This window comes from Ornithorhynchus anatinus, chromosome 10 (assembly GCF_004115215.2).
Source record: "Ornithorhynchus anatinus isolate Pmale09 chromosome 10, mOrnAna1.pri.v4, whole genome shotgun sequence".
In the NCBI taxonomy this organism is placed as follows: Eukaryota; Metazoa; Chordata; class Mammalia; order Monotremata; family Ornithorhynchidae; genus Ornithorhynchus; species Ornithorhynchus anatinus.
This window is the reverse complement of record NC_041737.1, coordinates 39,431,486-39,496,169: the sequence shown is the minus strand read 5'-3', so window position 1 is coordinate 39,496,169 and position 64,684 is coordinate 39,431,486. Positions and strand designations below refer to the sequence as shown.

At 45.0% G+C, this 64,684-nt stretch overlaps 1 protein-coding gene across 1 annotated transcript; it reads right to left on the bottom strand.

The window, feature by feature from the left end:
* Positions 1-16,528: 16,528 nt before the first annotated feature.
* Positions 16,529-59,817, bottom strand: CAPZA2 (capping actin protein of muscle Z-line subunit alpha 2). Its single transcript, NM_001242733.1, is given in 10 exon segments — positions 16,529-17,979; positions 19,490-19,552; positions 22,434-22,505; positions 23,074-23,152; positions 29,484-29,563; positions 30,864-31,070; positions 34,203-34,266; positions 38,507-38,558; positions 41,428-41,491; positions 59,616-59,817. Coding segments are annotated over 10 exon segments (861 nt in total). The 5' UTR covers positions 59,655-59,817; the 3' UTR covers positions 16,529-17,838.
* Positions 59,818-64,684: the final 4,867 nt, after the last annotated feature.

Sequence of the window (64,684 nt, the reverse complement as noted above, 5' to 3'; positions counted from 1 at the left end):
GCTCTGCACATAGTAGGCGCTCAGTAAATACTACTGAATGAATGAATGGGGCTCATAGTCTCAATCCCCATTTTACAGATGAGGTGACTGAGGCACAGAGAAGCAAAGTGACTTGCCCAAGATCACACAGCAAAGAAGAGGCAGAGCCGAGATTAGAACCCATGACCTCCTGACTCCCAGGCCTGTACTCTATTATGATTCCAAGGAGCGCTCAGTCAATGATATTCTTCAGGAACCGATCCAGGGGTATTCTGGCTAGGAACTTGCTGGCAGCGGAGAGCAATGAGAGATCTCTATAATTGCCGAAATTCTATCTTTTACATTTCTTTTAGAAGATGGCGATGGTAGTGGCATCTTTGAGAGCCCGAGACATTTCCTCAGTGGTTCATATATTGAGAAAGGGATCGTGCAAGTCGTTCAGCAAGTTGTGCCATCCACGTTTGAAGATCGCGGCAGGTCTCCCCTAGGGAGCAGCCGCTTTGCCATTTTTATGTTTCTGCTTGGTGCAGTGGTTTGGTTTTTCAGAGTCTCATTTTCAATACCAGAAGAAGCGTTGCAAAGGATATTGAAAAATTCCGGCCATCTTTTTAGGCTTCCCTCCTCGTCCGTGGAGGTACCGTGATGGTGTGTCCGGGCCCATGTAATGTCATTAGAGAAGTATAGAAGTTTTTGATTTAGTGATGGTCTCTGTAGCCCCGGTTCTCTTCTGCTTTGACAGGACATCACGGTCGCCCAGGTTCCTTAATGTGGTTTGCAAGTCACGACACAGCTTTCTGAAAGCCTCGTCCCTGTTGAAGTCCTCAGGTGCTAAAAGATGCTGCTGGTGTTTTAGACATCAAACCGGTCTTGGCCAATTCCAGTGTAATGCCAGCTTCAGGGAGAGATTCCCATTCACTGTGTATGTTGGTGATTATAATTTGATTTTCTTCTTTTAACAGGGCTGCTTTGATGCTGCTGCAGAGTTGTTTGCGGGTGTCTTCATTTGCAGGAGATTAATGTTCAGGCATTTGGGTGGTTTGGGGTCCAGTTTCTGGCGCAGTGCTTCTAAGAAGAAGCAGAGTGGTCTAGTGGAAAGAGCACAGGCCTGGGAGTCAGAGAACTTGGTAATCCTGGCTCTGCCACCTGGCTTTTGGGTGACCTTGGGCAAGTCACTTCATTTCTCTGTGCCTCAGTTTCCTCATCGGTAAAATTAGGATTAAGACTGTGAGCCCTATATGGGACAGGGACTGTGTCTAATCTGATAAACTTGTATCTACCCCAGTGCTTGAAACCTAGTGAACGCTTAACAAGTACCACCGTTATTATTATTATTATTGTTATTAGTGAATCAGGCAATGGAGGGAAATAGAGACTGGAGAAGGGAGATTCTGGCAGACCAACAAGGAGGGTGAATCAGCAGTCAGGCTCTGACAAGATCTTGAACTAATATGGAGGGTGTTTGGGTAGAAAGGAAACTGATCCAGGAAATGTGGAGAAAACACTGACAGGATTTAGCGTCAGACTAAACATGGAGTTGAAACAGAAGGAGGAGTCAAGGGTCCTGCCACTGTCATAGGCTTTGGAGGCAGGGAGGATGTTGCTATCTACTGTGATAGGAAAATTAGGTGGAGGAGAGGCTTTGGGAGAGAAGATGAAGTGTTCAGTTTCAGATGTATTTGGAGTGATGTCCTGGAAGCAAGAGAAATGTGAGATTGCCGAGGAGGTGAGAGGTCAGGCCTAGAAGTAGATTTGGGAGTCGTCTGTATAGAGGTGGAGCAGATGAGCCTTCCAAGGTAATAATAATAATAATGATTACGGTATTTATAAGTGCTTACTATATGCCAGGCACTGTACTAAGCATGGGATGGTTCATGCAAATTGGGTTGGACACAGTCCCTGTCCCATGTAGGGCTCACATTGTCAATCCCCATTTTACAGATGAGGAAACTGAGGCCCAGAGAAGTAAAGTGACTTGCCCAAGGCTGCCCAGCAGAGCCAGATCAGAACCCATAATCTTCTGACTCCCAGGCCCGTGCCCTATCCACTAAGCCATGCTGCTTCTAATGAAGAAGAGGTCTTGCAGGAGGCTCTGATGGGGCGAGGAGTGAGGTGGGGCAGGCTGCAGTGGGGAGGGAGTCCTAGGCAGGGGTAAGGGCCTGGGCAAAACCAGAGGGATGGGGAGGTGTATGGATAAGGCCAATGCCCACACTAAGAATAGTGCCTGAAACAACAGGAGCCTTGTCAAAGGCAATCGAGGCCGTTTAGCTCTAACCCCAAGGAAAGAATCTGCCACACATAGTAGAGGACCGACTCCTGGTCATTAGTATTTTTACTATCATATTATTCCTCCTTAATTGACTCTCCTTCTTTGTCCCCATCCTTTTAATGATAGGAGTTACTAAGTGCTTACTATGTGTAAATCCCCGAGTTAAATCCTGGGGTAGATAAAATAAGCAGTTGGGACACAGTCTGTGACCCACACAGGGCTCATAGTCTAAGAGAGAGGAAGAACAGACATTTTATCCCCATTTTATAGATGAGGAAACTGAGGCTGGGGGAAGTGAGGTGACTTGCCCAACATCTCAGAAGGCAAGTGGCAGAGATGGGATTAGAATTCAGATCTTTCTGACTACCAAGCCTGTGTTCTATCCACTAGGCCACGCTGCTTCCTCTCTGCATCTCCTCTTGCACCCTAAACAGCCAGGGAACTTAATTCCCCCGGCAGAGTTGTTCAGTTCCTGGGAAAAAAAAATCCCCAAACCAAAAAACCCTAAAGCTCTGGAATCGCTGAGGTGAGAAGTCTGCTGGAATGGGACCCAACCCTAGGCCTGGGGCTTATCCAGCTCTGGCAGGTTCCGGGCAGCTCAGACTTGCTGAGGAGCAGAACGATAATCCGAGGGCTGAGGGACACACTTGGGAAAGAAACCCATCCTAGTAGGGGCCGGGCGGTGCTGGTGGGTCTGGACGTCCGGCAGGCAGGAAGGACAGAGCCGAGCCGACGGGGCCAGTCACGCCCGGCCCAGGTTCCCTGGACTTCCGTTGTTGTGGAACGCTCCTGCCTTGTGGCCGGAGCCAGAGCGGTGGCCGCTGCCGCTGCTGCTGCTCTTGGGGTATGATTTTCTGCCCCTCCCAGTGCCCCCTCAGGTGCCTAGCCGAAGAGGACCAGCGGCCCCAGTTTCCTCTGGGACAGTTGGGAGCCCAACAGCCGTGGTGACCTCGGTCCCAAATTGGCAGCCACAGCTCTATGTGCTGCCCTGGAAACATCTGAGAGCCCCCGTGAATCCATGCCCCGCCTGACAGGCTGCTGCTGCTACTGCCTGGACCATCGTTGGAGAGTGTCCTTGGCTTCCGGCGGGGCCACAGCCCAGGCCTGGCCAGTGCCCCCCATCCAGGGCAATGATGACTCACCTGCCCCTCTTCTCTCCGTGGCTCCACATTTTTCTCTCATCTTTCTCTTTTTTCTGTCTCCCCTCTTCATCCTCCTTTCTCCCTCCCCTCCTTTCCTTTCCTTTTCCCATTTCCTGACTCTTTCCTCCCTTTCTCACTCTTCTCTTTCCCTACTCATCTCCCTTTGCCCTCTCCATGTCCCCTCTGGCCCTTTTCCTGCCTACCCGCTCCCTCCATCCCTCAAAAGTGACCTTACCCAGTCCACTCCTTCTGCTCCCCTTCCAGCTGCTCCTCCACAACCACAGGGCTGCAGACCGTCTCCTCTCCCATGCGCCACCCTCACCCTAAGAAGCTCTGTTCATGCGCTAAGCTGTTGCCCCCCGGCCTGAGCTGAAGCAAGGCCTCAAAGGGATGGCTTGGTCTCACAGGCCAGAGCCGGAAACAAAGGGCCAGCTGAGCTCACCCAGGAAACCATCCGTTCCGATGGGCTGACTACGTGAAGGAAAGCAACTTAGGGAATGCACTTTCTAAAGAAATCAGCAGACGTTTTGCTAGATGGTGGGAAGCGGCTTGGCCTAGTGGAAAGAACACAGGCCTGGGAGCCAGAGAACCTGATCCCTGTGACGTTGCCGTGTGACCAGCTCCTCTCATTCATCCCCCCGGCCAGGCCCACAGCACTTACGCATATATCTGTAATTTACTTATTTAAGCATATTAATGACCGTCTCCCCCTCTAGACTGTAAACTTGTTGTGGGCAGGAAATGTGTCTATTTATTGTAATATTGTACTCTCCCAAGCACTTAGTACAGTGCTTTGCACACAATAAGCACTCAGTGAATGGGATTGAATGACTGAATGACCTTGGGCAAGTCACTTCACCGCTCTGTGTCTCATTTTCCTCATCTGGAAAATGGGGCTTCAATCCTACTCCTTCCTACTTGGATTGTGATGGTGATTTAGGAGTTATTGGACTACCTGTGGGCTGTGGCACAAAGTAAGCACTTAACAAATACCATAATAATTATTATAGTGTTCTTGCCCCATTTTTAGATTTCTCCAAGTTTGTGCACCATGGCACCCGTGTGTCCCGATCACCTGCTTGGGATTCTCAGATTGGCGAAGGGCGTCTTCTCGGTTCTTTATTGTAGTTCCTAAATTCTTCAGTGGCTCTGTGTTCCTTAGTGGAACTCCTTCCCCCCGTGGAATCCCTTTCTCGGTTCCTCGCCCATCCAGGGGAGGTTGGTGGGTGGAGAGGGAGGAAGTGGGAGATTGCTCCTTCTCCATGCCGCCATATCTCCTAGCCTCACAGTTTTTTAAATTTAATTTAAATTTTTAATGGTATTTGTTAAGCACTTCCTATGCACCAGGCACTGTTCTAAGCACTGGGGAAGATATCTACAAGATCATCAGGTTGGACACAGTCCCTGTCCCACATGGGGCCCTCAATCTTAATCCCCATTTTACAGATGAGGTAACTGAGGCGCAGAGAAGTGAGGTGACTTGTCCCAGGTCACACAGCAGACAAGTGGCGGAGCCGGATTAGAACCCAGGCCTGTGCTCCATTCACTAGGCCATGCTCCTTCTCTAAATTGTTGACTTTTTACTGTCACCTGAGAAGAATCAAAGGGAACTGAGGTGGAAGAGGCCCCTCCTAAGTATTTCCCTTTCTGGAGAGGCCTATCATCAGGCAGGGCCCTGAACCACCCATTTCTCCTCTAGACTTTAAGCTCGTTGTGTCTATCAACTTGGTTGTGTTATACTCTCCCGAGCGCCTCGTGCTTACTGATTACCCTCTCCAAGAATTCCACAAAGAAGGACTAAAAAGTTGAGAACAGGCAATCTCAACTCTGTGTGCTCAGGTTTGGGTGCCCAGACCTGTCCCTCTCCACACCCCTGCACTCCCCACCCTGATTAGTCCTGGAGTTCTCTGATCATCAGCTGCATCCCAAGGATTACTCGGGGTGTTGTGCTGAGGACACATCCATTTGTTCAATAGTATTTACTGAGTGTCTATTGTGTGTAGAAACTGATTTGGGTGCTTCCTGTGTGCTAAACACTGCTGTGGGGGTAAACTGAATGCGCAGCTTAATCTAAACTGCCAGTTTACTGTGTGTTGAACACTGATCTGCTTACCTATTGTGGGCAGAGCACTGCACTAGGTACTTGAAGGTATATAATAAAGTTAAAAACCCAGTCTCTGCCCCCAAGAAATTTACGATCTAACTCCTGTCTCATAATCCTGCTACCTTGGCTTTATACTTGATTTATATGAGTTTGTCCCGATCAGGGAACGTGTCTACCAACTGTGTTATAATGTACTCTCCCAAGAGCTTAGAGCAGTACTCTGCACACAGTAGGTGCTCAGTAAATACAATTGTTTGCTGAGTGATTGATATAGCTCCTTCAACCCACGCATGGTCAATCACTCAATGTTCTCCGTTCTAGCTCCACAACGTCTCCACAATTTGGTCCTCCTTCCTCGTTCGAATTGACACCACTCTGATTAAAACACTTGTTCTTTCTGTCTCGTCTACTGCTTCAGCTTCCTCATTGACCTCCCTGCCTGCAACTCTTCCCTCTCCAGTCAATACTTACCTTCTGCTGCCCAGATCATTTTTCTGAAAAACCGTTCTATGCACCCCTCTCCACTCTTTTCTCCTTTCTGCATCGCCCGTGCACTTGGATTTGTACCCTTTATTCCCCCCACCCACAGCCTCACAGCACTTATGTACTAGAGAAGCAGTGTGGCCTGGTGGAAAGTGCAAGGCCCTGGGTGTCAGATGACCTGGGTTCTAATCCTCAATCCGCCCCTTGTCTGCTGTGTGACCTTAGTCCAGTCACTTTAATTTTTCTGTGCCTTAGTTACCACATCTGTAAAATGGGGATTAAAACTGTGAGCTCCATGTGGGATATGGACTGTGTCCAACCTGATTATCCTGTATCTACCCCAGTTCTTAGTATAAGGCCTGGCACACAGTAAGTTCTTAACAAATGACATTAAATATATATATATAAAATTTAGATTAGTGTCTATCTTGCCCTCTAGCTCCTTTGTGGGCAAGAAGCTTATCTACCAACTCTGTTGTACTTCCCAAGTGCTTGGTACAGTGCTCTGCACACAGTAAACAGTCAATAAATATGACTGATTCCTTGAATGCCTCCAGTTATTGTCCATTCATTGCTCAAGAAAATTGCAAATGTCTTCCCTGGCCCAAGATAGCCTCAGATTTCTCTCTCTCTTTTTCTTGCTTGCTCTCTGCCTCCCTCCCTCTTTTCCTCTCTTGAGTGCTTACTGTCTGCTAAACACTTGGGAGAGTACAGTACAACAATATAACAGACACAGTCCCTGGCCACAGTGAGTTTACAGTCTGTTGAGATGCAGTGTGGCTTAGTGGACAGAGCATGGGCCTGGAAGTCAGGAGGATCTCGGTTCTAATCCCAGGTCCTCCACCTGTCTGTTGTGTGACCTTGGACAAGTCACTTTACTTCTCTATGCCTCAGTTACCTCATCTATAAAATGGGGACTAAGGCTGTGAGTTCTTTGTGAGATAGGGCTGATTAACCTGATCACCTCGTATCTATCCCAGAACTCAGTACAGTCCCTGGCTCTTAACAAATACCATGAAAAAAACCTCCGTCGTATTATATTCTCCCAAGTGCTTAGTACAGTGCTCTGCAAACAGTAAGGGCTCCATAAATACCACTGAGAGCTGCCTTGAGGCCCTCATCTCTCTTTCAGGAGATGGTGATGGTCTCCGCCAACTCAACCAGTTAGAACCGACTTTGCAGAAGGGACTGTTCTGTTACTAGTGTCCCGCCTGGGTGTGGACAGCATTCGTTCAGTTGTATTTATTGAGCGCTTACTATGTGCAGAGCACTGTACTAGGCTCTTGGGAGAGTTCAGTATTACAATAAACCGACACATTCCCTGCCCACACGAGATTACAGTCTTTTCCTGTCCTGTCCTCCCTCTTGGGCAGGACAGTTTTCCTCTGGCTTCCTTGGGGCCCGGGGACTACCTAGCGGATCTGGGCATATTGGTCCATGGATCTTTCTAAATCCATTCATCGTACCTTGCTCTATAGCTGATTTTTTTAAATGGCATCTGTTAAGTACTTACTATGTGTCAAGCACAGTTTCAAGCCCTGGGGCAGATACCAGTCAATCAGGTGGAACACAGTCCCTGTCCCACATGGGGCTCACGGTCCAAGAAGGAGGGAGAATGGGAATACAATCTTCATTTTACAGATGAGGAGACCGAGGCATATAGAAGTGACTTGCCCAAGGTCACTCAGCAGACAAATGGCAGAGACGGAATTAGAACCCAGGTCCTCTGACTCCCGAGCCCGGACTCTTTCCACTATGCCAAGCTCCTTCTCAGTCTTCGCTGGATATTTCTCCTACAGTTTTCCTCAGTGTCGAAGGAGGGAACTCTGCTGGCCTGGGGCATGTCCCGGTGTCGTTTTCTCTTGGAAAGACTGGCCTCATTTGGTGTGACTCCCCGAGGCACCCCGCCCTATAAGAACTCCTCACCCCCAATTCCTGTCTGTTGAGTCTTGGAGGCATTTTGTCTGAAGCTCACACCTCCAGAAGGCTGGAGTTTGTCATGCCTGCTCGTTCTTTCTCTTACAGTCCTGGAAACGTTTCCTAGTGACACTGCTCCCATACGGGCTGAAAAACTGGGCAGGGAGTGGGTTTGTGCTCTCCCTAGGGCCCAACATTCCGGGCCAGGAGAGTCCAGCCCCCACTCATCCCACCCGCCCAGCCAAAGAGCTCACTTTCAGGGTCCTTCTGTAGCCCCAGCCAGCCTCACTCCAAGGGAACACTGCTTCTGGTCCCTCCTCTTGGCCCCAGAGTTACGGCCCCACCGAAACACCCACCAAAGCACCCCGGGCTCCATTTGGATGGAGCCGTGAACTCCGGTCCCCGGCCTCGGGACTAGCCTGCCTTAGAGGCAGGGGCCCTTTGGGCGGAACAGGAGGTGAACAATACTAATTAGAAAAATCTCAGTCCCTTCTTCCTCTTCTCCTTCTCCCTCTTCCTTTTCCTCTATGGATTCCTCCTCCTTCTCCTTCTTCTCCTTTTTCCCTGTCTTCTTCTTCAAAAATGAGTTAATTGTACTTAATTATGGAATTTCTTGAGCGCTTACTATTGCCAAGCGCTGTTCTGAGCACTAAGCTAAATATAAGCTAATCAGGTTGGATACAGTCCCTGTCCCACATGGGCTCACAATCTTAATCTCCATTTTACAGATGAGGTTACTGAGGCCCAGAGAAGTGAAGGTGCTTGCCCAAGGTCACCCAGCAGACAAATGGCAGGGCCAGGAGTAGAACCCATGACCTTCTGACTCCCAGGCCCATCCTCTATCCAATAGGCCATGCTGTTGGGAAATAATTGGTGAATTGCTTGCATGCTTCCGCATTTCTATCAACAGTTATCGATTAAGCCCCTACTGTGTGTAGAGCACTGTACTGAATGCCTGTTTTTTGCACAGCCTGGGTCTGGACATCTACTACTTGTGGAGGACTGTACTGAATGACTGCCCTGGGAAGAGCGCAGTGCTGAATACCTATCCTTTCCCAAGCATTGAAGTGAGTGCCTACTGGGTGCAGGACACTGGACTGGACACTTGGGAAACACTGAGACGAAGTAGGAGATGCAGTCCGTAACTTCCAGAAAATTAATAATAATGTTGGGATTTGTTAAGCGCTTACTATGTGCAGAGCACTGTTCTAAGCGCCGGGGTAGATACGGGGTAATCAGGTTGTCCCACGTAAGGCTCACAGTCTTCATCCCCATTTTAGAGATGAGGTAACTGGAGCCCAGAGAAGTTGTTAGTCACACAGCTGACGACTGGCAGACCTGGGATACATTACCTGGGTTGATAAATATACAAAAGTTAAGAAAGAGATTAGCCAGAAATAATAGTCTTGGGTGAATAAAGAAATTCATGAGCCATGCATTGCTGTGGGAGGAACAGTTGGTGGACAGGCAGACTGGTTGTGTGCAGGGAATATGTCTGTTATATTGTTATATCATACTCTCCCAAGCATTTAGTACAGTGCTTGGCACACAGTAAGTGCTCAATAAATATGATCGATTGGTCGACGAGCAAAAATATCCATCTAGAAGAATTTCTCACCTTTGGAAGAGCCAGTTCGTCATCATAATGTATTTATTAAGCGCTTACTACGTGCAGAGCCACTTCCTCCTCCGTCCTCCTCTTCCTCGTCCTCCTTCTCTACGTCCTCCTCTTCCCTCTCCCTCCACCTCCTCCCGTCAAACCACTTTGTGTTCAACGTACACAGTGAGGCAGGCTGTGTCCTGCCCTGCTCGGAGCCCATCCATCTCCCTCTCACTCAAGGGGAAAGTGGGCAGGTTTGATCAGGAGCAGAAGCCGAGCAGACAGGCTTAACGAAATGGGCCCTCCCAACTCTTCAAAGAAAATGGCTGGGCCATGGCGTATTGAAGTGTACGTGTCTCCCTCCAGGTGAAATGCAGCCCCAAACCAGTTTTGTTTCAGCTCACACACGTGTACACTCACACACACACACACACCCCAACCCCCCGATCATACCTCTGCCTCCACACTCACCTTCAAGCCAGTGGCCCTGCCAATACCCTGGACAGGATTGCCGTGTAAAAGTAGGAGTGACAGAGGATCCCTGGTGTTTTGTCCCAGTGCAGAAGAACATCAATGACTGTCCAGTTTCCACTTCCTTCCCCCCACCTTTCCTTCCCCACTCCAAGGTGGCCGCTGGAAAGAAGATTCCGACTATTTTTAAAAAATGGAATTTGTTAAGCGCTTACTACGTTCCAGGCACGGTGCTAAACACCGAGGTAGATACGGGTTAATCAAGTTGAACCCAGTCCCTGTCCCACACGGTGCTCACGCTCTTAATCCCCATTTTACAGATGAGGCAACTGAGGCACAGAGAAAGTAAGTGATCTACCCAAGGTCACACAGCAGACGTGACGGATTAGGGAATGGAACTCAAGACTTTCTGACTCCCTAGCCACTGAGCCATACTGCATCTCTTTCATGTTTGAATTTCTAAGGCGTTCCTGCACCCGTGGTGTCAATTTCAGTGTCCCTGCACAAAGGGGATTTACTGCCAATAGGAAAAGTGGTAGTGACGGTATTTACTGAGCACCCGTTCGGAGCAGTGTACTGGACTAGGCATGGGGGAAGTGTGGAATAAAGTAGTGGCCCATCTTCTGCCCACAATGAGCTTACCTCTGAGAGGGGGAAACAAACGTAAAAAATCTTAAAAAGGATTCAAAATAAATAATTGAATATTTATTCATTCGATCGTATTTACCGAGCGCTTACTGTGCGCAAAGCACTGTACTAAGCACTTAGGAGAGTACACGACGACGATGAACAGATACATTCCCTGTCCATACAACTGAAGAATTATGTATATAATAGTGCTGGGATTGGGAATAAATAAATTTCTTCAAGATCCAGTTCCCATCCTCCCGGGGCCATGTTCCAGCCCCTCCTCCAACTCCCTTCTTACTTCATCCGGGGAGACTTTTACCTTGAAATAAGGACTCTGATGTAACGACAGAGGGGTTTTAGGGTGAATTTGAATGCTTTCAATGTTCCATTTTCACATCATTTACCTCATTTTGCTATCAGAGCAGCCTTATGAGGTAGGGAGAGGCATAGATTGTTATCCTCATTTTGCAATCGAGGAAATCGAATGTGCAGTTGAGTGACTTGACAGAGGTCACGCTGCCCTGCCAGTGGCAGAGCTGGCACTAGAACCCAGATCTCCCAACTCCCAGCCCTCATGCCTTTACCACCAGCCCCGAGACCACCCAGTCACTTGGGCTCTTCCCTGAGTTGGTTTGAATGTTCTGCATGGTGTATGTTTGAGCCACCCCCTCGACACACATTCACCCTGAAGTTGGGGGGGTGTGTGTGTGGGGATCCTCTCCGTCTCTCAGGCCACATTCAGGGTGCAAAGAATGCTGCAAAGGGATTCTGACAGGGATGTAGGTTTCCAAGCCTAGAAAACCCACCATGGAAAAACTGGAACTGATCCCCAAATCCTTCTCCTCTCATCGCAGGTCCGTGGTTTTGCCAGGGTGACCTCGGGACTCCCCTGGGGTCCTGTAGGTGACATGGCAGGCCGGGCAGGACACGCAGGGCGGGGCCCTGGCAGTCAGCTCTCCTCTACCCTGGAAGGGCCAGGAAGCAGAGCCAAGTCTCCCGACTGAACGGGCTGGCGGGCACCACGTCTGGTGGGTCCGTGAGGCAGGGTTGTATCTGCGAGCACGGGGAGTGCTGGTAAGGCTGGCGTGTGGCTGACGGGCCTTTCCTCGAGGGGCCTCCGGGACTGAGCTGGGTTGAGGAGTGGAAATTCTACCACTAGGCCCCCTGTGGAACTGGCTTGCAGGAGCCAGGGGGATGTCACATTGCCGGGAGTCTGTAAGGCGCTTCTGAGCGGCATTCAGACATCAGCCCCCGCCAGGTCGCATCAAACACCACCAGTCAGTTCACAATCGCCCCCACAGGGTTGCCCTGGCCTCCGCCGGTCCCCCATCGGTCCCCAGTAATCCACTAATCGATGGAATTGATTGAGCTCTTACTTTCTACACCATATTAAGTGCTTGGGGGAGTTCAGTAGAGTCGATACAGTCCTGGCCCTTAACATAATATACGAGGGGAGACGGACATTAAAATAAATTAGAAGTAAGGGAAAGAGGTAGGAGGAGAAGTGAGGCCTAAGGAGAGCACAGGCCTGGAAGTCAGAAGGCCCTGGCTCTAATCCCGGTTCTGCCACCTGTCTGCTGTGTCAAGTCACACGACTTCTCTGGACCACGATTCCTTCATCAGTAAAATAGGGAGCCTTATGTGGGACATGGACTGTGTCCAACCTGATTATTTTATATGTAGCCCAGGGCTTAGTACCAGTGCCTCCAACATAGTAAGCGCGTAACAACTAACAAATGCCATGAAAAAAAAAGAGTGCAGGGACATAATGCACATAAATTTGGTGGGGAGTACCTAAATGCTTGTGGGTTGGGGCTAAGTGCCAGGGTGAGGCAGAAGGGAGGGACAACAGGTTGGGAAGATCTATCACTCTATCAGTGCTATTTATTGACCACTTGCTGTGTGCAGAGCACTAGTCGGAAAAGATTTTTTGGAAGAGATGTGCTTTTAAATTAGCTCTGAAGGTAGGGAGAGTGGTGGTCTATGGCACATAAATAGGGAGGGGATCCCAGGTCAGAGGGAGGATGTGGAGAGGAAGTTCCACGCAGGAGGGGGAGCACGAGCAACGTGTTAACGCGAGAGAAGAGACCGGCGCCCAGTGTGTAGGTTACCGAAGTGTGCGGGCTGGGTCGTAGTGAGAAAGGAGTGGGGATAAATAGGAGGGAGAGAGCTGACGGACTGGAGTGCCTTAAAGTCGATGGCGAGGAGTCTCTGCTTGTTGCCGAGATGGATGGGTAACCACCGGAGCTACTGGAGGAGTGAATTCCCCTTGACAAGGAGGCCTGGCGCAGTTTCTACTTCTCACTCTTCCTGCCTCTGTCCTGTGGAGACAGCTGGGTGATTCCTAATTGCTTGAGGCATTCCCTGTGGGCGGGAAACTGAAGCCCCTTCCTGATCTCCGGCAGGCCCCCTGTAGCTCATTCTCCGCCTAATCTCAGGGAGCCTAATCTCAGGGATCGGTAGCTATCCTCCTGCCTCCACCCCGCCCCCAAACCCGGGGCCCCGGGCAGGCCAGATACAGAGGGGATGGGACAGGGGACAGGAATGAGGGAGTGGAGGGGGCGGTCGAGGGGAAGGCCTGATTAGACTCCTCTGGGCTGAACCTGTTTCCCTGCATTCCTTTTTTCCCCAGCACCCGCTCCGAGCCTTGTGACGTTTCTCTCCCCACTGAGGAGGGGCGAGGACTTCGCCAAGAGGAAATCTGCGTAGAACAAACGAGCTGGGGGAGCTTCACCAGCACCTTCCGATCGCCATCGGGGGGACGTCGCTCGCCGCCTCCCCTTTGCCATCTGGGCCTGGCAGCCCTGCTCTTAGCCACCAAAGCTGGGCACGCCCCAGCTTCAGAGATCGGTCACTACACGTTTGAATTTTCAGAAACCACGTGGATCTTGGGGGCTCCCTCTGGAGTCCTGCCGTCAGAGAAGGATGGGGAAGTCGAGAACCACGGAGTGGGGCCTGGAGTAATGTTATTACTGTTATTAAATAGTAATCTATATAAATATATTAACAACTTGAATTTGTAAAGCTTTTTTTTTTTTATCTTCCAAAGTGCTTCCACATCAGTTCCACACGTGCATTAAGGAGAAGCAAGCATTAGTAGCGCTGAGAACAGTGTTTGGCACACAGGAAGCGATTGACAAATACCATCATTATTAGTAATATTCCCATTTTCCAGATGAGGAAACTGAGGCTCAGAGAGGCGAAGTGCATTTCCCTTGGTCACTCGGCAGGCCAGTGGCAGAGGAGGACTAGAAAACCAGTCCTCTGACTCCCAGACCCGAGTCCTCTCCGTTAGACCGCGGACCGCGCCGTACCCTTCGAGTGACCGTGGCGGACCCTTACTCCCTGGGCCAAGGGCGCGTGGACACGGGGTCCGGCACTCCTTTCCCCCTACTCATACACTTGCTCCCACCCACTTGCTCACCTTCTCCCCTCCTGGGGCTTTCAGATTGGCATTCCTGACCGAAGAGCTCCGTGTCCTACGCTAGCAGCCGGGGGGAAGAGATAAACGCATGAGGAATCCTTGCGCCCCTGGGGTGGAATACTAAGAAGCCAGGAAGGTGGCCCCTTCCACGGGGCAGGGTGCAGAACGCTGAATTGATTGCCTACCTTATATAAAGCATACCGGATGGTCGCTGTATACAGTGCACTGTCCCGGGTGCTCAGTGAGTATTGTAATACGCAATTGGGAAAGAGCATAAAATAAAATGCAAGGCACCAAGGAGCTTACAGTCTAATGGGGAAGAAAGGCAGATCCTGTAAAGATATAATGGAAGCAAAAAGAAAAAGATACACGGCAACAAAAGTAAAAAGGAATATAAAAAAAGGGAATAAATGAACTCACGGGTAATTGCGCAAGAGACTGATGGGATGACTGGACCGGGGAGGTGGGGATTAATTGCGGAATGCCTCCTCCGGGAGGAGGGTTTTCATGGGGGCCTTGAAGGTAGGGAGGGGCTTCATTTGGTGCATTTAAAGAGGGAATTTCACACGGGGAGCGGGGAAGGGTGTGAGCAGGGGTGGGAACTGAAGGACTCGAGAGCAAGGGACAACGAGAACGTTAGCTTGCAGGAGGCATGCCTGGTCCGTGACCTCCAGAGCTGGAAACGCCTGGGGTCAGGGCACCTGTCGCCACAGAGGTGGAGGGTGCTAACCCGGCAGTTGTCCCAAGCGTCCTGTCCTCGGCACCATCTCGGGCCCGTCCTTTGTCCTGCTCCACGTCCACTTCCGCTCTGACCTCCCCATCAGAGCCCATTCCTCTTGGCCCTGACCTGAACGTTTTGCTCTCTCCCCGAGGACTTGGGGTTGGGAACCACTGGCCCCGGATAAAGCGGCTAAGCCTGCTCTCTGCTAATAATAATCACGTTAAGGACTACATTCAGTACAATCCCAGTCCCGGCTTCACCGTCTAAGAGGGAGGAGAACAGGTATTTAATCAACCTCACTGTAGGCAGGGAACACCTCTACCAAATCTGTTACATCGTACTCTCCCCCAAGCACTTGGGATGGCGCTCTGCACACAGTAAGGAGGGACTAGCAGAGGATGCGAGTGGCGCTGTGCAGACCATTAGCACTAAAATCAATTACACCGTGCGGATGCTCAACGCCAAAGTCTCTGAGTTGACCGAGGCTCCCTCGTCATTTATGTGGGGGAAGCTCCAACACCTTCTACTGTCTTTCACATACAAAGCCCGCCAAATTCAATCTCTGAAAGATGAGACGAGATCCAAAACAGCAGTGATTTGGAAGGTCTGATTTAAAACGAAGGACTCCACATCACCCTCAGCACTGAGTCGTATAAAATCGTAACTCCTCCAGGTCAAAATATATGGGATTTTTCCGCACTGTTCAAAGAAGGAGCTTTTTCTCCGGTCCCATTAAAATGGCAGAAGCATAACAAGTAAGAACTATCTTTCTGAAGATACACCGGGCCACAAGGCTTCCAGTTATTTATAACTAACGACTGCACACGTTAAGCAGTTGGGAATGATGAATGGCAGGGTGGATTGAACATTACTCGGAGGGAGCTGTCTATCCCTAAATGCTGAAGTAAATGAAATTGTAGAAATGTACCGCTTCAGGCAGAAATTAGCATTTTCCAAACACATTTTATCCCATCGCAGCAACAAAAAATACATTTCATGACTATTCATTATTTCAACCTCAAGCATCGAATGGAATAGAACCATCTAAAAGGGGCGATGCCCCTTTCGCTTCCTCCCTCCCCCTGGCCCAGAATCAGCAGAAGCCAAAGTAGGCTATTTCTCTCAGCAGGAGGTAGCAACACAAGGAAGGAAGGAAAGCGCCGAGGAGGATAACCACAGACACTTGGGAGCCATTTTGGTTTGGAAAGAAGCTCGGTTAAGGCATCAGATGCACTGATCCCCAAACAGTGAGAAAAGAGGTGAAGCCTTGGGGGATAACAGGAAAGGCGGCTTAGAATTTCTTTGAAAAGTATCTGTTAAGTGCTTACTATGTGCCAGGCACTGTGTTGAGTGCTGGGGTTGGTACAACTTAATCAGGTTGGGCACAATCCCTGTCCCATGTAGGGTTCCCAAGTCTTATCCCCGTTTTACAGATTAAGTAACTGAGGCACAGAGAAGTTAGGCGACTTGCCCAAGGTCACAGAGCAGACAAATGGTGGATGTGGGATTAGAACGCAGATCTAATGCAGTGGGATTAGAACTCAGATCCTTCTGACTTCCAAGCTCATGCGCTATTAGACCACGCGGTTTCTCTCTGGTGGATGAGATCTCGGTGTCTTTTGAGATACAAAGTGTGACCCATCTTTCATTCAGAAGACCCACTTCAGGTGCTGCCAAGCCCTGAAAAATCTCTTTTAAAAACAGACGATAATCCCTACTAATATATTTACCGCAGGAATTTGGCTATAATATACAATAGACTTTAAGGCTTCGGAGTAGCTGCTTCTGATTTTTCAAAACAGATTTTCAAGACTTCTGAAATAAAACAAAAAACACAGGGTTGAAGAAATAGAGGTCTTAGAATTTAACACAATCTGGACATTTCAAGGCAAAGGAAGACTTTCACGTACATATTCTTCACGGTTTCTTAAAAAAAAAGATTTTCCAGCCCTAAGAAATCTGAGGAAGGATCCCAATGAAGGGGAGGAACTGATGGACTGCTAGGCCAATAAGTCAAACTAGAAACTCATTCCACTGCCAGCTGCAAAAACCAACAGGCACCTACGATTTCTAGTATTAGAACATGCACATTGTATATCCAAAGGAAGAGCAAAACATTAAAGGCTCCAGCATATCATAAGCACTTCCAGTTTTTCTGATTTACAAGCAGCGGCGAGCCACAAAATCCAGAGACAGTATTTTCAACAGTCCATTACTCATCGGGAAGTGAGGCTCTACTCCAATAAATAGAAAATTTGCATTTTAATGTCACATTGAATTTTAGTACATTTCAATCCAAGGGAAAAAAATAAACTGAGACACAGTCATGAGTACAGGATTATATATTACAATTTGCCTTGTTATAATACACTTGTGGCTGCATGATAAAAAATGTCTCAAGGGCAGATGGAAACTGAGCTCATTTGAGTAACTGTCACTGAAACCAAGCATTAAATGCATTTTGAAATAAGTGTTTTCATTTAATTTCAAAATCTTAAAACAGCATTAGACCATGGCCTTGTTTAAAAAACAGTTCAGTTAAACACTAAGCTAGCTAAATAACTAGTCAGAAAGGTATAAATCAAATTCATAGAGAGAACGCTTTCCCTCCAAACTGATCTTACGGCATGGAGGAGGTATGGTGGGAGCCAGACAATTTCTTCAGCAGCATTAATCACCTGAAACTCCAAAAGTCCATCAATGATCCCTTTGAAGATCCAGCAAATTTCAGTAGTTGCCTTCTTCAGTAACGCAACATACTTCATTTACAGGGTTACAGTACGACGAAATCGTTTTCCAACCCATAATCTTTACCCCAAATCTCTGTAATTTAAGGGGGGGGGGGGAGGTGCAGTGGAAACTAAGAGATTTTCAACTAAATTGATTTGCAACCCTCTCTGAACCCAAGGAACCAAGAAATTGAAAAAGAAAAAGGGTCATTAGCTAAGCTCCGTGCTCTAACCAAACTACTCCATTACAATGATTTTTCCAAGGCAAAAGACCACTCTCGGCTAGGAGGCTCCCCGATCCCGAATACTTTTTGTAATAATCTGGATTGGTACACAAGGACACTAAAACGATCCAGTCATGCAATGTTCATATTAAGCATTTTGCATTTCCTTCCCAATCTTGTAGCTGAGGATCTTATTCCAGTCAATCTTAGTGCGCGTGACTGGCAGCTGTCGACGTAAGGCCTTGAAGGTAGTGTCTGACATGGTTTGGTAATTCTCATTGATGGCAGTCTAGAAAGACCAGAACAGTTAATCCAGTCAGCAGGATGAAATGGCAGAAGTCACCGTCCATAAAACACCAAAGAAATTTCCAGAGAAATGCTAACGCTGCTCCGACAGTTTTCCAGTAAGATTTATTAGCAGTGCTACTGTTACCAACATTATTATTATTACTGACATCTACTCCTGTTCTCCCTCTGACTTAGTCCGTAAGCCCCTTGTGGGATAGGGGCTGTCTGACCTGATGATCTTGTATCCACCCCAGCGTTTAGCTCAAGGCGTGGAACACGGTAAGTGCTTATGTCAGACAGACATAATAAACTTTAAACTCTGTTGTGTCCTCTTACCTGTACTTCACTTTACTCCCCGAGACTGCAAGTTCCTTGAGGGCAAGGGATCGCACCTATTAATTCTAGCATACTCTCCCAAGAACTTAGCACAGTGGTCTGCACATGAGTAAGTACTCAATCAATACTACTGATCTATTATTGAATGTCCACGGAGTGCAGTACACTGTGCTAGGCGCTTGGGAAACTACAGCAGTAGCACAAAAATCCCCTACCCACAGGAAGCTTGTACAGTAATGGGGAAGGCCAGGACACAGTGACAAAGCGTGCGATCAAAAAAAATATCATCAAATGCACAATATGCACATACAGACAAGTGCTGAAGATGGTATGCATACAGAGATAAGTGCTAGAGATGACTATTGGGGAATAGGGTTTTGTATTTGGGGAATTAACTGAGGAAGGCTTGTTGGAGAAGGGGGAAGGATCTTGAAGGCAGGAGGGGCTAGGCCTGGTAAATTTGGGTGGGGGAGTTCCAGGCAGGGGCTCATCCACCGTTGCATCGAACAAAAACTTCTCACCACTGCCTTTAAAGTACTCAATTACCTTGACCCCTCCCACCTAACCTCGCTACTCTCCTACTACAACCCAGCCTGCACACTTCGCTCCACTAATGCTATCCTTCTCACTGTGCCTCCATCTCATCTATCTTGCCACCGACCCCTAGTCCACGTCCTGCCTCTGGCCTGGAACGCCCTCCCTCCTCAAATCCGACAATTTTACTCTCCCCTGCTTCAAAGCTTTAGAGAAAGCACGACTCCTCCAAGAAGCCTTCCCTGAGTAAGCCCCCCTTTCCTCTTCTCCTACTTCTTTCTGCATCGCCCTGACTTGGACTGTGAGCCCCACGTGGGACAACCTGATTCCCCTGTGTCTACCCCAGCGCTTAGAACAGTGCTTGGCACATAGTAAGCGCTTAACAAATACCAACATTATTATTATTATTATTCTTCCCACCTCTCAGTGGCACAGCACTAATGTCCCTATCTCTTATTTATTTATATTAATATGTCTCCCCCAATCTAGACTGTAAACTCGTTGTGAGCAGAGAATGTGTCTGTTTATTGTTGAATTGTACAATCCCAAACGTTTGGTACAGTGCTCTGCGCACCATAAGCACTCAGATACGAATGAATGAAAGAATTCATACAATTTTTTTTTTTTTTTTAACATCTTACCTGGTACTCATTTTCTGCAGCTTCTACAATCTTTATAAATTCTTTTGCTGTTTGAACTTCATTCTAAATAGAAGAAAGAAAAATCCACAAACGTTTTAATTAGATGAGAACGTTAATACATTTATGGCTGCACGGCAATACAGGCACATCCCAGATTATAGCCACCCCAGGCTATGTACAATCGGTTTAAGAAGTCATGAATCAATTTTAAAGAAACTGGATAAATATCTAAATATAATAACCTTGGTTTGTCTAGTTCTTCTATTCCCCAAGTACTCTTAGAGTAATTAGTTCATTTTTGCCCTCACCACAACCCTAGGAGGCAGGTAGGAAAGCAGCATGGACCGGTCAATAGGGCACAGGCCTGGGAGTCAGAAGGACTTGGATTCTAATCCTGGCTCCGCCACTTGTCTGCTGTGTGACCTTGGGCAAGTCACCTCACTTCTCTGTGCCTCACTTACCTCATCTGTAAAATGGGGATTAAGATGGCGAGCCCCATTTGGGACATGGACTGAGTCCAAACTGATTAGCCTGTATTTAGCCCAGTGCTTAGTACACTGCCTGGCACACAGTAAGTGCTTAACGAGTACCTTTAAGGAAAAAAGAAAAAGGCAAGCATTATATTATCTCATTTTGCAGATGCGGAAACTGAGGTAACAGAGAAGTCATGTGACTTGCCCACGGTCACACAGCGGGCCCGTGGCAGAGCTCGGTCTCGAACCCGGGCCGTCCGGCTTACGGACAGGCTCTCTTGCCACCACATCACGTTACCACCCTGAATCCAAAATGACTCAAGCAGCAGACTCCCGGTAGAAGGAGTTCAGAGGCATGAAGAAGGGTTCAGAGGAGTTGGTCTGCTACAAGGTACTTCGGAAGACAAGATGAGCGTTCAAGCTAAGTCGGACAGATTCTTCTCTAAAACCCCTGGCAGCAGAACAAGCTATTTTTGCAATTTCTTGCAAAGACGAAACAATTCTTTTCTTAAGGCATATTGTAACAGTCTACGGCACATAAAAGAATTTCAAATTATTTTTCTAAGTTCTGGAGCACCTGTCTTACAACATATAAGTTTATGTACAGGAAGGCACACCGTACTGGGACAGAGCTCCATTTTCAAGAACCTAGCCCTGCTCTATTTGCGAAATATACCAATTCAATTTCTACAAATGAACAATTCCTAGTACCTTAAACAGCCTTATAGTGATAATCCACTTTCTGCCACTGAATCACACAAAAAAAGAAATGCTCAATACAACCTGAATGATCATAGATGATAAAAGGGAGCAGAGATTGATTAATATCTAGTGATTAAAAAAGTATAAAGCATATACTAATCAAGATGCCGTGTTTCCTGACTGCATCAGATTTGGAGAGATACCAACAAAACTGGTGAAGCAGCGTGGTCTAGGAGGAAAGAACTCAGACCTGTGAGCCAGAGGACCTGGGCTTTAATCCCCGCTTCGCCACTTGTCTGCTGTGTGAACTTGGGCAATCACTTAAATTCTCTTTTCCTCTGTTACCTTATCTTTAAAATGAGAATCAAGACAGGGAGTCCCATGTGGGACGTGGGCTGATTAACTTCTTCCTATCCAACCTGGTTATCTTGTAACCACCCCAGCTCTCAGTACAGTGCCTGACACACAGTAAGCACTTAAATGCTATTTAAAAAAATTCCCAATGAAGGGAAACTATTTTTCAGGATTAAAAGAAGGGGTTTTCCAGGAACTGACTGATCAGAACTGAACTTTCAGGAGACACTGACTTTCTCAAGACAATAAAAGAAATCGAGTGAAGTCTTTTAAGCTACATTTTCCAGAGACGTCGACTTTCTTATGACAATAAAAGGAGTTCCTTTTTACAAGTGACTTATGAAACACAGGACTACCATTAAAATGTCATCTTAAAAACCACCCAAACCACCAGTTCTAGTTCCAATGTCCACCTTCGGGAATGATTCATGAAGTTATTCCCCTGCTCTCCCCTCCTAGGCCCTTTTGGTCCAACAGGGAAGCCGCTGGGACCACCAGTGCCACCCTGTGTGGATTTTGTGTTGAGGGTGCTGCTTGTACGCTCTGCAGCTTATCCACAGTGGTTTGAGCTTGAAGAGCTTGTTGAGGGTTAATTCCTGTTCCCGCACGGAGGGGTGACTTAACCCAGAAATGGGATCTTCAGTTGCTTTCATATTCTGGCCTCTGGCCTGAAGAAGCCCTTAATGGAGGAGGGAGGAAGAGGGGTGCAGGCAGGCCCCCTGTGGGTCCGAGTTCAGTCCATTCGTTTCCAGCTTGAGCCAGGGTCCGGGCTCATTCAGGGCTCTGTTGGCCTCTCAAACGCTGGGTTCCTGGGGTGCTCCTTGAGTCTGCTGTGGGGGCTGGTTGCCCCCGGGGCCAACCCAGACCCTCAGAATCAGGGAGCCACCAGGCAACTCTCAGCCTTGGGAAGCCCAGGAGCCAGAGGAGGGACGGGAGCCGGCTGAGGCAGGATAGCCCTCGGGAGGCATTGGCAGACAGAGGAAAACCACCTACCGTGTTAGCTTCGATCCCTGAGGTCCATCCAGAGGGGACGGTGCTTCCAGCCACAGGCAATGGCAGGAAAAACCCACAGAGGAGGCATTCTCAGGGGAAAGGAGACAAAAGCTTCCAAAGGGATCAGACAATCCCATAGAGATGTGGATCTAGCCTTGGAAGGGAGTGGGAGAGACTCTGGAGCTTGGGATGCGTTACTGAGAAAGTTCTTCAAGGCAGCCAAAAACCTTCCAAATGACACCCTATGGGCAGGGGCGAGGGGAGAAAGGGACGATGTCTAAATGCAAAAAGAAATCTGCCTGCATTATATAATATGTAAGAAGTGCTAAAAGTCAACCCGATTCACGACTTCTCTGCTGAACACTGAGTTCCTCTTCTTGTTTAAGATTTAATTTCTTCGTGTAACTTTTAAAATTACTTACAGACACAGTTAGAGAATCCTGGATATCTTTATGGCTCACTAGTTGAACATTACCATCTTCATAATAGTGAACCTATTACAAAATAAAACATCAGTGTTTTAGAATCATCTAGGAGGGGAAGAGTTGAGAAAATAAATCATTGTCATTCATACTGAAAATTTAAAAGTTACAATTTTTCCAAACGAGACTGTTAATGAGTGGTCTGGACACCTTGGGTGTTTTAACAACCTTCACGGAATCTGATTAGCTACCCAGACGCAGGTACCATCATTACTGGCTCATGAATTCAAAACCTGGGCCAGTCGAATGAGCACATCTGAAGGTCAAAGTCAACCACTTGGGAGCTAAATACCTACCCAGCCCTGAGAAGATCACCACTTGGAGCCATCCCTGCCTAGTAGTGTATTCCCATCTTAGACGAACCTCTTTGCCTATAGAAAGCCTGTAAATTTGTCAAATTCATTTGGGGAAATCTGATTAGGAAAATACCAAACATAAAAAAGAAACTACCTGACACAAATATAGACTCTGCTATTCTTCCCAAAAGAAGATAGACACCCCCGGTAATAAATTTCTTCAGTTTAATTCCCAAAAGGGTTAATTACGAATCACTTTTCATTCTCATTATGGCTAGACTTACCTGTATTTTCAAGATTCCCACCACCTGAGTGGTTGAAGGAGTGATTGTAAACTTCCATTCTGACCGCCAACGGCCATTCCTAAAAAAAGGAATAGAAGAGGATGTAATTGTGGCAGAGAAAATATTCTGATAAGGTCCCATTTTGATATCTTGCTGCAAAGGGCTGGAATTGCATGGAAAGGACTTTGAATGTCATGTTAAAAAGTGACTAAAAACAACTACAGTGATTTTTAAACAGGAGAGGATCCATGGAAGGATACATTTTTGAAATTCTAAAGTAACTTAGTCTCTAGCTTTGGATGCCTAGAACAGTGGAGGCACCTTAAAAATTGAGATCTTCCTCTCAACCATTCTACCTTTCATCTATTAGAAAACAACTCTAAAGGGGAATTCAACTTATATGTACAGAAATGTCTCCTGGAAAATTTATTTCAACACTGAAATATTTTATTCCAGTTAGCGTAGTCCAGTAACTACTAAATTACAATCATCACTACCATAAATGACTAAAGGCACAGGCACTAAAAATAATGTAATGAGGCCTGCGTTCTTCCCAGAATAGCAGACCTCTTATTTCAATTAGCAGGAGTAATGCAACCCCACTAGAAAATTGTTGACACTTGGGAAGATATGAGCAGCAAATTTAAGTGGAATTAAAAGACACTGATGGTGACACTTTTCATCCCCCATAGTAAATTTTGCTGTTGCAAATTTCCCAGTTGTTAGTTTTCTTGCAAGTAAGGCAATTCTATACTGGTTACAAGGTTAACAGATCACTTTACACTTGGTGAGGCTATATTAAGATTTTTGAGCACTTCTCAATTTCCACTCTATAGCCATCTCTTGGAGAAGTGAGAAGATAATTTAGAAAAAAGAAAGCTTTACATTTCCCTTTAGATGGACACTAGGAGATGAAAATCTGAGATATGTGATGGGCCTGAAATCATTCCATAAAAATAGCACTTTATCACCTTCATTAATATTCACCACTTGCCAACTAGCAGTTTTACGCTTTACAGCGCGCGCGCGCGCACACACACGCGCACACACACACACACACACACAAAGTCAATATACCAATGACATCTTCTGAGGACAGAACAGTGTACTCAGAGCTTGGCAGAGTGCAATACAATTGGTAGGCATGATCCCAGCCTTCCTGGAACTGACAGTCTAGCAGGAGAGTTTGGGTCAATATAGAGTCAACTAATAAAGAGCCAAAACAGTTCATACTTTGAGTGTTACGGTAGTTCCCATAGAGCACTTGGAAGCACTGCATTGTGTCCAAAACAGAACTTGACTTCCCAAACAGACACTGTCCTCCCCTTGTCTTTTCAATCACTATAAACCACACTACTATCCTCCCAATATCACAAGCCTATAACATTGGCATTATCCTTGACTCATTTCTCTCATTCAATCCACATATTCAATGTCACCAAATTCTATTGAGTTCTACCTTCACAACATAGCTAAAATCCACCCTTTACTCTTCATTCAAACTGCTACTACACTGATCCTAGCACTTATCATATGTCTCTTTGACTACTGCATCAGCCTCCTCCCTGATGGCCCTGCTTCCTGTCTCACCCCATTTCAGTCCTTCACTCTGCTGCCCAGATCACTTTTCTAAAAAAAAAAAGTTCAGTTCACATCTCCCCACTCCTCGAAAACCACCTATCGTTGCCCATCCACCTCCACATTGCTTTTTAAATGGTATTTGTTAAGCACTTACTATGTTGCAGATATAACCGCACCAAAGCTCCTTATAACTGTCTGCGAAGCACTCAATCAACTAACCCCCTCCTATCACATCTTGCTGATTTCCTACAACGTAGACCGCACACTTCACTCCGCCAATGTCAACCTCTACATTGTAGCTCCATCTCTTCTATCTCACTGACGACCCCTTGCCCACATGCTCCCACTGGTCTGGAACTTCTTCCCTCTTCATATAAAACTGACCACCACTCTCCCCGCCTCCGAGGCCTTACTGAAATAACCGCTCCTCTAAGAGGTGTTCCCCGACTAAGCCCTCGATCTTCTACACCTTCTCCCTTCTGGGTCACCCTGGCACTTGGATTTGTACCTTTTAAGCACTTGATATTCATCCCACACTCATCCCTGCAGGACTTATGCATATATCCAAAATTGATTTTAATATCTGTCTTCCTCTAGCCATAATGTATTTTAATATTTGTATTTTCTATTTAATATTTGTCTCACTAGACTGTAAACTCCTGGTGCCTAACAACTCTGCTTCACTTTATTCTCCTAAGAGCTTAGCAGAGTGCTCTGCACACACTAAGTGCTTAATAAATACCACTGACTGATTTGCTTGCAAACCCCCCTCATTAACTCATTCTGCAGATCTCTGGTTCACTTAACAAAAGATATTTTCATAGAATTTCAACGAGATTAAATTATTCTGCCTCCCTAAAATTTCACCAAGTTTCCTCAAGAGGTATTTAGTTCAATGAGAAGTTACACATGAATCTGAATATGCAAATAAAAATTGAGACAGCGTCAAGGGAGTCTTGGCATGAAAAGTTTGGAAGCAAATGTAAGCAGCCAATATTTAGAAGTATTTATTAAAAAAATTCAAAATCAAGGAAATATAAATTTAATGACTGCCCAAATCTTATCGAAGAAACACTTGAGATGTTTCAGATTGAGCGGGGATTATGTTGTTGGGCAGGAAGAAGCAACACCAGGCATGTAAAAACCGGTAATTATAGCTTTGGAGCACCTATCTCCACAAACCCTAGAGTTTGTCTTCATATGATTATAATAATTCTCAAAGACTCGGGGCAGCAGTTTGGGGGAGAGTTATTATTATCTTCCATTTGCTGCAGACGAAAATTAAGGTTCAAGGTTACTACTAACTAGTACAACTGAAAAGAGAACCCACTTCTCCAGAGGTCCAGGCTTCTGAAAGCCAAACCACATGGCCCCTGTTGTTATTTAAGCAGAGGAAATGGACCAGTAATACCCCTGGGAATTTTAATTATCCAGGTCGAGCTACATATACTGGCTATGTTAAAGGTACTTGGAAATCTCTTCTCCGTGGCTAGAAAAAGTCATCAAGCTGTCAGAGGCCTTCAGAGGGAGCCCTCTCAGGATATGATACATAAATAAAAACGGGCCACGTGGATGAGAAGGCACCATGGGGGCCCCTTCCCATAAGGCCAGGAACTCAGTAGAGGAAAATGAATTAACTAAAGTTCCTCTGCTCCAAAAGAATAGCAAATGCTACCCCTGGTGTCCTGGCCTGAAATTACAGTTCCTCTACCTACTTATAATGAAGAAAAATCTTCAGGCACTTTTCATTTTTATTATATTCTGCTTTTGTTTAACCTTCTACCCTATATACTTGTAGAGGGGTGTGACTACTGTTTAAGACCTATATTGTACTCCTAAAATGGTCAAAGTTTTAGATGTGAAGATGGTCCCACTTTTAAGTCTGTTTTATATGGGCAGGGAATGTGTCTGTTTTCTTGTGGTATTATACTCTCCTAAGCACTTAGTACAGTGCTTTGCACACTGTAAGTGCTCAGTAATTACAACTGAATAAATTTAAATCCACTTTGGAACTTTTCATATTATAAAGTGCACTTCGGCTTTACAGGAACTCAGGACTAAAGGAATGTTAAACTATGAAATTACCTTTCCGTACTCCGGTATCCTGCATGTACATAATTCTATACTTCTTGATGAAACCATTTACCCTCAATGAAAAGATACAACTTGGCCCACAAGGAGCTTACAGTCTAAGAGGAGGGGGGACACTCAGAACAACAAGAAATAATTCACACAAAACTCACTCCGATCGGATCAAGTCATGTCAGGTGAAAATACGGACACCACAAGCTCGAATCCCTTCTGGATATATTTAACCTTGCTTTTACTAAAACAAATCTCTGTTCTCCTACTTCTCTCTGGCTGTTCCCTCTGAGACCTTTCCGAGTTCTTCCTCCACCTTTCGGCCCCTAGCTGCGGTTGTTGCTCCACCGTCCGTTCTGTGTGCCCTTTTATTCCTCACTTTACCCTCATTACCTTGGAGGGCTCATCTACTCCACCTCTAAGCAGACAACTCCCAAATCTACCTCTAGCCGTGACCTCTCACCTCTTCTGCACGCTCACATTTCCTCTTGCTTCAAGACATCGCTCCAAATTGGCCTAAAACCGAACTCCTCATCTTCCGTCCCAAATTCTCTGGTCCACCTGATTTTCCCATCACAGTAGAAAACATCCTCCTCCCTGTTTTCAAAGCCTGCAACTGTGGCAGTACCCTTGACTCCTCCATCTGTTCCAACTCCATGTTTAGTCTAAGGCAAAATCCCGTTGGTGATTTCTCCACATTTCCTGAATCGGTTTCCTTTCCATCCAAACAGCCTCTATACCGGTTCAAGATTCTTTCAGAGCCTGACTGCTGATTCACCCTCCTTATTGGTCTGCCAGCCTCTCCCGTCTCCAGTCCATACACCGCTTCACTGCCTGGATCATTTTACTACTACTAATAATACTGACGATAATGATACTAGTAATAGTACTTGTTAAAGACCATGTGCCACGCACTGTTCTAAACACTGAGATAGATACAAGTTAATCAGATCTGATACAGTCCCTATTTCATATGGGACTCTCAGTCTCAATCCCCATTTTATAGATGAGGCAGTTGAGGCACAGAGAACATAAGTGAGTTGGTCATGCAACGGACAAGTGGCAGAGCTGGGACTAGAATTCAGGTCCTTCTGACTTTCAGGCTCATTCTGTATCCACTAGGCTATCTGGTTAATGCCTCCAAAAGCCTCAGAAACCTTCATTTGTTACCTGTTCCTCTCTACAACAAGTAGAAACTCCCAACTATCAACTTCAAGACAACCCCTCAGCCCGGCCCCTCTTGCTTATCCATGCTTCTCCCACTGCACCTCAGCTCACACGTTTCATTCCTCTCACACTAACCTATTCACCCTGTCTCATTCTCGCCTCTCCCGTTGACAACCCTTTGCTGAAAACCCTTATCCCATGACTTCCTCTGCCTTTCAAATCCACCAAACACAGCTTTCCCCCATCTTCGATCCTCTTCAGAATGGCTTCCCTGATGAATTTTTCTTCTGCCCAAGTCATATCATTCTTCTATCACGAGTACTCCTGCCCTAATTACACGTTTATGAACTCACTGCATTTCTGTAATTAACAACTTCTATATCCTATTATTTAACTACTTACCTACATAGCCATTTTTCCCTTCCCTCCTTTTTGTAAATTATTTTGTGTCTCCCCTCTGCTAGACTGTAAGCTTGAGGATAGGGACTATGTATGCTTAGTACGGTGTTCTGCACACAGAAGGTACTCAATCAACAGGATCAATTTATTGATCTTATGTTCAGCCCACACAAGCTGGGAATGCCCTATATAGTCACACTTTTTCTCCCGTAGAAATTGCATATGCGCACACGGTTACCCATCTCTAAGAACTGATTGCATTCAAAGGAGGAAAAAAACCCTATTTCGGGGTTGAGAGGAATTGCAAATGAACTGGCTATTCCAAAAGGAGACATCTTCCAGGTTTTCTCTGGCATATGGAAATGCAATATTTTCAGTGGCCTAAAGTCGAAAGGCCTCAGGGGCAACTGCTATCAATGGAATAAAGGCTGGAGGGTAAGGACTAAGAAACTTGCCGGGCTAGGGGCCAATCCTGAAATCCCAGGAAGGACAAACGAGAGGATCGGCATCCAGGCTGTGTGATACCAAGTTTCCTTTGCTGGGACAGTTCAGCCATTCGTCTTCACTCCTCAAAGGTCATTTTCCTTTTCTGCTCCCACCAAACTGACACAGGGACATACTCTGTGTCCTCGACCATCTGACCCGAAGATAGCTACAAATGTACTTAAATAGGTTCACCCCCTCTGGTAACACCCAGTTCCTCTAAAATGTAAAGCCAGTGTGGGCAGGGAATGTCTGTTTATTGTTGTACTGTATTCTCCCAAGCACTTAATACTGTGCTCTGCACACTGTAAGCACTCAAAAAGTACGACTGACTGTGGACAGAGCAGCCTTTCCCCCTCTGCTGCTTTCCCCATCTCAGCTTTCTACCCTTGGCCTCCCCACCCCCTCAACCAGAACCTTCCGCACACTGCTTAGGCCTACTGGATTTGCACCTGGCAAACCCTCTTTTCCCTTTGTTGAATCCCAAAATACCAGCAGACTTTGGCTAGTGTTAAATACCACTGCTGACTACCCAGGAACATTAGCTCAGATACATGACAGATATTTATTTCATGCTTGGATTGCTTTCAGTTACTGTTACCAAAAAAGGCATAGTTCCAAGTATTCAGGCATGCCTTTCAGAGGATGTTCAAACAATTCATCACTTTCCTAAAACCTAAAACACTACATCAGCTTACCAAAAGTTTTTTGCTTGAAACTGATGGCTTTCTATGCAGGCAATAATGGTTTGCTGTCCGTCAATCGTTTTACCGTACACCTTAGAAGGGAAAAAAAAGGAGCTCATATGAATGCCCGAGTTTTGGATTATGGAATATAGTTCTTTAAAGCTAAGGAAATTATTCACTTCATTCCTTACATATTGATTTTAAAGTATACTGTTTTATCCCAATTGAAATTTTTCATAAAGATTTTTCATTCTACCACACAAGGTTTGTAAAAAGACTACACTGCAGCAAAACTTGGAGATCTTGTAAGACTACATCAAAATAAAGTTGGACTGGCTGGCACTACACAAATAAATATTTGAATTGAGTGACAAAGTAAGCAAAATGTATTAGGCTAAATCAAACTCCCACACTACTATTGGATTTGGCTTAAAACCTTCACACAAATAAAATGCTAATCTTCCGGAATTACGCTTATGTCTTCTTCCAAAGAATAATATTTCATTATATGGTTTACCTTCATGATTGACATTCATAAACAACGACAATTGAATACAAGATCTGAGATGACCATTTCCACACATGCATACTTTTTCTACAACAAAAGGTTACATACAAGACTCTTTTTCCCAAGGACTCTGGAGGTAATTTTAGATTTCGTTGCTATAGTATATAAACACCTGATAAGTGGTCTTTGGTTATTTTGTTGCTTGGATGATAATACAAATACATCAGTCACCATATGCCACACTTTCAACAACTGAATCCATTGTGAGTAAGGTGGAAAAGAACCAGTCTTGTGTGACTAGACTAAACACACACTATGGAGACATTGAGGTTTAATTATACATTGATGCACTTAATTCTGAAGAGAATATGGAAAGCATCTGAGCCTGCAAAAGAGGAATCATATAAAGACAGAGTAGCAGAACTTTGGCTATCTAGTAACATGGGTGAATATGAAATTACTTATAAATGACTTTCTTTTGAAAGTTTTACAAAAATTATTGTGATTTGAGGCTGACGACAATCTCAGTTGTAAATTTGAAGAGAAAACTGCTCAAGTGACACAATCTACTAGACAGCGTCAAATGTAGGCTAGTCAAATAGCTTGAGTAATCCAGTATTTTGAGTTTCTGCTTCAAGGGAAGACAAATTATTTGGAATACGCTCCTGAAAATAATGGGCTGGTGACAAGAGAAAATTACATTTATAAAAATCGCTCGATAGCAACTTTTGCCAAGTCACACAATTCAAGATCTGATGTTGAAATAGGAACAGTTCTAAAAACCTAAGGAATTTGAGGACCATCCTTATACAGAGAAAGCTTAAACTGTATTCAAATGAAATTAAAAATAGATTTAAAAGGGTAACTGCCAATTTTAGACTTACAGTGCAGACGCCATTGGGATAATGCTCTTTCACGTAAGCTCGCATAGCAGTTTCAACCGAGTGTCTCCATGATTCTACTGCATTTTCTGGTTCCTGGGGTCTCGGATCAGTGGCTTCCTTTCTTAAGTGATCAAATTTGAAGGAGACCCGGTTTTTGGGATCCCAAAATTTTCCATTTCCCAAGTCACCATGCTCGGTTATTAATACCTTCAATGACAAAATCCAATTGCAATATTGTAATTTACATTTATGAAGAGGAATAAGAATCCTTACATTAGCATTCCTTCTCTCAATTTAGGGGCTCTGGAGCGACTGCAATGGCTTTTCAAATGTGCTGGGTAGAAAAACTTCAAAAATAAGGCTTTTCTATAATACTTCCATCAATTTCTCACTGTGCCTTTCTCTTCTCTCTTGCCCCCTGCTCAGGCCCTTCCCCATTTGACTGTGAGTCCCATGTGGGTCAGGGACTGTGATCAACCAAATAATGCTAACAATAATAACAATGGTACTTGTTAAGCGCTTTCTATGTGCCAAGCACTGTTCAAAGTGCTGAGGTAGATACAAGTAAATCAGGTTGGACACAGTCCCTGTCCCACATGGGGCTCACACTCTTGAACCCCATTTTACAGGTGAGGTAATTGAGGCCCAGAGAAGTTAAGGGCCTTTCCCAAGGTCACACAGCAGACACGTGGCAAAGCCAGGATTAGAACAGAGGGATCAGAATCCTGGGATTAGAACCCAGATTTCTCTAACTCCCAGGCCCATGGTCCACCCATACTCTAACCACTAAGTCACACTGCTTCCCCGATTACAACCTGATTAGCTTGTATCCATTCCTCTGCTTAGTACAGTGCCTGGCACATAGTAAGCACTTAAATACCATAACCCTTCTCCCACCAAAAAAAAACCCTACCATGTGCTACCTCTGCACTTATGCACTGACAGCCAACCATTGCATTTCTGTATACTTTGATTTACAAACTCTACTCATCTTTCCAGTCTCCTTCCCCTTTCTATCTACAATTTACTGGGGATGTCTCCCCTGCTACCTGGAGACTCCTTGAGGGTAGGGATTGTGTCTTCTGTCTCTACTGGATTCTTCCAAGCACTCAGTACAGTGTTCTGCACCAAGCAGGCACTAAATACTGACTGACTGCTCAAGTATTTATTGAGCACTGTACTAAATGCTTGGAAAAAAAAGAAAAAAAAAAAAGGAGTGCTATATCCCTTGCCCACAAGTTTACATACAAGGAGGGCATACTACCTACTGGGAACACTGCCCCAGGGTGTTTTTTCACCCTCAGGGAACAGGCATTCATGTCTTACACAACTAGAATTTGAAAAATTTCCAGGAAAGCAGTCATTTTAGTATTGGGGTTACTTGAAAATTACATATTTTCATTATTATATCAGATTTCTCTTACAGAGGCAGCCAAAAATAGCTGAAAACTGCTTAATTTAAAGCAGAATGAATAAAGTGAAGCCACATTACATGCACCCAGTTCTGCCAAAATATTAGAATGCTACTATGGCCCAAGGGAACACCAGCCTTTTTGTATGCAGCACGATACAGTGTCTTAAGAAAGGACTGCACGCGTGTGCCCATGAGTGAGTTATTGGGTATTGGTGAATACTACAGGGCAAGCTTTTTTTTTTTTAAACTCGTTTTGCAAGAACATATTCCACACACCATAGGAGAAGCTGAGTATATAAGCACACTACAGAAAAATGAGCTCACGTGAAAGAGGGGAGGAATTTTATAACACTTAAGGAGAGTAATCTGCTGGCACAAGCAATCAAGCTAAACATGTCCTCATCAAATTAGAATTACATCTTGGCAGGGATAGGGAACGAGAAATGTTGGGAAAAGCATTTCCTTATTAAATTGACTGATGCTCCATCATCTACACAACTGTGTTGACACAAACAAGTGTGGCTTAAAAAAATGGTACTGCTTTTTTCCTGGATATTTTTTCAAAAGGAAAAGAGTACAGTGCTTAAAAGATACTTGCAATTATGATTAGTCCAGGCAGTCCTTGGACTTAGGGCACAAATGGTTCCTGAAATCCTAAGAAAAGTCGGAATTGATTCTCTAGTAAGAACTATATAAAGGAGGTTTCTCAACCAATGTGGGAGGCCCTATTTTTGACCATTTTTGTTTCATATTAAGTCAGATGGAAATAAAATAAAACTGGGACATATCCACCCTCCCTGTTAATTAAACCTGGAGATCAGTTAACTCCATGCCTCAATTGATCACATTTATTGAGTGCTTACTCTGTGCAGAACATTGTACTAGCACTTGGGAAAGTACGGTACAACAGAATTAGGAGACAGGTTCCCAGCCCATACGGGCTTACAGTTTAGAGGACGAGTTTATACCTCTTTACCTCCAGCCTCTCTGGCTCCATTCCCCGAACCAACTTTCAACTTTCTCTCCCTCCTTCCCTGCCCACAGAGTGGCTTTCATAACATTTCTCCCTTTTCCCACAGCTCCGGCGCAGTTCAACCACACCTCCTCCCCAACGCCTGCATCACCAGAGCTCAAACTATAAGGGAGACTAGAGTTGTAAATCCCTACCTAAGGTGTTTTGAAGCTAAAATGAGGTGTAAATTTACAAATGTTCCAAGCTCTGTTGAAACATCTTAAATCGAGGACTGCCAAGTATTATATGCCAAGTAGTACTTATTAGGCACCCCCTGGGTGCAATGCCTTATACCAACAGCTTGGGAAATACAAAAGAAGAAGGGGACAGGTTCCCTGCCCCCAAGAAGTTTATGTTCTGAGGGACATGGGCATGAAGATATTTACAACAGAGTATTCAAAATAAATTATTCTATGTACAACTGAACATAAAGAATGCTGCGGTTGAGAATAAATATATTTATAAATGCTAAAGAAATGGTTGATGGATTTATAGGACTTAGTGTGACGGGAATTAATCAGGGAAGGTGAGATTTTTTTAGGAGGTCTAAAAGTGGGAAGGGCTCAGGGCTGGCAAGCTGGGGAGGGGAGGGGGCGTTCCAAGCTGGGGCAACTGCATGAGCAGAGGGAAGAGATGGGAGAGTTGAAAATGAGGTGCAGTTAGAATGGAATTCTTTTAATTTTTTCACTAAATTCCTTAAGTCTTCAGGAAATGATAGCAGAATACTTCCCAAGAGGTACCTTCTGCTAATAAAAGTTTGGGCTTCCAGAAAAAAAGAGGAATTACATTTTCATAAGGGCATTTGTGATTTTCTTTTAAAACCAGTATTTTAAATTAGATATTACTGGCATAATCAACTTTGGAAAATGAAAAAAAGTTCACATTTAACATATGTATCCCCCATTAATCATACCTGTTCATCATAGCCTTCAACTTTTACTGGTGTAAACTGGTCCACGTTATACTGTGCAAAGGCACTAGAATAAGAACGAGACAAATTGTTTAGAAGATTCAACTCGGTAGGGCCTTTAGCACCCAAAATACTTATTTTACCAGCTTTGTTCTTGCTAAAATCGATCACTCAATGGTATTTACTGATGTGCAGACCACTGTATCAAGCACTTGGGAGAGTACGATACAACAGAATTAGCAAACATGTTCCTTGCCCATAAGGAGCTTACAGTCTAAGCTCCTGTAACCTAAAATAGTAATACTGTTGCCCCACTACAAACCATTACTAGTTTTGAGCATATTATATATCTGCAAAGCTAACAGTGATCTTTTTTTAATTATGAAAATAAAAAATGAATTAGAACACTTTTTATCTTTTTCTGCCCTTAACCCTTCACAAGAAAAAGGCTAGGTATCAGTAGGGTCACTATATTCAATAGTGAAATATAGTTTTAGTAAAAATATTAGATTGATATGCACTTGTATGAGCATTATGCAATATTTAATCTACCTGCATCTAATTATGTTTTATTTAAAAGTATCTAACAGTAATAAATCTTTAAAAATGGTGTGTGTCTTGTTAGCAATCTGATTTGGAAAACTTTCTTAGGATAAACAGGTAGAAATGACAAAATATTTAAACACTCCAAATCAATATCAGGGATAACTTTGGATCACTTTGCCCTGTGGCTTCAATTTATGTGATGTGGCTTCACTATTAATCCTATTTCAGACAGTATTTAATCAGCCACCTAGAGAAGTTACAAAAGAAAAGGGCAAAAACGATGGGATTTTTTTGAAATTTCTCCCCTTATCCTGCCAACATCAACTCACAGCCTGCCATGGTGGATGTGGGTGAAGCCACTAGATTTGGGGAATGCCTGCTGGGGCTCCGCAGGCAATAGGAACTGCTTCTGAATGAACAGCCACCTAGGGCACGTATTATGGAGGTCAGGCTCAGTAAGAATTTCTGACGATAGCAGGCTGGCTTCGGCAGCAGAGACTGCAACGGCTACGCTGGCAAATGTCTGATGGTTTACGGCACTATGGCATAGCACTGATACCATAGTGTCGTCCACAAATGGATTTTGTCCATAGGGTTACTGTGAGCTCTTTTCAATGAGCTGCACACCTTGCATTAGGGAGAAGAGGACTAGTGAACAACAAATCAATTCCTTTTTGAAGGTCCTCAGTTCCAAAGTCTTGCTGATGAGACCAAGGCTCCCATCGTTTATGACGGGAGGCTACATCAGTGAACGTACAACGTATGCAGAGAGTGCAACGCATGTTACTGAGAGTAGTTTTCAAAGGAAGTTCAGGAAACTGAGGGCCAATTCAGTCAGAAAATCAACAGACTTCAGGAGCAATAATGAAGAACATATTTTAAAAGTGTAGATGATGGGAGAAAGAAAAAAAAAATCCACCCATTTGTGATTACTTGACTATTGTGCAACATAAGTTTTACTGCTGAAAATTTGGTTCATTTACTTCAGCACTTCAAAATCTCATTATATGACTATAAGCTCCGTTTGTATCTTGCATAACAAAATCCCATTACCCAAATGATGTTTGCTTTCCAGAGGATAATCATTTTTATCTAAAGTTTTATTAAAAGAACATCAAAGACCAAAGATAGCGTGAACACAAAAAGATTAGGACTTATATATCTTTCAGAAAAAGTTTCAAGAATCACTGAGTCTACAATTTAAAGTTAGTTCTGGTATTTATTAAATGCTTGCCATGAGCTAAGTACTGTCTTAAATGTTGCGGGAGATACATGTTCAACATAAAGGCCCACAATTTGGTTTCCAAAAATCCCCCTAGAGTCTACACCATACAATTCAAATGAAATATCACACCAAGCAGAAACACCAACACTATTTTAAGGAGATTAATCCCAGGCAGGCAAGCTAAAGCCTCACTTTCATTCAGCTCTCTTCTGATTGCCAATACTTTTATTCCTTCTTCATCAACATTTCACACCTACAATCGCCACTAAATATTTCAAATTGTCATTATCTCAGGAAGCTTCCTGTGCCCCTGCCTTTCCCTATCCCCTGATGACCTCACCATCTAGTCTGTTGGTAAAATAGACTCCACCAGGCTTAATCATAGTCTCCACTCTTATTCCCTCCACTGCCCTCCTTTCCACCTGTCTCTCAAGTTTCTTGTCTGATTTCTAAATCTAATCTCTCCATGTGTGTCTCCGACTCCATCCCGTCTCACTACCTTAACATTTGTTCCTTCGATCTTACCCTCCCTTACTGCTATATTCAACTTTACACTCTCAATTTGCTTCTTCTGCTTTGTCTTCAAACAAGCTTAAGTGTTCTCTTCACTAAAAAAAACCCCAAAAAACCCCCCTCTGAACCACAAAGTTTCCTCCAGCTGTTTCCCCATCTCCCTACCCCTTATCCTTTCCCAACTCCCTGAATTGCTGCCTTCATTTCCTCTTCAACTCAACCATTGCGCTTAGGTTTCTGATCTTTTTACATTGCTGAGACAGCACTCTTCTAGATCACCAACGACCTCCTTATGGCCAAATCCAATGGCTCTAAATTTCCTCCTTCCACTTTCACACCTTGACTTTGCCAATGAGAACCTACCTGCTTCTCCTCAGTGAAAGCTTCTTTTCAGGCTTGTTACTTTGTTGTCCTTTTCCCCTAATAGCGAGTGCCAAGTAAGGCATGCTTTTTCTCAGAACATATTCGCTCTTGGGGAGTTCAGCCACTAATGTGACTTTAACTGCCACCGCTGCATGGCTGACTCCCAAATCTACTTCTCTTAGCCCTGACAGCTTATCTAATCTCCCAATCCCCTACTTCCTCCTGCCTCCCAGAACACACCCACACGGATGGCCCGTCCATGTCTAAAACTCAACATGCCCAAAACTAAACTTCTCAACTTCCCTCAAAACCAGTCTTTCTCCTCCAAACTTTCCTGTCAGTAACACCTCCATCAACCCCTGGTCCTAGAAATTCACAAGCCGGACACCATCCCTGACTCCTATCTTGCAAACATCTTGTTAAATCACCTATTAAATCCTGCTGATTTGGCCTCCATAACCTTTCCAAGACCCAACCGTTCCCCTCCAACATCGAGCAATCAGGCCACAGCCCATGTCACATCATGGTTAGGCTACTCTGTGAGCCTTCTCACCAGACTTCCTGCTGTTAGTCCCTCCCCTGTCTTCAATCCATACTCCAAGGATCTTTCAGCACACCTTCCACCACTCCTCAAATATTTCCAATAGCTATGTATATCCTTCTGCGACAAGCAGAAACTCTTTACCATTGTCTTCAGTGTTCTCCGCTAGCTTTCTCCATCCTAACTACGGACTCTTCACCTGCTCCTCCCACACTCACCTTCTAAAAATAACTTTCAACTCTCTCCCCACCAGCCCCTTTCTTCTGCTATTCCTCTAATCTAGAAGTCTCTGCTCCCCTTCCAAACTCTACCAGACTACATCTTTCTGTCTCCATCTTCAAAGCCCTCCAAAAATCCCACCTTCTCCAGGAAGCCTTCCCAGCTAATTCATACCTGTGTCACATTAACCCAATATCCACCCTAAGTATTTGTGTATTATCAGCTCCGGTGTCCACTTGAACACTTTCACTTATATATTTATCCACACATTCAGTTATTTGTTCAGCAGCTGTCCCCTTGTGTGTTTGTACTACTTCCTGCTTTATCTTTCTCCTTCTCCTGCTTTCACTATCTGAAAATAATTTTATTTGCTTCTCCATTAACCTGTAAGATATTTGAGGATAATGTATGTCTTGCTACTGTTTGTACTCTCTCAAGTATTAATCCAGGGCCTAACACTCAATAGGCATTCAACAAATATGCTCCAGGCAAGACTGTTCTTGTGTGGGGGCTATCTGAAGGTTCCTTACAGACTGGTAAAGTGTTTGACACAGCTTTTATTAAGAGTAAAAGTGAAGTTTAATCTAACAAATGCCTCTCAATTTAGAAATCAGGAGTGCACACTCAGATGGTTTGGAGGCACTAACAGAATGAAAATATTAAACAGAAGTATTTTGAGCCTCTTATATATGCATAATCATTGTGACAGGTGTGAATAAATACCTGCTGAGACCTCAGATTTGCTTGGATACTGAGGCCTGAAGATACCACACTCACAAATCCCTTAAATACAAATCAATTCAATCCCCCAATTTAGCGTTTACTGGGGAAAAAGGTTGCACTTAAATCATTTTCATTCCAAACTGAATTAGATTTACTAATACGATACACAGTACTTACTGGGCTGCTCCTTCCCTGAGAAGATTATCATTATTAAGCAGTAATCGGACATCTGGGGAAACAATGTTTAACAAGTTTATTAAGCAGTGTAATATTTTTACATGTTTGAAACCACGTTCCTTATTAAAGCCCTGCACAACCCCAGAAAGAATCCTCTCAATCATGATCAAGAGATTTATTTTTTTGCTGAAACTGGTAAACATATCTCAGAGGAAATGGAATCATATATATTCATACCCTAAACCGTTCTGCGAGTAAATACAATGAGTGATGCACTGGCTTTCAAATCACCTGGACAAGTAGAGACAAGCTCTACCACAGAAACTTCCTAACCAGTTACGCAGCAGATACAGTGCAATGTGCCACTTCAATCAACAGTTCTAGCATCAAATTAAACATTTTGTGAGTAGACCCCATATTTTGGCTCAGAGGTAAATGACAGGCATTCTATTCTCTCTGAAACAGCTCATGGTCATGGCTGCAAACACGCTGCATTCATTTATATATATATATTTTGAGTCCTGTTTCCCTGCCTTCACTTAGCTGGCCAATTTCCATATTAACAGGGACTGGGTAATTATTTTGCTTTAAGACACTATTTCAACCTAGCAAATAGATTTGAAATATGTTCAAATTGTCCCAACCTATGCAACAATTGTAGTGCCCTAGCATCTATATAATCAATGACAAAGCAGCAGTGCGAGGCACATTTTCAGTTTAAATTAAAACTACTGCTAGCATGGATTTGTGGACCTGCACATGATCTATGTCATTTTTTTGAGCCACACTGCTTTGATATCCAAAGTAATCAAATTAAGGACAATTTTTCCTTGGTGCCTGTTATATACTTTGATACTTCATTTTATAGGTAAGTCAAAGTTTGGGATGGCTCGAAGTCACTGAGTTGAATCATTTGGAAATCAGATCCAAGGCGGAATGGTGACTGGCCACTTTTGGTCTTAATTGTTCATGGAATGAAATCTTTGGCCCGAAGCGCAGATGACAGGGGCCAAATGGCTCAGTGGATGGTGACTGGGCCCCAGAAGGTACTGTTGTTTCCACAAGTGAAAAGAAGCAATGGTTCATCCCCTACAGAATAGCTGAGTCCTAAGCAATGATGACTGTTTCCATCTTTTGGATACTCTGGAATGTTACAATTTCAAAGAATTGATCTGCACTTATTTAAAAAAGCTGGTCTGTTACTGAATGGAAGGCAGGGAGTGGAGAAAGGGAGAGGGAGGAATGGAGGAAGGCAAAGGAGGAGGAAGGAGTCATCTAGAGCTGATTCTTCCCTTCCTAATCCCTACCAAGGCCTATAGAGCTGTCTTCTGGTCTAGGGATAAGATTTCAGCAGCATTCCAGTAGAAGTTTTTCACTGCCAGTGCTTCCTTATTTGGTTGTCTCTGACAGGCTGTGGGGGAAGGAGGAGGAGAGTGAGCCCTTCACCCTGCCCCCAGGTTTGAAGCTCTTTGTGAGACCCACTCAAAGGGCTCTAAGCTAAGCTCATGAAAAGGAAACTGGAAAGGAAAGCAACCCGTCTTTTGCTGGGGCTGGTGGGGAAGTGGGGCTGGGGGAGTAGTGGGAAAAGAGAAGACTGAACCTCCTGGCTTCCTGAATCCTCTAGCAGAGCAACTATTTAAGCTATGAAGGAGTTTGGGAGCAGACAACATAATGATTTCTGGTATTCCACCATGCTGCTTTCTAGTGTATTAAAATTTAGAGCTTCTAACAACTATCCAGTTTCTACAGCTCAATTACATGGTCAGCAATCATTAAAAGGATTGACGTATTTCATAATCAAATTTATTGCAGAGATTATTTTGTCTTCCTCCTAGCAGGGACCAGAGTTCATCAGAGAATAGTCCCAATGAGTCTACCATACCTGTTAGTGTTTCATGCTGCAGGAATACAAGCTGAGGGAAAACAGTGGAAGTGAAGGACAAAGTGACACAGTCAAATAAAAGCTTCGAAAGTTACACTAACTGCTAATCAAAATTAAGAAAGTTTCATAACACCCATCTTTTTAAAAAGTGGCTTTTCTTAACTTGCTTTCAAAATATTCAAGGTTTCAAATGTACTTTGGAATGGCAGGCTTATTTTTTTTTTCCTCCAGGAAAACATGAAGGACCCAGACATTCTGAGACATCGAATGAACAGGTTCTTCCCTTTTCCTATAAAAAAATCCTGTGGGAATTCCCAAATTCCCTGTTGAAATTCTGTTTAGCCCCAATTCATGGTAAGCAAACAAGCCTAACTGCTGGAATATTTCCCACAATATCCAGACAGGAATTTCCCCATACGTTTCTTTCTTGGGCCTTCTTCAGGAGTATGAAAGCCCACTGGATCCAGGATCCAGCACGTGCAAAAATTCCTGGAATCTGAAAAAAGTCAGTCTCCAGAACATTCTCAACACTTCAGAAGTTGCAAACCAACATCTCAGGTTCCAGACACTTCTTTCAAAATGCAAAGAATGCAAAAGTGCACGAGGTAAGGTCAGTTTTCAAGACTGTCCACTTAATTCATCCTTCCTGAGATGAAGTCTGGGGCTCCCAAAAGGAGTGAATTTTGAAAATTCGAGGTCAGGATTACTTTATCATTCACTCTGCAGAGCCATGAAGGGAGAGACCCTAGACTTAAGATCTTTAATCAAAGGGCAGGACTTTCTCTTGGAGAAAGAAGAGTTCAGTAAATTAGTCAAAATATTAAAAATCCAAATCTTAAACACAAGTACTCTCAAAATCATTAACACAAAATTATACTCCCTGGAAGCTCTCACCTTAATTCTACTATATTCTAAGCAGTACTTGTATATTACTTTGGGTTTATGAAGTACACTGACAGCTTAGTTAGTTTTTACTACTGTAAGCATTATAAAATCTTAGGGAATTAGGAAACTACATGAATAAAATGACCAAACTCACCATTAAACACCTCATTAAATTCTCCAGGAGGGGCATGAATGATGAATTTTGCTGCTATGCGTACCTGAAATAGAAATGAAAATATGAATATACCACTTCAGACTTTTACTGCTTATCTGTTACTAAAAATGCCTGAAGTCCACTGCTGTAAACCTCTTTTTTTTAACGGACAGGAATCACAATTCACCATCACAGGTTGGTTCTAAGAAGTGGGAATAACAGTCATTTGGAAGACAACTAACTCTACTCTTCTTCCACTACTCATTCCGAGGCTCTGCAGAAGCAAACATATATACTCTGTTGTCACACTGACCCAGAAGCGAGTTGGAGAAGGACTGAAAGTAATTCTAGGCCTGATTTCTTGGCAATGTGTGAACATGCACACACACACACAGCTGTCCTTTGTTTTTGAAGATGACACTACTGAGAGTAAAATCCCATCCATTTGTGCATATGTTGCTGAAAACACCTATGGGTCACCAACACACCCTGCCACACTGTTTGTACTTCAGGATAATCAAAATATTGTGATTGTAAAGAGCCTACTGTGTATAGAGAGCATTGGATTAGCACTCTTTGGGAGTATAATAAAGTTAACAGACTTGATCCCTACCTTCAGGGAGCTTGCTTCACAGTCTAACAAGGGAGATGAACACATTCACGGATTGGAAAAAAGATGTAGATGAGTGATTATTTAGATAATAAGTCAAAAAGTACAGAAGTGATACAGGTAGTTTTGAGTCTATAAGTGGTAGTTTGGGGGCGGGGCAATATAGCCTCAGGAGAAGAGAAATTAATTGGGAAGATCTCCAAGAGATGTGACCAGTAGGATTTTGAAGACTCATTCATTCAGTCATTCAGTGGTATTTATTAAGTGCTTACTGTGTGCACTAAATGCTTGGGAGAGTACAAGATAACAGACACAATCCCTACGCACAGTGAGTTTACAGTCTAGAAGGGGAGACAGACATCAATATAAATAAATAAATGAATTACAGATACGTACTTAAGTGCTATGAGGCTGGGAGGGGGGACAAATGGAGATAGATGTCCTCTCGGGGGGAGGGAGAAATTGCTGGGAGGAGGAAGGATGTGATTAAGGAGACAAACGACAGAGATGAGAATAAGACACAGTGAAGTAGGCCAGCCAAGAGGAACAAGAGCGCAAACTGGGGAGTAGTGAGAGAACAGTTACTGGATTAGTAGGAAGAGAGCCCTGATGGAGTGCTTTGAATTAAAACAGTCAGGAGTTTCTGCCATTAGGCAAGAGAAATGAGTAACCAGCAAAAATATTTGAGGAGAGATGTGGGCAGAAAGTTATTTTAAAAATGATCTGGGAAGCAGAGCAAAGAATGGACTGGAGAGGGGAGAGAGAGTAAGTGCTCAATAAATGCTATTAACTGATTTTTGCAAAGGAAAGTGATCTTTTTGCTCTGATCTGTGGCAACCTTGTTAAGTCCAAATACTTTGGCCATGTATGCCTCTGAGTCCACCTGCAAGGAAAGTAGCCCTCTTTAAATGGTATTTCATTAAAATACAATCTTTAATTTTCAAAATCTCTCATGCATACCCTTATTTGTATAGTATTTGCTAGATTATAAATTCCTCCTCTAGATCGTAAGTTTGAAGAGCAGAAAAGCAGAGTGGCCTAATGGATAGAGCATGTGCCCAGAGACAGAAGGACCTGGGTTCTAAACCTGCCTCCGCCATTTGTCTGCTGTGTGACCTCCGGCAAGTCACTTAACTTCTCTGTGCCTCAGTTCCCTCCTCTCAAAATGGGGATTAAGACTGTGAGCCCCATGTTGTTGTTGGTATTTGTTAAGCGCTTACTATGTACCGAGCACTGTTCTAAGCGCTGGGGTAGACATAGGGGAATCAGGTTGTCCCACGTGGTGCTCACAGTTTTAAATCCCCATTTTACAGATGAGGGAACTGAGGCACAGAGAAGTTAAGTGACTTGCCCACAGTCACACAGCCGACAAGTGGCAGAGCTGGGATTTGAACTCATGAGCCCTGACTCCAAAGCCTGTGCTTTTTCCACTGAGCCACGCTGCTTCTTGTGTCCAACCTTATTAGCTGGAATCTACCCTTTTGCTTGGCACAGTGTCTGGCACATAATAAGCTCTTAAATGCCATAACATAGAGGGGATTGTGTCTATTTACTCTTCCAAGTGCTCAGTACAGTGCTCTGTACAGAGTCAGTGCTCAATAACGCCCATTGAATGACTGACTGAGATAGAAAGCAGGGAGATAGGTGAGGAAGCTGATACAGATAGTCGCACCGGGATTGGACAAACACGTAGTCCAGGTTGGTGCCTGTTTGGATGGAGAGGAAGGCGCAGATCCTAGAAATGTTGGGGAAGCAAAGCCAAGAGAACGTAGTGGACGACTGACAAACACTCGTCAGCTAGAAATAATCCGCATGTGTAAACGAAAAACCCCCCTCAGGTTTACAGACAGGAGAATTCAGAAGTGTGTTGCTATCTGGCCATAGCATTACTGAGAGGCATACAACAATAAATATTTTTCAATGAGATGTAACTTGGATATTAAAAAGTCCACCTTCCTTCACCTTCCTCCAAGCCTCCTATTATGTGCACTAATCTATTACATTCAAATGGAGCTTCGTTCAAATGGAGTTTCATTGAAAAATTTAGCATGCTTTTTGTCAATTTCTTTAACAAAGGCATTTTTTCTTAGTTTCATAAAAAAATTAATAACCCAAAACCAATCTTCTCCCCACGCCCTCCCCGCCACCCTCCCCCCGCAAAAAAAACCAAAACAACAAAATTCCGAGCTCATTTTTTCCAAGTCTACCATGGCCAGAGAACACATTTTCAGTGCTCGGGATAGTATTCTTTGCACACAGTAAGAGCTCAATAAATATCATTCATTGATTGATTCAGAAGTAACGTGAAGCACAGCACTCCAGCTGAATTTGAAGTATGGTAAGTTTTTCTAAATGCAAAGGTTACATTCAATAACCTGCCTTCCCCAAAACTTAAGTTCTGGCGAGCATTCCCACACACAGTTGTTTTTCCAAAGACTATGACATTCTATCCAGACACACATCAGGAAGAATGTTCCCTAATTCTGCAGCTGCAGTCTATCCAAAACATAATGATGGTCATAATAGAATTTATTATACACTTACTGCATGCTTCACACTGGCACAAATACATGATAATCAGATCAGATATAGTAGCTGTCACATTGGGTTGTATTGTGATCTAAGAGGAAAGAAGTATAGTTATCCCCATTTTACAAGAGATTAAGCGACTCGCCCATGGTCACACAACAGGCCAAAGGCACAGCTGGGCCTAGAACTCAGAAGACCTGACTCCCACACCCAAGCTTTTTTCCCTAAGCCAAGTTGACATTTCAAGGCAGGACTGACAACCCTAGTGGATTGATCCTGGTAACTTACTCAAATAATTTGATTTTGAAGCTCTTGTTCCCTTGGGCTAGATGAAGCTGAAAAAGACCTAAGGATGAAATCCCGTTAACAGCCATGATCTAGTAGATTCTCCATTTCTGATGAACCATCTAACAAGATGAATGCCAACATGTTTATTAACTCTGTTATACTCTCCCAAGCACTTAGTACTGTGCTCTGCACAGTAAGCGTTCAACAAATACCACTGACTGACTGATCTCTTGGTCAAGAACTTGAACACAGTAACAAAGAAACAGACTAAATTCATGTAGGAAGAAAATTAAAACCTAGCACAAAAAAGTTGGGCATTTAGGATTAACTTTCCCAAATCTTTCTTCCAAAACCTTTTCTCCCATCCGCATGCTGCTCCATAGCCCATATTGAGTCTAGTGGGGACTTAGAGTGGGACATAGGCAAAAACGTATGTCCAGGTTGGTCTTTAAAAATGCATACCCTGATATCTGCCAGATGCTCATAATGTCCAAGATTCTCTCTTACATAAGCCTATCTATAATTCTGGCCTTCAACTGTTTACCACAGCAAGCTGGGGGGTCTGGAGTTTCAGAAACAGAAAGTGTAACTGCTTTAATAAGTACTTCACTCTAGTAATGGAGATGATGACTCCATTTAACTTCTCCCCTTCCTCAGCTCCTTCACTTCCGATATTTTACTTTGGCTCAAAGAGCTGACAAAAATTGCTACGTAGCACAAACTGGGTAGGTAAAGTCCAAGTTCTCTAGGGCTAGATGATGAGCTTCTTATTTTATTGGGGGGTGGGAGGGTGAAGAGTCTGCAGTGGCTCCAGAGCAGTATTCCCTACTACTCAAAGGCTAAAAGTGTTTGACACTTAAAAATCAAAGATAGTCACTTCGATAAGGCCATTTCCACTCAGTCGGACAATGAGTGGGGCAGGACTGTGTTTCTCAACTTGAAGGTGGAGGGAGAACTCTGAGGGGGCCCTCTTAGAAAGCTGCTCAGCCCCACTCAGCTGCTGGATAAGTGCCCAAAAACAAACTGCAGATTGTTGTGTGTGGGAAAATGATGTGGCGAGGGAGCAAACTCAGAAGCTGTGGGAGGGTGGAGGATCAGGGCTGGAGGAAAGGGAGGAGCACTTATCCTAGACCAGCTTGATTACTGCATCAGCCTCTTTGCTGATCTCCCTGCCTCCTTTCTCTCCCTACTTCATTCTACTGCCCGGATCATTTTTCTACAAAACCATTCAGTATGTTTCCCCAACTCCTCAAGAACATCTGGTGGTTGCCCATCCACATCCGCCATCAATCAAAAACTCCTCACCATGGACTTTAAAGCACTAAGTCACCTTTCTCCTTTACGTCGCTGATTTCCTACAATCCAGCCTGGGCACTTAGCTCCTCTCATGCCAACCTACTTGCTGAACCTTGATTTCGTCTATGTGGCTGTCAACCTCTCACCCACATCCTACCTAAGGCCTGGAATGCCCACTCTCTTCATATCACACATGATCAGTCTTCCCACCTTCAAAGCATATCTCCTCTGAAAGGTCTTCCCCTAAGCCATCATTTCCTCTTCACCTATTCCCTTCTGTTATCCTTGCACCCTTTATTCACTTCACCCTTTGCCCCGCAGTATTTATGTACATACCCATAATTTATTTATATTTATGTTTGTAATCCCCCTCTACACTGTAAGCTTGTTGTAGGCAGAGAACATGTCTACCAACTCAGTCAAAATGTACTCTCCCAATCGCTTAGAACAGTGCTCTGCACACAGTAAGCTCTCGATAAATACAATTAGTTGATTGAGGATCATTTGAAAAGGTTGAGAATCACTAGTGTCACTGCTGAGTAAATATCTGAAACAATGCTAAAGACTCCAGTTTCTTGCAAGATTCCTTTTTTCTTCATCTAACCACTTCAAAGGAAGAAATGAAGAGTGTGACTACATTTTCTCCATCTTCTAGGATCACTAGGAATTTGAAAAGCAGAGCATTCCAAACAAAAAGGGACAGAAAGTTGGAATTTCTTTAAAAAACAACCTTGAGAGATGTTACCTAACGAAGCACTAGATGATCAACTATTTCACTAAAAGAACAAGGGAGAGAGATTCTAAAGTTGAAAACCAGACTTTATCAAATAGCCACGAAGGATAGAAATGATTAAGATTTTAAAAGGCTTGGGCTTTTTTTTAAATTTGAGACAAAGCCAAGGCAATGATAGTAATTCTTTCCTATCTGCTTGCCTCTCTGGATGTTTGGTTTTCCTCAATTCCTTCGTTTTCAAAAATATCCAGTTTCTTATGCCCTCTGGACATTTTCTAAAAACTAATGACAAGATCAGGATCTGGGGCCTGCAACACTTTATAATAAGTACTGCTCTCCTAGAGATAGGAATTATTTTGGGAAATTGAAACAGTCATTATTATTATTATTATAAGAGGGAAGATGGGTACTAATCCCAGCTTCTCCACATGTCTACTGTATTAACTTGATTAAGTCACTTCACTTCTCTGTGCCTCAGTTACCTCATCTGTAAAATGAGGATTAAGACTGTGAGCCCCATGTGGGACAGGGGCTGCATCTGATCTGATGATCCTCCAGTGCTTAGACAGTGCTTGGTACATAGTAAGCGCTTAAATACCACTGTTACTATTAATCAGGATGGTGGAGGGGAGAACCACCACAACATACTGTGAGGACAAGGTGCCGGAACAAGAGAAACAACCCAGAGAGTCAGTCCGAGGGAGGAGCTTGGGGAAGGAGTGGCTGGAAAGCAGAAGGAGAAGCAAATATAATGGGTAATAAAAAGAGCAGGGAGAAATGAATCAGTAAATAAATGAAGGATGAACACCGATAAACTCCTAATTATTAAGGGAGACTGTACATACAAAAGTGGCTCTGGACCTGACAAGGCCCATAGAGTGGTGGGGGATGCCTTTTGGAGAAGGAATGTTTTTGTGAAGGTTTTGATCTGGCAGATTGAAAGGGAAAGGGTGTGAGCAAAGGTACAGTCCACAGAGTAAAGAACAAGATGCAATAACAGGGTTAGCTTGGGAGGAGCCAAGATGATGGGCTCCTTCCCCAAGACCTGATGTTCATGCATTGTGTGCCAGCCGGTCAAATTTTATGGCTCCACAGATTAATGGCACAATTAAAGGAACAGAGCAGAGCTCTGTCAACTAAAACTGTTACTGATTTAATGGAAAGCACAAACCCAGTTAACTGCAAGTAATAGTCGACCTGATGCCCTGAGTTTTGAGGAACCTAAACTTCAGCTGTAACACTTGAAAATACTATCCCTTCCAAGCTATGGGGAAGCTGCGAAAAGCTGTAAATATTGGTCTATGATCAGTTTCATTATCTAATGTATGCAGAACACTGTACTCCAAGATTGGGAGGGGCAATAGCAGTATAAACACATTCCCACCTTCAAGGAACTTACAAAAAGTTTCAGAGAAGTATAGAAGTACCTAAATAGCAGCGTGTAAATCATATGGACAAAACTGCATTGGGAGGTTATGAGGGTGAAAATGTCGAGCTGACATCTGGATGTGAATCAAGGTGATGAGAAATGAACCCTAAAAGGCCTGCTGAAGGAGGTGGGATTTCAGAAGGGCTTAGAAGATGGGCAGAGAAAGAGTCTGATGGATTTGAAGGGGACGAAGCCTTAGGCAGGGAGGACAAGAACTAGGGGTCGGGGGTGGGGGTGATGAGAATAGGGCAAAGTGACATGGTGAGCTCTGGAGAAACAGTGTAAGAGAGAAGAGTGGGTAAATACACCTCTGGTAACAAGAAATAAAAACTTTTAAAACCAGAAAAACACATGGCTAAGGGAGCATTATTCTGCAGTTTGGGATGAGGACAACTAGGTTGAACTATGGAGCAAAATTGGTCTAAAGTACAACAGTAAAGATGATTACAAATGTACTGTATTCTACTTGTCTGCTGGGTGACCTTAGGCGAGTCACTTTACCTCTCTGTGCCCTAGTTACCTCATCTGTAAACTAGAGAGTAAGAATGTGAGCCCCACCTGGGACAGGAACTGTGTCCAACCTGATTAACCTGTACTTATCCCCATGTTTAGTCTTTAAAAACGCATATCCTGATATCTGCCAGTTGCTCATATTGTCCAAAATTCTCTCTTACATAAGCCTATCTATAATTCTGGCCTTTAACTGTTTACCACAGCAAGGTGGGGGGTCTGGAGTTTCAGAAACAGAAAGTGTCACTGCTATAATAAGTACTTCACTCTAGTAATGGAGTTGATGACTCCATTTAACTTTTCCCCTTCCTCAGCTCCTTCACTTCCGATATTTTACTTTGGCTCAAAGAGCTGACAAAAATTGCTATGTAAGCACAAAGTGGGTAGGTAAAGTTCAAGTTTTCTAGGGCTAGATGATGAGCTTCTTATTTTATTGGGGGGTGGGAGAGTGAAGATTCTGCAATGGCTCCAGAGCAGTATTTCCTACTACTCAAAGGCTAAAAGTGTTTGACACTTAAAAATCAAAGATAGTCACTTCGATAAGGCCAATCGGACAATGAGTCGGGTAGGACAGTGTTTCTCAACTTGAAGGTGGAGGGCCAACTTTGAGGGGGCCCTCTTAGAAAGTTGCTCAGCTCCACTCAGCTGCTGGATGACTGCCTGAAAACAAATTTCAGATTGTTGTGTGTGGGAGAATGATGTGGAGAGGGAACAAACTCAGAAGCTGTGGGAGGGTGGAGGATCAGGGCTGGAGGAAAGGGAGGAGCACTTATCCTAGACCAGCTTGATTACTGCATCAGCCTCTCTGCTGACCTCCCTGCCTCCTTGCTCTCCCTACTTCACTCTGCTGCCCTGATCATTTTTCTACAAAACCATTCAGTCAGTGTTTCCCCAATTCCTCAAGAACATCCGGTGGTTGCCCATCCACCTCTGCATCAAACAGAAACATTCGGCATCCTGATTCAGGACCCAAAGCAGCAGGAAGCCAGCCAAAAGTCTGGTGATTGATTCAGGCTGAGTCTCAGGAGATGATGCTCAGTCCTGGCCCAAACTCATTTCTGGGAGCAGGAGAAGAGCTTCCCTTGTGAAATGCAGGAAGTGTGAGCAGTTGCCTCTGTGGGCTACTGGGGTTTGTAATCTCGGCTGATGCCCCAAAACTTCCACATATGTCCAGCACCATTACCCTGACTTTTTTCTGCCCAGGAAATGAGGATGGTGAATCCTTTCTACTGCAAGCTACTTGTAGGCTAGGTTTGTGTCTACCTATGCTTTTGTACCACACTCTTCCAAGTGCTTAGCATGGTGCTCTGCATACAGTAAGTGTTCAATGAATACCACTGACTGAGAGAAAGCTTTTGAATATAAGAAAAAATCTGAGAGGACTATAAAGACAGGATCTGTCTCTCTCTCACCAATGTTTTTCAAAGCTGCTTCACTAAATTATACATTCCTTGAAGGTAGGGATCGTATCTTTTACTTTTGTCTATTTCCTCAAGTGCTTGGCAGAGCTCAGTACACAGTGTGTGCTCAACAGATATAACTATGATGAAGATTATGAAGATCAACTATTGCACATCTAGTATCAGTAATGTCACTGGCTGAGAGCCTACTTAGAGAAATATACTGCACTAAATGTTAGGGAAAGTACCACAGAAGCATAAGATACATTGCTTGCCCTCTAGGAGTTTACCGTAGTTTTCTCTAGCCTGTCCTGGAGACTCTAAGATCCTTGTGGGCAGGGAAGGGAACGTATCTGCTAATTCTCCCAGCAGAGAATCATTTAGTGAGCAGGGACTGTCTCTCCTTTGTTGTATTATACTCTCCCAAGTGCTTCTTACAGTGCTCCTCACACAATAAATACTACTGATTTAGCAGCTGTTCACTAGAGATGAACAGAAGACAGCACTTTTGTATGAAAAGTGGACTGCAAAGAGAATCAAGTTTACTTTCAGTTTCTGCTGGTGAGATGCTGGATACAACGAAGATTTTTTTCCCCCTTCCTTTCATTCATTCATCTAACCGCATTTATTAAGAGCTTACTGTGTGCAGAGCACTGTACTAAGCGCTTGGGAAAGTACAATACAGCAATAAACAGTGACAATCCCCCAATGAGCTCACAGTCTAGAGCACTGTACTAAGTGCTTGGGAGAGCATAATACAACAATAAAGAGACACACTGCCTGCCCACAATGAGTTTTCAGTCTACAGGGGAGGACATTAATATAAATAAATAATAATGTTGGTATGTACCTAAGTGCTGTGGGGCTGGCAGGGCGAAATGACAAAGGGAGCAAGTCAGGGCGATGCAGAAGGGAATGGGAGTAGAGAAAAGGGGGTTTAGTCAGAGAAGACTTCTTGGAGGAGATGTGCCATTAATAAGGCTGTGAAGAAGGGAGAGTAATTGTCAACAATTCCTGATACAGTTATACTATGGGATTGGTTTATTAAACTCAATGACAAAGCATCAGTCCCTGTTATACTTTCACAAAGCATTTTACTCACAGACCTACTAGAGAGCTGTAACCCAAATGCAAACCCAATGGAAAGTACGCCCAAGTATGTTGTGTTTGTTGTGGTGGGAGTGGAGGGCTACACCCAAGATAAAGAAGATAGTATCTTGAGATTCAGTTCTTACAGGAAGAAAAAGAATAATGGAAGCATCCCCCTCACCACATCAGCATTTAGTGAGCACCCACTACAAGCAGATGGCTGGTGGGGAGAACAAGTACATCATATAACTGAAGGATAACTAAAGTCTTTTTTATTCTCACTTCAGTCTACTGCCAAATCCTGCCAGTTCTTCCTACATACTATCTCCCGGATCCGCCCCTTCCTCTCCACCCTGGTCCTAGCCCGAGTTATTTTACAGTTAGATTACTGCGACAGCCTCTCCGTCTCCACCCTCTCCAATCTACACTGTAGCTTGCTGCATCTTCTTGGAACTTCACTCAGTATACATCTCTCCCCTCCTCAAAATTTTCCGCCAGGTTCCCACGGCCCTCTGCATAAACAGAAACTCCTCATCCTTAGCTTCAAGGACCTCAACCCATTTGCCCCCTCTTACAGTTTTGCTTTGACACCCACTACTCACTAGACTGCTTTCTTCATGACTCTCATGCTAAACTCCAAGCGTACTTTGCTCTCACCTCTCCCTCCTTCGTCCCTTGGCCCGGACTCTTCCCATCTGGAACTCCTTTCTTCCTCAAATCCGACTGACCTCAAAGCTTCCTCAAATTCAAAATCCTCAGACCCTACCTCCTCTCCATTAGTTCCCAGCCCTGTATAAATTTTATAAATGCAGCAATCTCCCACTTTTGAAAAATTATCTCAAGCAGAATTTTTTTTTTCCCTCTCCATCCCATTCTTTTTGCTGCTGATTCTCACCAAAATTGTTTTCTGGCTTCAAAAATCTTACTGGTTGCTAAGAAATTTTCTCTTTAAAGGAAAATGGGTTCTAAGGGACCATGGATCGCCTGGCCTAATGTATTCCAGAATCCATCAGGAAACATACGTGAACAACTTCTCTGAAATTGAATTAAATTCTGTTCACATTCTACCTGCAATTAGCAGTTCCAAAACAGTTCTAATCTCATCCTACTTATGTACTGGGGTCTGGGACACCTGCAGGGTACAGAACACTGTACTGTGCACTCACCACTTCATAATCTACAGCAGGACTGAAATCAGCTCCTGGAAAGTTAATTTCCTTTGGGCTTTCCGTCAAACAGCCACTGTTTTTGTTGTTGCCGCTGTTTGTCTTTTATGGTATTTGTTAAGAGTTTACTATGTGCCAGGCACTAAACACTGGAGTGACACAGGAAAATCAGGTTGGATGCAGTCCATGTCCCACATGGACCTCATAATCTTAATCCCCATTTTACAGATGAGGTAATTGAGGCACAGAGAAGTCAAGTGACTTACCCAAGGTCACAGAGCAGACAAGTGGCAGGGCCAGCATTAGAACCCAGGTTTTTCTGACTTCCATGCTCATGCTCTATACACCAGGCCACGCTGGTCTCTATGAAATTGGGTTAATGCCGTACCACTGCCAGACAACTCTCTTCTGTCAGAGCCGTGGCCCTAAAACTATTTTCTGCCAGGGATGTACTTTAGGATAACTATAAGTGAAAAGCCTTCTTTCCAAATTTTCACATTTATTGCTCCAGAGCCAGCAAATTTTCCTTCGCTCTATGTCTATTCCCCTTCTGGCCTCCCTCTTGCCAACTAGGGCCTTGCTAACCACATAGCATACTAAGGACATGCAGACTGTAGGTTCACCACTGGCCATTGGGACACGTGGTCCTAATCAATAATAATGTTAGTATTTGTTAAGCGTTTACTATGTGCAGAGCACTATTCTAAGCGCTGGGGTAGATACGGGGTGATCAGATTGTCCCACGTGGGGCTCACAGTTTTAATCCCCATTTTACAGATGAGGGAACTGAGGCACAGAGAAGTTAAGTGACTTGCCCACAGTCAGATAGCTGACAAGCGGCAGAGCCGGGATTCGAACCCATGACCCCTGACTCCCAAGCCCGGGCTCTTTCCACTGAGCCACGCTGCTTCTCATAAATAACACTGAGCACCTGCCTTTAAGCAGTTGAAAATCCAACAGAAGAGACAAACATAAAATAATTTACGGACAGAATGAAGAAGTGCTTAAATAGCAGAATATGTAAATCAATATGTGGAGCAAGAAATTGTGAGTGTAGATAAGCCAACTACACTGATAGTTAACTAGGGAAGGACTTCTGACTAGGGAAGAAGACAAATGACTCTACGAAACCCTCCTGAAGAGGGTCGGATTTCAGAAAGGTTTTGAAGATGAGGAGAGCTGGGGACCCGTGGATAGGAAGGGGAAAAGAGTTCTCAGAAGAAAGAAGGGTGTGAGCCAGAGGAGGAGGCAGAAGAGCAAAGAACAAAGCACTCTGAAGTGAGTGCTTGGGTGGAATGGAGAATGTGAAGTGCTTTTGGGGGTGGGGGTGATATCAGAAGAGAGTGAATAGCTAGTAGGAAGACCTGGTGGACTACCTTAAAGCCAATGGTCAAGAGTTTGGTAGAGGTGAAGAGGCAGGGTGGCCTAGTGGGAAGAGCACAGGCCTGGGAGTCAGAGGACCTGGGTTCTAATCCCGCCTCTGTCACCTGTCTGCTCGGTAAACTTGGGTACATCACTTAACTTCTCTGTGCCTCAGTTACCTCATCTTTAAAATGGGGATTTAAGACAGTGCACCCTATTTGAGACAGCGACTGTGCTCAACAAGATGGTTTTGTAGCTATCCTGGTGTTTAGTACAGTAAGCGCTTAATAAATACCATTTTAAAAAAAATAATAGGTAACGATGGAATAATTCTGAGTAAAGAGATGCATGCAGAACAATATTCCAGAAAAGTAATCTGGGTAGCGGGATACAGCCTGGAGAAAGAAGAAACTGAAGGCAAGACCAGTGAGGAAGCTGATCACCAGAAGCCTAGCTGGGATATAACGAGTACGCGGACCAGGGAGGTGACCCTTCGAATGGAGGAAGGGGGGCATCCAGAAACTAGGGAGGATAAACCCAGCAATGTGGGATTTAGCAGCAATGTGGGAGTTGAAAGACACTGAGGAGTTAAACACAGTATGATTATCCAACAGACCCATTCTGCATGTTCCTCCCCAAGGATGCTTGTCAGGTAAGTTTCATGTCCACGGATTTAGCAGCAGACTGAACGTGAGAGTTGAAAGACACTGAGGAGTTAACGATAGTATTAATATCCAACATACCCATTTTGCATGTTCCTCCCCAAGATTGCCTGTTAGGGAAGTTTCATGCCCACAGGGCAAAAAAGGTCAAATCATCTGTTCTCTTTTCTAATACTATCCTACACATCAGCAGAATGCTCAAAAGACTCTGCATTCAAACAGGAAGTAGCCTGACAGCTGAAAGGGGAAATGGAGAGAAAGCAATTTTTATTAAAGATGATCTGCGTTTCAATTATTCCTTCAGAGATAGCCTGCACTCAGCCTGAGACTATAAGGATCTATGGAGAACATTAAATAATAACGATGGTATTAATCAAGAGCTCACTACCTGCTAAGCACAGTGTTTCACACAGGGGAGATAAAAAATAAACAGATCAGTCTGTCTGGAGAGCAGGTAATTTTTCCCCCATTTTAAATATAAGGAAACAAGAGGAAGCTAAATGATTTGTGCAAAGTCACGCAGCAGACAAGTGGTGAAACCGGGACTAGAACCCAGGTCTCCTGGCAACTAATCCTGTGCTCTTTCCACTACACCATACTGCCTCCTATTAGAATAAGGCATAGTTTTCCTGTTGTTTCTTTCTCCTCTCAGCATGCCTATTACCTTAAAAAGATTCCTTATTCCAACCAAATTAGTTGCTTGTCTTTATTATGGGGACTGTTTAGCTGCAAATTTCAATAACACAAAAGTTTAATAGGCTCAAAAGGATGAAACACTTTCAATAATTTTTTTTTTTCTGAAACCCAAGGTGGTTAAAAATACTTGGTCTACTAGCCCTCTACCATAACTCCTAAAAATTAAAAATTAGGCTCCTGAGTAGAAGTTACAGGAAATAAAGTCTAGTTTACTGCAGTATCTTAAATCTCTAAAACATATGTGACCTACCTAGATTTTCAGCAAGGCACCTAGCTGGATACTGCCTTTCGGCCCCATTCCTATCAGGTGGGTGGTAAGCATTTGGAATTTATTATCACAGGCAGCAGGGCAGGCTGAAACTATCAGCAAGAATGATGTGGGTGGACAAAAGACCCATAAGGTGGTCACTAGAGGGAGTTGGCATTTTAGTTGACTTATCAGTTAACATGAGAATGGATGTCCAGGAGGGCAACCCTGACCCAGCTCTTCCAAGCATCCTGCTTGTTGGGACAAATGGAGTTGACCAGTGGGCGGAATAGGCCCCTAGATCTCCCCGGCAATGGCACCTCTTACGTACTTATGTCTGTGGAGTGGACAAGCTGATGGTTCCCATCTAATACCAATGTCTTACAGTTCACCCTACCTTGGCCCAGCCCGGGCCACATTGTAAAATTAATGGTCATGGTCATAGTATTTATTAAATCCTTACCACACGCAGAGCATACCCAGGAGGGAATCAGACATGATCCCTGTCCCTTGGCGGCGGGGTGGGGGGCTGTCTAGACCATCTGGACTTCAGCTTTAAAACAATTTTCCAGTGAGTATATGCTGGAGATTGGGCGGTAACCACTTCATTGTGTGGACAGCACTGTACTAAGTGCTCAGGAGAGTTCACTACAAAAGTAAATACAAACATTCCCAGCCCACAACAAGCTTACAGTTTAGACAGGGAGACAGACACTAATATAAATAATGCACAATGCCATGCGCATTCCAGAGAGCATCAAGAGCTTCAGTATGCTGGTTCTGAATTTTCTTCTTTTTTCACAAGCCGGGTAATGAATTAAAACATTTTAGGAAAGGCACCCTAAATTCCTTCCAGAAAAATATGCTACATTTATTTCTATTTAAACAGCTATTTATTTCTCCTGTTTCTGTATTGTCTACAATGATGTGAATGTTCCTTCTGGGACTCTGTTCTCCTTTGACACCCCAAAAAGTACCAACTACAATAGGCTTAGCCTTGACAGGGAAAGAATGGCCATGGTTTATTCCTGACTTAGTGAAACACTTTCAGACAACCTCCAGTGTTTATTAGACTGCTCAAACAGATCCAGTTAAGACCGTGGGCCTTAATGGCATGAAGGTTGAGGAGGAGCCCTGAGTCATCAGACCTAATGGGTTGTGCTCCAGCTATGGTGGAGGGAGGGTGGCTGACAACATGGCTCTTCTGTCTGTTGGGAGGAGCTTTGGGGCTACCAGGGTGGGTGGCCTGAGGACACAGATCCTGATTCACTGAGATTAAAAACTGGAGGTTTGAATAAAGCAGTTAAAAATAAAATAGAGCTAATGAATGTACACTCTTAAAAATCACCCACTAGAATACAGGAACAATATAAGGCAAATCAACAATTCAAATGTTAGCTCAAAAGAACATACATTCACCTCCAAATGCCTGTGTTGTAAGGCATTCAGATGTTCTGACTACTGGCTAAAAACAGAGATTATCTCGTAAACCTAAGCAAAATAGATTTTTGGGTAGTGGATAGTCAGTGTAATCCTTACGTGAAAAATTAATGGTGATTTATTGAGCGCTTACTATGCACAAAGCAGTGTACTAAGCACTTGGGAAAATACAATTCAAGACCTGGTGGACATCACCCCCGCCCACTAGGAGTTTACAGTCTAGGAGGAGTTTATTGTCTAGGGGGAGCTTACATTCTTACAGAAACTCGGATTAAATATACAAAACTTTCAAATGAAAGTACATTTTTCAAGTTAAAAGTCAAATGACTCCAAATGTATTAAAACTTACACGAATCCTTTCTGAAGGTAACAGCTATTTAAGAATCCAATGAAATTTGGTAATTTTGAAAGAAACTTGCTATTATGTCCTTCAGAGCGTGGAAAGAATGGCACACATACTCATTTGATGGTTAGCTTCGCGATGGCATTAACCATCACCAAGAAACGTAAAAGTCCATTCAAACAATTTCCCAAGCCTGCCTTGACGCTCATTTACTTTCATAACAAATAAAGTGCTCTAGAATTTCCGTGTAAAACAATGTCTTTACACTGTACTCTCCCAAGCGCTCAGGACAGTGCTGTGCACACAGGAAGCACCCAGTAATCACCACTGACTTGATTTCTTGGTCGGCTAACGTTCGGTTCTTGAACTTGGAGGCTCTTGGTTATTTAGGGAATAGCTTAAATTGGTTTTTCGAATTTTTTGACTTTTCCCTTGCGGCCATTTCGGTGCTCACTAGCGATACAACCAAAGGGCAAGAAGAATATGGGGGAGAAAACCTGAGATTCAAATCGATCCGTTTCCCTGAGTCTCGCAGTCCACCTTCCCTGGTTCATGAACACTTAGGCTCCTTGGAGGAGAAAGGGATTTTCCTTTCTTAATCTCAGAATCTTTATCATTTTCTCTCTGCCGGATGACTTTCTAAAGAAAGGACGGGCACTTCTATTCAGGCTGATACTTTTGAAAAATATCTGGGCATCACCTAAGAAGGTTTGGACTACATCGATCTGTATCTGCATCTTCCCCTGACCCTCCAAGGATCTGCTTAAGCCACGCCATCATTTCTCCCCCAGCCCTGTGCCCATTTTGCCAAAAATAATCTGCTATTACGAAGAGAAAGCGGGACGGCGAGGAAAAATATAGGATGGATAATAGAAAAGGCGGGCTAATGTCCATGGAAAGTTTCTCCCGCGATGCCTTTGGTGTCTCTGAGGGCCGGGGGTCTGTCTTGGAGTCTGTCCATGGGTGGTGGCCCGGGGAGGAGGTTGACCAGCGGGCCCCACGAGGGTGAGGTTGACCAGCCGGCCCAGTTGTAGGGGGAAGGTTGACCAGCCGGCCCAGTTCATTCGTTCATTCAAACGTATTTATTGAGCGCTTTCTGTGTGCCCAGCACTGTACTAAGTGCTTGGAATGCACAATTTGGCAACAGATAGTGACAATCCCTGCCCAACAACGGGCTCACAGTTGTGGGGGGTGGGAAGGTTGTCCAGCCGATCCGATTGTGGGGTGGAGATTGACCCGCCGGCCCAGTTGCGGGGGTGGGGGGTGGGGGGAAGTTGACCAGCCGGTCCAGTTCATTCAGTACTATTTATTGAGTGCTTACTATGTGCAGAGCACTGTACTAAGCGCTTGGAATGTACAAATGGGTAACAGATAGAGACAGTCCCTGCCCTTTGACAGGCTTACAGTCTAATCGGGGGAGACGGGCAGATAGTTTGGGGGGGAAGGTTGACCAGTCGCCCCAGTTGGAAGGGGGGGGAGGTTGACCAGCCGGCCCCAGTTGTGGGGGAAGGAGGTTGACCAGCCGGCCCAGTTGGGAGGGGGGAGGTTAACCAGTCGGTCTAGTTGTGGGGGGTGGAGGTTGACCATTCGGCCCAGTTGGGAGGGGGGAAGATTGACCAGCCGGTCCAGTTATGGGGGAAGGAGGTTGACCAGCCGGCCCAGTTGGGGGGGGGGGGAGATTGACCAGCCAACCCGATTAGACTGTAAGCCCGTCAAAGGGCAGGGACTGTCTCTATCTGTTGCCGATTTGTCCATTCCAAGCGCTTAGTGCAGTGCTCTGCACATAGTAAGCGCTCAATAAATACTATTGAATGAATGAATTCAGTTGGGCGGGGGGGGGGGGAGAATGACCATTCGGCCCAGTTGGAAGGGGGGGAGGTTGACCAGTCGGTCCAGTTGGGGTGGGGGGGAGGTTGACCGGTCGGTCCAGTTGTGGGGGAAGGAGGTTGCCCAGCCGGCCCAGTTGTGGGGGGAGGAGGTTGCCCAGCCGGCCCAGTTGTGGGGGAGGAGGTTGACCAGTAGGCCCAGTTGTGGGGGGAGGAGGTTGCCCAGCCGGCCGAGTTGCGGGGGTTGAAGGTTGGGAGCGTCCCCGGGTGCCCGGGGGCCGGGGTGTCTGGCTCCTGGGTGACGGTCCCGGAGCCCTCCCGGGGCGGAGGGGGAGCGCGGGGCCGCGGGCCGGGGAGGGGAGGGGAGGGGAGGGGAGGGCTCCGCCGCTCTTCCTTCCCGGGCCCGCCCCGCCCCCGCTCGCTCCGGCCGGGGCAGGGGCAAGGGCAAGGGCAAGGGCAAGGGCGGGGGCCGGGCGGGGAGCCCCGCGGGGCCCGGGCGCCCGCCCGCCCGCCGCCTGACAGGCCTCGGAGCTCGGCCTCGGCCGGCCCGGCTCGTCCTTACCTTCTCGTCGTCCGACAGCTGGTCCTCCACATCGGCCATCTTGCCTGTGGCGGCGGGCGGGCGGGCGGGCGGGCGCGCACCTGACTGCCTGACTGCCTGACTGGCTGGCTGACTGGCTGGCTGGCTGACTGGCTGCCGGGCGGGCGGCCGACCTGCCTAACGACTGCCTGCCTGCCTGCCTGCCTGACTTCCCCCTAAGAGGCGGCTCCGGACGCCGCGCGCACGCGCCCCGCGCCCCCGCGCGCGCGCCCGCCGCCGACGTCCTCCGCCCACGCCCGGCGACGCGCGCGCGCCCGCCGCCCCCACGCGACCCGACGCGCGCGCGCGCCCGCCCGCCTCTCTCCGCCTTCCGCACGGGCCCCGAGCGAGCCGGGAAGCCTAAGGCGGACACCACTTCAGTTGCTCATTCATTCATTCATCCATCCCTCCATCCCTCCATGATGATTCATTCAATAATAAAAAAAATAAAAATAAATGTTGGCATTTGTTAAGCGCTTACTATGTGCAGAGCACTGTTCTAAGCGCTGGGGTAGACACAGGGGAATCAGGTGGTCCCACGTGGGGCGCACAGTCTTCATCCCCATTTGACAGATGAGGGAACTGAGGCACAGAGAAGTTAAGTGACTTGCCCACAGTTATTTATTGAGCGCTACCTATGTACAGAGCACTGCGCTGTTGGTATTTGCTAAGCACTTACTATGGGCCCAGCACTGTTCTGAGACCCGGGGTAGGTACGTGGTAATCAGATGGGCCTCCCAGTCTTAATCCCATTTTATAATAATGTTGGTATGTGGTAAGCGCTTACCATGTGCAGAGCACTCTTCTAAGCGCTGAGGGAGATACAGGGTCATCAGGTTGTCCCACTTGAGGCTCACAGTTAATCCCCATTTGACAGATGAGGGAACTGAGGCACAGAGAAGTTAAGTGACTTGCCCGCAGTCCCCCAGCTGACGAGTGGCAGAGTCGGGATTCGAACCCATGACCTCTGACTCCCAAGCTCGGGCTCTTTCCACTGAGCCACGCTGCTTTGATGAGGTCACTGAGTCTCAGAGAAGTTGTGTCTTGCCCAGTCACACAGCTGAAAAGTGACAGAATGGGGATTAGAACCCACCACCTCTGACTCCCAAGCCCAGGCTCTTTCCACAAAGCCATGCTGCTTCCTTCCTTCCTTCCTTCCTTCCTTCCTTCCTTCCTTCCTTCCTTCCTTCCTTCCTTCCTTCCTTCCTTCCTTCCTTCCTTCCTTCCTTCCTTCCTTCCTTCCTTCCACTCAATTCACCCATCCATTGATCCATTCATTCAATCATATTTACTGATCGCTTACTGTGTGCAGAGCACTGTACTGAGAGCTTGGAAAGTACAATTCATCATCAGAGACAAGCCCTGCCCACAACGGGCTCACAGTCTAGAAGTGGGGAGATGGGCATCAAAACAAGTAAACAGGCATCAACAGCATCAATATAAATAATTATAGATATATACACATCATTAATATAAATAAATAGAATTATAAATATGTACATGTACACAAGTGCTGTGGGGCAGGAAGGAGGGTATAGCAAAGGGAGCGAGTCGAGGTGATGGGGTGGGGCAGAGGAAAAGGGGGAGCTTAGTCTGGGAAGGCCTCCTGGAGGAGGTGAGCCTTCAGTAGGGCTTTGAAGGAGGGAAGTGTGATTGTTTGGCAGATTTGATGAGGGAGAGCATTCCAGGCCAGAGGTAGGACATGGGCCAGGGGTCGACGGCAGGACAGGTACTTCACACATCCCTCAAAGCCCTGACCCCTTCATGTTCCACCTCTCCCAACCCAATAACCCTAGTGCTTGGCATACAGTAAAGCACTCAACAAGTGTCATTAGTAACTTGGATCGGAGATGTCAGCTTTTCATTTAGAGCACATTGGCATTTGTTGAGTACTTCACTATGCTCCAAGCACTAGGTCCAAACATAGTTCCTGTCCCATATTGGACTCACAATATAAGGGGGAGAGAGTATAGATATTTAAGCCCTGATAAGGAAAGAGAGGCATGGAAAATTAATCAATTAATCAACTGTATTTATTGAGCGCTTACTGTGTGCAGAGCATTGTACTAAGCTTTTGGGAGAATACAATATAATAATAATGTTGGTATTTGTTAAGCCCTTACTATGTGCAGAGCTCTGTTCTAAGCGCTGGGGGAGATACAGGGTAATAAGGTCGTCCCACGTGAGGTTCACAGTTAATCCCCATTTTACAGATAAGGGAACTGAGGCACAGAGAAGTTAAGTGACTTGCCCACAGTCACACAGTTGAGAGGTGGCGGATCTGGGATTCGAACCCATGACCGCGGACTGCCAAGCCCAGGCTCTTTCCACTGAGCTAAGCTGCTTCTCTAAGCACTGGGAAGATACAAAGTAATCAGGTTGTCCCACGAGGGGCTCACAGTCTTAATCCCCATTTTCCAGATGAGGGAACTGAGGTGCAGAGAAGTGACTTGCCCGAAGTCACCCAGCTGACAAGTGGCAGAGTCGGGATTCGAAACCACGACCTCGACTCCCAAGCCCTGGCTCTTTCCGCTGAGCCACGCTGCTTCTCTAACAGAGCAAGTACGCTTAGAGAAGCAGTGTAGCCTAAAGGATGGAGCAGGGACCTAAGAATCAGAAGGACTCGGGTTCTAACTCCGACTCAGTCACTTGTCTGCTTTGTGACCGTGGTCAAGTCACAGTTACCTCATCTCTAAAATGGGGATTAAGACTGGGCGCTCCATACTGGACATAGACTGTATCCACCACGAATAGCTTGTATCTACCCCGGAGCTCCTCCTACCTCACCTCACTTCTCTCCTTATACAGCCCAGCTCAGACACTTTGCTCCTCGAATGCTAACCTCACTGTGCCTCGATCTCTCCCGCCTCACCGCTGATCCCTAGCCTACATCCTGCCTCTGGGCTGGAACGCCATCCCTACTCAAATCCGACAGTGACTCTCCCCTCCTTCAAAGCCTTACTGAAGGCACATCTCCTCCGAAAGGCCTTCCCAGATTAAGCCCCAATTTTCCTCATCTCCCACTCCCTTCTGCGTCGCCCTGCCTCGCTCCCTTTGCTCTTCCCCCCTCCCAGCCCAACAACCCCGTGTGGCTTAATGGAAAGATCACGGACTTGGAAGTCAGAGGACGTGGGTTCTCATTCCAGCTCCGCCGCTTATCAGCCTTGTGACCTTGGGCAAGTCACTGAACTTGAGAAGCAGTGTGGCTCAGTGGAAATAGCACGGGCTTGGGAGTCAGAGATCACGGGTTCTAATCCCGGCTGTGCCACTTGCCAGCTGTGTGACTTTGGGCAAGTCACTTCACTTCTCTGCGCCTCAGTTCCCTCATCTGTAAAATGGGAATTGAGACTGTGAGCCTCACGTGGGACAATCTAATGATCCTGTATCTACCCCAGCACTTAGAACAGTGCTCTGCACATAGTAAGCGCTTAACAAATACCAACATCATTATTATTATTATTAACTTCTCTGTGCAAAGAATTTACCTCATCTGTAAAATGGGGATTAAGAGTGTGAGCCCCATGTGGGACAATCTGTTTACCTTGTATCTACCCCAGTTTGGCACAGCTTAGAACAGTGTCTGGTACATAGTAAGTGCTTAACAGATACCGTCATTATTATTATATATCTTTAATTTTATTTATTTATATTGCTGTCTGTCTCCCCCACGCTAGACTGTAAGCCCACTCTGGGCAGGGAATATGACTGTTAATTACAGTATTGTATTCTCCCAAATGCTTAGCACAGCGGTCTGCACAGAGTAAACACTCAATAAATATGATTGAATGAGTGAATGAATGAAAGGGGAAATTAAGCGATTTGCCCAAAGTCACACGGCAGGCAAGTAGCAGAGATAATAATAATGTTGGTATTTGTTAAGCGCTTACTATGTGCAGAGCACTGTTCTAAGTGCTGGGGGAGATACAGGGTCATCAGGTTGTCCCACGTGAGGCTCACGGTTACTCCCCATTTTACAGATGAGGTAACTGAGGCACAGAGAGGTTAAGTGACTTGCCCACAGTCACACAGCTGACAAGTGGCAGAGCTGGGAGTCGAACCCCTGACCTCTGACTCCGAAGCCCAGAGATCTGATTAGAATCCAGGCCTGTGCTCTATCCACTAAGGCCAAGCTTCTTCTCTAGCTTTAACTCCACTTTCTAAAACTACAGGAAGTAGCTTGGCTTCCGCAAGAAGCGTGATCTCATTTGTCACCCTGCCCTGACTAAAACTCTTGTATGGAGTGTTGTCACTGTCATTGTTTATACATGCTAATCCCTAAAGAAGAAACGCTTTGCTACCACTATTTATGTCTGCCCAGTCCATGATAATACTAATCAGTAGAAAGGTATACTGTAAATGAACAACCTCACTGGACTGGCCAGTGCTTTCTCTGTTAATAATAACAACAACAATAATAATAACTATAGATGAGAGATTAGATAATAAAAACAATGACTATTATTATGCTTAAGCCTCAGTTTCCACATCTGCAAAATGGGGATGCAATACTTGTTCTCCCTCCTACCTAGACTGTGAACCCCATGTGGACAGGGACTGATTCCAACCTGATCACCTCGTGTCTGCCCCAGCGTTTAGTATAGTGCTTGGCACGTAGTAAGCACTTACGTACCACAGTTGCTATTATCAATAAGTGCATACTATATGCCTAGCCCTGGGTTAGGCATAGAGAATCTGGTCAGACACAGATAACCGCTCAGAATAAAATGAACTTCCCTCAGTGCAATCTTTCAGATGAGTAGAAATTGTAGGATGCAGCCCCCTAATTTATGTTTTAACCAGTCGAAACTTTCAGAAGACTCCCAGACCAAACTCGAGGGTGGAAAAATGAATTCATTCCTCGTTGCCGGCCCATCACAAACTCTTATTATTTCCAGGCCCCGAGGCCAGTGTTGGCGAGTCTTTACGAGTGAATCGGGATGCCAGCGTGGCAGAGTGGAGACTTTTGTGTCATGACGGGCAGTCCATTTGCTAGTTTCGAAGCCACCCCTGCTCAGCTCTTCCAGATTCATTGCAGAGTGGGGAAGACCATA